The sequence below is a fragment of the Vipera berus genome, assembly GCF_964194415.1.
Source record: "Vipera berus genome assembly, chromosome: 12".
Classification (NCBI taxonomy): Eukaryota; Metazoa; Chordata; class Lepidosauria; order Squamata; family Viperidae; genus Vipera; species Vipera berus.
Window position 1 is genome coordinate 7169965 of NC_138215.1, and position 72089 is coordinate 7242053.

Here is a 72089-nt window from a genome sequence, read left to right on the forward strand (position 1 = left end):
GGGATATAAACCATTTGAAAGATGTCATTTATCTAATGGTATCTGTCATTCTCTTTTGCAGGACACTCCCTATGACCCATTTCAATGCACTACAAGAAACACCCATGAAGACAGCTGAAGACAGTGTCTGAGGCCCAGGTATATTTTGGGGAAGAGAGGAGGAGGAGGAGGAGGAGGAGGAGGAGGAGGAGGAGGAAGGGAGGAAGAAGGGAAGAAGGGAAGAAGAGAGAGAGGGAGGGAAAGAGGGAGGGAGGAGGAAGGAAGGAAGGAAGGAAGGAAGGAAGGAAGGAAGGAAGGAAGGAAGGAAGGAAGGAAGGAAGGAGATGCTCAAGCTTTTCTTTTGTTAGTAGCAATAGTAATAACTTCTTAGCTTCTTGGATGACATCAAGGGAGATTTTTGCAAACATATTGGTGCTTTGGGTCAAGATGATTTGAGAGGCAAAAAAACCATCTTAAGATATATTGGAATGTACCTCTTTTGACAGTTTGCCAACGTATCTGGCTGCATTTGGACAATGCAGATGGGTAGCCGTATTGAACAACTAATCAGGTTGGCTCGGGGGATCCTGAAGACACAGAATTGGAATTATGCATCTAGGAAGGAATCTCCAAATATTGCACTAGGGTAAGAAATGGGAATCTGTGTGGTTCTCAGCGTGTTGTCAGTCTATTCCTGTAAGCAATTCTGGGTGAGAAGAGTAGAAGTTGGAATCCATTAATGTCCAAAAGGACAGCAAGTTCTCTTCTGTAGATGAAAATGAGGCACACCCTGTGGTTATGCAAAAACCTTTCCTTCTTCTTGGAAATTCCATGAAATTCCACAAATATTTTTCCGCTGATGGAAGATCTACCCTGGGTTCTTTTCAGATTGTCTTAGAAATATGCTGAGTAACTTCCTTCCCAAACTGTGTAATAATATTCTTGTTTCTAAGCCAAATTGATTTGGATATAAGCCAGGCCCCCACTCAGGAGCTTGTAAGCCTCTTCTTCCTAGCTATAGTCTACAAATCCATTTACAAGACCTCCTCCTCCTCCTCCTCCTCCTCCATAAATTTATAGAGGGACACAGAAGTAGAAAAGGTGAATCTAATGACATTCTTCACTAGCCAATGGCTAATTTTATATTGCTATTATTGTTCTTGTCATGGGTTACTTTGAATCAGTTTGTTAAAGGACAAGGAAAAACCAAAGCAAACAAAACCCCCAAAGCAGCAAAACTTTGGTTCAAGGTAACCAAAATATGCATGCAGTTGCGGCCATTAAAAGATACATTGCCAGAGAATCAAATTCTCCTTAATTTGGTTGTTGGCATCTTTGTTCAACTTCTGTCAAAGAGAGTCAAACAGAGCATTAATTTTTTGAAGCAAAACCTCTCTGATTATTTCACTTGTGATTTAATCCAGAGCTAACCTCGGGGCACTGAAAGGTCATATGTCAGTGAATCAGGTTAGTTCCCTAACCTCCCTATCCATTTTTTTTAAAAGTCATGTTTCATGATGCTTTCCCCTATTCTGCTGAGTTTCTTTTCCTTTTTTTTTTTGCTATCACAGTGATTTCCCTGTAAAACGTTACATGAGGTTTGAAAAGATACTTTAAAAGAAGGAACATCAATGCAGGGGAAAATAATATTTCTACCGAGTCCTTTTGTGTGTGGGGGGGGGAACCTGTTTTAAGGCACTGGTTAGAAAGCCTTTCTTTGAGACAGCTTGGAGTGGGAGATTTGAGTTTCTTTGTAAGCCTTGAGTTAGGAAAATAAAATTAAAATCTAAAGTCGGGTAGAACGAGGTACAAACGACCTTTCAAACTTTACCATCAAACTTGTAGGCAGAGAAATTTGGTGGCTGTTTTCTCCAGATTTCTCCAGAGGAAGTTCGCCAGCTCATTTCCAATGAAGGCATTGTAACTTCTACCAGACGTTAGTGAAAACGGTTGAAAAAGTTCAGCCCTGCCTCTACTGTCTATGGAAATTCTCAATCATTCAGGTCCCAGTTGTCCCAAAGGTGCTTTTTTTCCCCAAAAGGCAACTTGGATTTTTTTTTATCCCCCTTGAAAACATTTCACTGAATCAGTTCCAGAACTGAAGGAACTTCTTGGATGAGAAGCGGAATGTTTTCAAAGAGAAAACCCCAAGAAAGTCCAGTTGCCTTTGGGGAAAAAAACCCCACCTTTGGGACAACCCTGGCTCTACTATGGCTGAAGGAAGTGCTGGAAACCATGAAGGAAGCAGGCCACTCGTGAGAAGACTGTTTTAGTAGAAATCAGAATATTCCTAAGGCAGTGATGGGGAACCTTTTAGAGACCAAGGGCCAAACTGCAACCCAAAACCCACTTATGTATCGTCGGGTGCCGGTTGGGTGTGGCCCATTGGGTGGGCGTGGCTGTGGTGGTAACGGCAGACTGGGTGGGACTAAAAAGTTCAATCAATCAATTCCAACTTTGCGAGATCTTTTTTTTCCCCGCAAGATGAAATTGATTCTTTGATTGAACCTTTTTTTTTTTTGCACACGGTGGCGGAGGCCTAAAGCGAAAAGGTTTTATAAAACCCAGCTGAAGGCCTAGGACTGGGGCGACGGTGCGTGTGCCCACAGAGACGGCTCTGCGTGCCACCTGTGGCACCCATGCCATAGGTTCACCACCACGGTCCTAAGGTTTTATTGGCTGCTTCATAGCCAGATGAATTCACCTTTCCCAAACATGGAATCTCATCCACATTCTCTTTTGCCTTTTAAAGAATCGGTAAGATCTAGTTCTCTTTCATCATGTTGAATGAAAGCTGGTGGAACTACACAGGAGACTTTCTCTGCCCATTCTTTGTTCTTACACTGTAAACAAGCAGAGATGAATGCATTCATTCTTTCTTTATTGATATGTGATATAATGATTACAGACCTTAGCTGGGAAGCGGTAGCTGAGCCCTGACTCATAACCAAGGGAAAAGCTTCTAGTGTCCTCCAGACACTTTTATCTCCCCACCCTCATATTTCACCCCACTAAAAGGGGTCAGAGGTGTAGGTGTAGAAACAGAGGGATTAACTGTTGTGGACAGGGTGAGAGTGTGACCTTTGCACATTTTCTAGACTAGTATTGTAGACTGAATCATCAGAGATGGTAAGCAAAAATGCATTGAGTCACCTTGGTTTTGTATTGGTAGTCTTTCCCACAGAATAATAAGCTCATTATTGAACTATTGCATCCAATTTTGGTCACTACAATATAAAAAGATGCAGAGACTCTGGAAAGAGTGCGGAGAAGACCAACGAAGATGGTTAGGGGGCTGGAGGCTAAAACATACGAAGAATGGTTACAGGAATTGGGTACGCCTATTTTAATGAAAAGAAGGACTAGGGGAGACATGATAGCAGTCTTCCAGTATTTGTGGGGCTCCTACAAAGACGAGGGGGTCAACTTATTTTCCAAAGCACCAAAAGGCAAGACGAGAAATAATGGATGTAAACTAACCAAGGAGAGAAGCAACCTAGAACTAAGGAGAAACTTCCTAACAGTGAGAATAATCAGCCAGTGGAACAGCTTGCCTCCAGAAGTTGTGTGTGCTCCATCACTGGAGGCTTTCAAAAAGAGATTGGACGATTGTTTCTCTGAAATGTGATAGGGTCTTGGAAGACCTGCAAGGTCCTTTCCAACTCTATTACTCTATGTTCCAAGTCCTCCTAAAAATGAGCAGAAAGAGAACAAATTATGCTAGATGTCCAACCCATTGTTTAGATGAAAGGGGGTCTTGATGTTCTCTGAGTTTGTTTGTTTTCTTGCAGATGTTTCATTACCCAAACTAGGTAGCAACATAAACGCTAGTCTAGCACTTACTCTGTTATCTAGTTTGGAAAATGAAACATCTGCAAGAAAATAAACTCAGAGAGCACCAAGGACCCTTCATTTCAACCCTGAAATATTCTCCTTTATTGGAAACAAAAAAGGCAGTCTCCAGATAAAACCACAAGGCTAGATCCAAGGGGTGGTAGCTTCACCTTGACTGCAAAAAGCTGACATTTTCCCATCTGCAGAGCTGGCAAATTCCCTCAGGACCATCTCTTGATGACGACACTGATTGAATGACCTCTCTGCCAAGTTCATGGCATTGTGGCTAGCAGACAAGTTCAGAGGTCTGACCTAAGGTCAGGGGGTTAGACAGTTCACTTCTGCTGCCGTTTGTCACCCAGGAAAAGGAGAAACTAGGCATGTCAAGAAGGAAAGGGTTTTTTTTTAGAAAATGAAAAAGGCCAGGCAAATGATTCTTAGTTATACATATTGTCACCATGTTGCTCAATCTGTGGTTAGGATGCTAGTCATACAATTCCATTGCAGAAGTGTTGCCTCAAGATTTAAAATAGACTAGAATAGAAAAGAATTGAAAGGGACCTTGGAGGTCTTCTAGTCCAACCCCCTCCTCAGGCAGGAGACCCTACCATTCCAGACAAATGGCTCTCCATTCTCTTCTTATAAACCTCCAGTGATGGAGTACCCACAACTTCTGAAGGCAAGCCGTTCCACTGATTAATTGTACTCACAGTCAGGAAATTTCTCCTTAATTCCAGGTTGCTTCCCTCTTTGATTAATTTCCATCCATTGTTTCTTGTCCTTCCCTCCGGTGCTTTGGAGAATAATGCCAGGCCAAACAGATACAGATCTCCTTTCAGGCTTATTCATGTTTTGTACTTTTTGCATTTCATTGGGAGTAGAAATCCTAATTTGAGGATCTCTATTCTGGTTGCTTTAGGATCTTGTTGCTATTAATTAGAATATAGATCAGGTTCCCCCCCCCACCCCACCCTTGGTTATTATTAATGGCACTTCATCAAACTGTACAAATACTTCAAAAATAGGAAGAATTTTTTTTTTAAAGAGGGAGAACATGAATTGTCAACTTTATCCATCAACTGAAAAGACGGTTAAGAAAGGGGACATATTAATTTTATCCTGTTGGGAGAGGCATCGTATGACACAGTGGGAAAAGTAATTGTTGGACAATTTTCCTTCCTTCCTTCCTTCCTTCCTTCCTTCCTTCCTTCCTTCCTTCCTTCCTTCCCTCCCTCCCTCCCTTTCTCTTCTCTTCTCTTCTCTTCTCTTCTCTTCTCTTCTCTTCTCTTCTCTTCTCTTCTCTTCTCTTCTCTTCTCTTCTCTTCTCTTCTCTTCTCTTCTCTTCTCTTCTCTCCTCCCCTCCCCTCCCCTCCCCTCCCCTCCCCTCTCCTCCTTCCTTCTTCTCCACACAGAGAAAGAGAATATCATATTTTTTCCTCCAGAGGCCCAATTTTCTGAGCCAGTATGAAATTAGGCTAACGATCGCTCGTAGCCAAAATGGCTTTGCAAAATGCACCACCAAATACTGGTGAGTGAACAATTGGGTGACTGATTTTTCCAAAGGAAAAAGGGCAGGATTTTCTAGGGCAGGATTCTCTCTCAAGTGGACAGTAGCACAAACCTTGGCAGAACACAAACTATTTCAGAAATAAGCTTCCTGGAGGATTCAGAGAGTAGGAAGGCTATAAATCCAAGCACAAGGAAATGCTTTTTGTTGTTGTTGTTGCTTTTTTTTTGGAGATGTAAGTGTGAGAAGCTGGGGAGCATGTAGACCTTTCACGACGTGATTGTGCAATAAAAGATAGGACATTCTCTTGGCTTTTTTGGCCATTTTTTTCCCTCTAAACAAGACCAAGGACACTGCTTTCCACCTAGGAAAATGTCCCTGAAATTCTCTTCTCTTTTGAAAGCCACTTTGAAAACCCTTTTGAAAAGCAATTCTCTTTCATTTGAATAAGAAGGGAGAATGCAGGGGAAATTTTCTGCATATGGACGCAACTTAACTAGAAGCCACTTTGTGTTTCTTTTCGAAAATGAAATATCCCAACTATTGAAAAAGTCACTTTCAATCAGTGGCTAAGGAAAGTGTGCCTTTCTAACCTCCCCCTCCCACTCGTCCCACACCCATCACCCCACAGTTTTGCTGCTCCATCCAGCGACTTGAAGGTCACATCCCTGACAAGTTCATTCCTGGGACAATCCTGCCAGATTATATGATGTGAATTAATATCCATTGAGCGGTCCAGCAGCAAAACCTGATTTAAGCTCTTAGGTTGAACTTGTCTACAATTGTCAAGGTGAAAGGCCAGTTCCTAACCATTAATTAACCCAATCCATCTCGATCTCCTTTATTTTATACCTTTTTTCGTGTTTGTGACTCTGGAAAATGTATTTAGTGAGAGGAGGGGGAGAGAACCACACACTGTGTATGGGGAAAGGAGAGTGAGAGAGAAAAGAGTTACTGAAACCCAGAGACATTGTTAAGCTTCTTGGCATCCAGCTAATTAAAAAGTTCATTGCCAATCTTTGTATCCAACCTTGTTATAAAGTAGTGGCTAGTGCTTTAGTACACATTGTAGTAGATATTGGCATATTTATTAACGAAAGATATTGCATCTGGCTTTTTCACTTTTTATATTTGATATATGTAGACTGACTATTATATAGTAATTGTCTTATTATTATAAAGGTCTTTTGAAAGGGCAAAGGACATTATATCATAATAATCTTTAAGATTATTTATCTCTTTCTATCTATCTATCATCTATCTATCTATCTATCTATCTATCTATCTATCTATCTATCTATCTATCTATCTACTCTGTCACCTCTCACAGTAACATATAATGGAAAAAAGTAAAGCAGAGCATATTTTAAATAGGAATAATTGGAGATCTGCAGAAATTAAAGGGTAGATTTATTTCCAGTGGTGGCTTAAACTTCCCAAAATCCTCAGGCAGGCATAATTCATATATATTTGAGATAAATATCGTCATCTATTGTTTTCATTCTCTCTTTATTTTCTTTTAGAAGACCAGTCAAGAGCTGACGTCCTTTCTCCAGGATTCTAATGATAAAATAACCTTTTATTTCTTTCCCGTATTGCACTTCATTGACGGTTAGTCAACGAACTGCTCAAACTGAGTAAAAATGGGGCAAATAAATGAAATACCTTCATATATATGTAGAAGCTATTAACTATTAATGTATCTGCCTGTGCTGCAACAAGCTGAAGCTCTTTGATTTTGGTAACGTTCTATTCAAACAGCAGTACCCTATCCAAACAAATGTAGGTTAAGATAGATTTGCAAGGGGAAAGCTTTCATTTATTACATTTATTTCCTGCCTTTGTTTTGCACACTTCACAATGATGTATATAATGCTTCCTCCTATTTTCTTCACAGCAAGAACCCTGAAGGGAACGACTGACCCAAAGTCACCCAACCAGCTTTGGGGCTTAAAGGAAGACTAGAATTCATTGTTTCTCAATTTCTACTCCAATATCTTAACCACTGCACAAAAACTGGCTGCCAAACAAACTATCTTTAGCAGTCGTCCATTTGTATTTGTGCTTCCAAGATACTAGTAGAGAGGAAGTCCAAGGTGTCTAAGAGGACCAGACTGGAAAAGACAGAACTAAATGACATTTTCATCAAATGTCCTTGTTTGCTAACGAATCACAGGTACAGATTGGAGAACGGTTGATGACACATTGGTTGGAACAGTAGGTGATATATCAGATGCAGTTATGTTAAGGATGGAGTTTGTTTCATCTCAATGCATAGTTCATTGCTCCCCTTCGCTTCAATCCTCTTGACCTGGCAAAAGGATTGGGAATTTAAAGGGCTGTAGGTTTTGATGGATGAAATAAAAAGTGAATTTTCTCCGTCAAAGAACACCAGAACCTATCAGCCTGGACAGTGCTCTTGTGGCTCAGACAGAGACACCGACATACCTGAAAGCCACCATATTTGAAAGCCTCCTTAGAACAATAAAAAAATAAAAATAAATCATGGGATAATCAGGGTTGTCCAGAGCTCAGCACTAGCATTAAAAGTGTCCACTCACAGAAAAGGATCAGAGTTAACAATGCTCATTTCATCACCACCCCAACCTTGCCCCTGCATCCATGAATGCTGCAAAGCTATTGGCTGAAAGCATGCACGTTGATTTGCCATGTAGAATGACAAGATGGCTACAGCCTTCAACCTGGTGGCCTCCATCTATATTGAGCTACAAGACCATCATACTTGGTCAACTGCCTACGGTTTATGCAGGTTGCAGTCCAATGCATCCAGGAGGAAAGCTTGAGTCCTTCAGCCTTGAATCTACCACAAGGTTTCATTTTGTCTGCAGCAGAAGTTGGAATTCATAATGCAGTTTTCAGCCACTCCACTCAGAAGAGTAATTGGGTTTAGGAAGAGAAGGAGAAATGCCTGGAGTCTAGTTAAAGACTCTCTCCATTCTCTTTCATCACCTGCCAACTGCAGACCAACAGCTTCATCCTTCTCTGATTAAATGCAGATAAGGTGTGGGGGCTGAGAAGATCATGAAGAGAACACAACTAGGGAGGTCAAAGTGTTTCATACCTCCAACATTTTAGTTAGTTTGTTTGTGTACTCATTAAATAATTGCCACAGTGCAAAGAAGAACAACATGGAGTCAGTTTCAGCAGTCTATGATAATTGCCTTCAAGGGCTTTTTATTTATTATTCAACCTGAGGGAGGAAGTCCCAACGGTTGATAGCCCATCAGGAAAGCTGAAAAGATGTTGTGGACAGCTAATGGACCTGATGCCCCTTTTTCTATTCTCCAGAGGTCCATTTCAGAGAACCCTTGTGGTCTGGGAGTATGGAAGAACAACATAAGGCCACAATTTTTCTCCCACCCCCTCAACAGCCTCAGATATTATTATAGCTCTACTTATCTTCAACATCTATATATTTAGCTTCCCGTGTGAGCTTTTAAAAAAAAGGGCCACCGCTTTTAAAGGTCACATCCTTGTACAAAAAGTGGATGGAGGGATCCCTGGTGCTCTCTGAATTTGCTTGTTTTCTTGCAGATGTTTCATTACCCTAACTAGGGAACATCATCATCAGCGCTAGCGAGAAGACCTCCAAGGGCCCTTCCGGCTCTATTCTATCCTATTCACATGATCTATAGATGTTGTCAGTGCTTTTTTTTGTAAAAGAAAAAGGTGCCGGAACTCACACATGTCATACAACCCGCCTTGCCTACCCTACAAGGCTCCATCCAAAAAAGGTGCCGGAACTCCATTCTGAGCATTCTATGACAAAAAAAGCCCTGTATCTATCTATCTGTCTGTCTGTCTGTCTGTCTGTCTGTCTTTCTGTCTGTCTGTCTGTCTATCTATCTATCTATCTATCTATCTATCTATCTATCTATCTGTCTGTCTGTCTGTCTGTCTGTCTGTCTGTCTGTCTGTCTGTCTGTCTGTCTGTCTGTCTATCTATCTATCTATCTATCTATCTATCTGTCTGTCTGTCTGTCTGTCTGTCTGTCTGTCTGTCTGTCTGTCTGTCTATCTATCTATCTATCTATCTATCTATCTATCTGTCTGTCTGTCTGTCTGTCTGTCTGTCTGTCTGTCTGTCTGTCTGTCTGTCTGTCTATCTATCTATCTATCTGTCTGTCTGTCTGTCTGTCTGTCTGTCTGTCTGTCTGTCTGTCTGTCTGTCTGTCTGTCTATCTATCTATCTATCTATCTATCTATCTATCTATCTATCTATCTATCTATCTATCTATCTATCTATCTATCTATCTATCTATCTATCTATCTATCTAGGGGTGTCCATGATAGCAGTGTGCCAATATATAAGGGGTTGCCCAGTGCTTTTTTTGTAAAAGAAAAAGGTGCCGGAACTCACACATGTCATACAACCTACCTTGCCTACCCTACAAGGCTCCATCCAAAAAAGGTGCCGGAACTCCGTTCTGAGCGTTCTATGAGAAAAAAAAGCCCTGGATGTTGTGCCTACGTGCCTATTGACGGCTGAGTGGTCAAAAACTGGATTCTTTGAAGCAGAGGCATCAAATATCGATCAGGAAGAAGACTTATTCAGAGAAGCACATAGGAAACTGGGAAATAACTATAGGAGAAGCAGCAGCCAAGCCGAGATTGATGTGACACGATACCAGTCATCCAATACTTCGTGAGTAGGACTGGAAGACCTCTCAGCTCCCTGCCAAACCTATTATTCTATGTTCTTTGTTTACCCACAAGGGTTGACCGATGTAGATCTCACTCAGCAAAGTTTGCCCACCATTTGTTGCCCTTTGTACCTGGAATTTATTTCCACAGATGCAACAAAGTCATTTTTTTTCCCTTTTTTGATCTAAATACAGGCAATCCTCAACTTACAACCGTTTATTTAGTGACCGTTCAAAGGTACAGCGGCACTGGAAAAAGTGACTTGTGGCCGTTTTTCACACTTACGACCTTTGCAGCACCCACCCACCCTGGTCATGTGATCAAAATTCAGAGGCTTGGCAACCGGTTCAAACTTACGACGATTGCTGTGTCCCAGAATTATGTGACCCCCCCCCCCTTTTGCAACCTGCTGACAAGTGAAGTCAACGGGGAAGCCTCATTCACCGTTACTAACTTAACAACTGCAGTGATTCACTTAACAACTGTGGCAAGAAAGGTCGTAAAATGGGTTCCTAAAACTCATTTAACAAATATAACCGCCCTGAGTCCTTCGGGAATAGGGCGGTATAGAAATTTAATAAAATAAAATAAAATAAAATAAATATCTCACTTAACAACATAAATTTTGGGCTCAGTTGTGGTCGTAGGTTGAGGACTACCTGTATATCTTGTAGGATTCCTTCATTACAACAGCAGGAGCAAAAAAGTAAAGAGAAAAGATTCCAATTCGAGGGCACGATGCTCATCTCCCTTTTTTTGGCAGAGGGAGCCAGAGTTGTCAGAAGATGATTTCTGTGGTCACGTGGCCAGCCTGGATATACACCAAAGGCACAAGGAACAGTGTTACCTTCCCACCAAAGTGGTACCTATTAATCTACTTGCCTTTGCATGCTTTCAAACCGCTAGGTGGGCAGGAGCAGGAGCAAGGAGCAGGAGCTCATGCTGTCGCATGGAGCTCAGGTCTCAACCCCAACTGACAAGTTCAGCATCTTTAACCTCTGAGCCATTGCGCCCCCTACAGCAACAGTAAGGAACTTCAAAAGCAGTTCAACACCATTTGTGCTTGTTCTCCTCTGGAGATATGTTTCTTTTGGCTGGATGCATTTTCACTTCCTACCTTCCCTGTCCTTCCAGCCTGCCTCTCACCCTTCCTCGCCACCCTGCACCCTCCCCACATGCCATGGGAAAATTCACTTTTAAAATCACTTTTGAAGCAGCACCACAATTGGAATATGGCATTACATGACTCTGTAACCTTTTTCCCTTCCCGAAAAACCACCCTTTATGAATAAAACATGGGTGACCTTTAAAAACTTAGCGGTTGTACTGGAGGATTGCATATTAACAAGCTTTTTGAAGACTCAGGACAGGCCTGGTACGTTTCCGTTAAGGACGGATAATAGAATGGTTCAAATAATTTATTATTTCGCTGCACAATATGAGGAAATGGAAGGAAACTTCCTCAACCGGAGACTTGCTTAGCATTAATGTAATCAGTGCTTTCCTCAATTGCTCAAACGATATTGTGGATTTGAAGCAAGATTCTCTCTTCAAAGACCAAGCCTGGTGCTTTATTGCAAGAATGGGGTTTGCCTGAGACCCCGCCATATTTGTGGGATACAGGACATGCAGATCATGTCCCTAAAAACCAGGGGCTCAACACAGTGATTTCTGACACTGCAATTGTTTCAGGGTAGGGATTCATACAGGTTATCCTTGACTTAAAACAGTTCATTTAGTCACCATTCAAAGTTATAACGGCACTAAAAAAAAGTGACATGATAATTTTTCACCCTTACAACCGTTGCAGAATCCCCGTGGCCATGTGATCAAAATTTGGATGCTTAGCAACTGGATCATATTTATGACTGTTGCCATGTCCTGGGGGAGTGGGGGGGTCATGTGATCCCCTTTTGCGACCTTCTGACAAGCAAAGTCAATGGGGAAGCCAGATTCACTTAACAATCATTGTTAAGAAATGCATGGATTCACTTGGCAACTGTGGCAAGAAAGGTCCTGAAATGGGGCAAAATTCACTTAACAACTAACACGCCTAACAACAGAACTTTGGGCTCAGTTGTGGTTGTAAGTCAAGGACTCCCTGAATCGACAAAAAGATTCAGACTCCAAACCCATTGAAAATTCCTCCTGTCTGATTTTCTAATAACAGCTTGATGAATAGGAATAGCATCCAACATTGGCATCACAACAATATCTCAAAAATAGTAGGACTTGGTGAGAGGTAGATGTTAATGTTTAATGTTTTAGCGGTTTTATTGGTTTTAAATTATTGTAAGTTGCCTAGATTCACCTCCTGGCAAGAGAAAGATAGATAGATAGATAGATAGATAGATAGATAGATAGATAGATAGATAGATAGATAGATAGATAGATAGATAGATAGATAGATAGATAGATAAAAAAGAAAGAGAAAGAATGAGGAAGGAAGGGAGGGAGGGAGGGAGGAAAAGAAAGAGAGAGAGAAAGAAAGAAAGAAAGAAAGGAAGGAAGGAAGGAAGATAGATGTTCAGTTCTCTTTAAGGACTGTAGATTTTGATGGATGAAAGAAAAAGTGAATTTTCTCCATCAAAGAACACCAGAACCTATCAGCCCAGACAGTGGCCCTACAGCTCAGACAGAGACATGGACATACCTGAAAGCAACCCATGTTTGAAAGCCTCCTTAGAACAAGAGAAAATTCATGGGATAATCAGGGACATCCAGAGCTGAGCACTAGCTAGCAAACTCCATTAAACGTGTCCACTCACACAAAAGGATCAGAGTTAGCAATGCTCATTTCATCATCACTAAGGTGTTGCGTTTCTTTCTCCTTCCTGGCTGAGCACACCATGTGCTCTGACATCACAGCCGCTTTCACAGCTGACAACCAACCGAGGGCGTGAAGCAGAGACATGACAGAAAGAAACGTGGGCAGGATGGTCCAGAACTGCAGTTGGCAAAGAAACAGAGGAGAAGGGACGAAGGAATGGAGGTGTGGGAAACAGAATCTCTGTCTCTTCTGGGGAATGTGTAGATTATAGCAAATCTTGGTCATTTCGCAATATGTCTTAGACAGCATTCCAATATTCCTAATGTTTTGTACGTTTGGTGAGCGTTTCTGTTTGTCTTGTAAGCTGTGGAGACTGTGTATGCAGTTTTCCATAACTTGTGACATCTGTCCAAGGATTTTCCTAAAGAAATGTTAATCATCCTGCTTTCACTTTCTGTTTAATAATTTTTCTGATGCAGGTATTCAGAATGTTATCATTACTGTACATCCTTTCTTCCTTAGTAGAAACAATACTAAAGAAGGGAGGTGCCTGCCTTCCTTCCTTCCTTCCTTCCTTCCTTCCTTCCTTCCTTCCTTCCTTCCTTCCTTCCTTCCTTCCTTTCTTCCTTCCTTCCCTCCCTCCCTCCCTCCCTCCCTTTTGTGGTGGCACAGGGGTTAGAATTCAGCATTGCAGGCTGACTCTGCCCACTGCCAGCAGTTCGATCCTGACTGGCTCAAGGTTGACTCAGCCTTCCATCTTTCCGAGGTCGGTAAAATGAGGACCCAGATTGTTGGGGATAGAATTCTCACTCTGTAAACAGCTTAGAGAGGGGCTGTAAAGTGCTGTGAAGCAGTATATAAATCTATTGCTATCTTCCTTCCTTCCTTCCTTCCTTCCTTCCTTCCTTCCTTCCTTCCTTCCTTCCTTCCTTCCTTCCTCTTTCTTTCTTTCTTTCTTTCTTTCTTTCTTTCTTTCTTTCTTTCTTTCTTTCTTTCTTTCTTTCTTTCTTCCTTCCTTCCTTCCTTCCTTCCTTCCTTCCTTCCTTCCTTTCTTTCTTTCTTTCTTTCTTTCTTTCTTTCTTTCTTTCTTTCTTTCTTTCTTTCTTTCTGTCTTTCTTCTTTCTTTCTTTTCTTTCTCTTGCCAGCAGGTGAATCTAGGCCACTTACATAATTAAAAAACCAATAAAACCATTGAATAATAACATTAATTTAATTGAAATTTGTTTAAGTTTCAGTAGCATACTTTCTTCCTTTTTTCTTTTTTTAATCTCGCTTCCCCCCCACCCTAATATAATACTATTTTGGAGCAATGTATATAGCAATGTCAGGATGAAGAAGAAAAGCAAAATGAAATCTCTCTCTCTTCCCCCACCCCTTTCCTCAGGTTTCTGATCAAGAAAAGACAATGGCTAGAAGACATTTTTAGAATTTTGAAGGCTGCGAAAAAGTAACATTCATTTCCAGCAGAAAATGAGGACAAATTTCTTTTCACACCTCTAGTGGAATTGATAGGAATTTAAACCATGCAAGACAGAAATTATCTTCCTCAGATAATTAGCCATGGGGAAGGTTTTCAATGGGGAAAAGTATCATTTCCCCCCATCGTGTCAGTGATTTATATCCAGAGATGCCCCGCAAAATTCAATAGGCACCAATAATCTTTTGATATGGAAGGAGATCAAACTGCCTTCTGGTTTCAAATTTCAAAGCATAGATTATATTAATCCTCACCTTCTTCTGCCACACATTATATCGCTGTGACTTTCCCCCACTCAAACAAGGGATGCTATTTAGCTCTTAACTTAGCTTCAAAACACAAGAGCAGGCTCCAGAAAGGTCAAACGAGAAAAGATCACCTTTTGTGCTGTTATTGAGACTTTGCCTGCATTTCTGATGTTCTCTTTGGATCTCAGCAGGATGTTTTCCATCTACATTTAAGTGGCTTTAAAAAAAAAGCCGAATAGACGTCTTTTAGGTAACAGGAGCTGTGGTTAGTAATCTGGAAAACGAAGATGGCTGTTTAGAAGGCTCCTTGAGAGCATTTGAACTCTGATGTGACGTCCCCATCACAAGACCCCTTACAAGACCCTCACCGGACGTGACCCACACCTGACTCATCACAAGACCCTCACCTGACGTGACCCACACCTGACTCATGGCCAGACCCATTACAGGACCTCTTGCAAGACCCTCACCTGATGTGACCCACACTTGACTCATCGCAAGACCCATTACAGGACCCCTTGCAAGACCCTCACCTGATGTGACCCCCACCTGACTCATTGCAAGACCCTCATGTGATGTGACCCACACCTGACTCATGGCAAGACCCATTACAGGACCCCTTGCAAGACCCTCACATGATGTGACCCACACCTGACTCATTGCAAGACCCTCACCTGATGTGACCCACACCTGACTCATTGCAAGACCCTCACCTGATGTGATCCACACCTGACTCATGGCAAGACCCATTACAGGACCCATTGCAAGACCCTCACATGATGTGACCCACACCTGACTCATTGCAAGACCCTCACCTGATGTGATCCACACCTGACTCATCACAAGACCCTCACCTGATGTGACCCACACCTGACTCATGGCAAGACCCATTACAGGACCCCTTGCAAGACCCTCACCTGATGTGACCCACACCTGACTCATGGCAAGACCCATTACAGGACCCCTTGCAAGACCCTCACCTGATGTGACCCACACCTGACTCATTGCAAGACCCTCACCTGATGTGATCCACACCTGACTCATGGCAAGACCCATTACAGGACCCCTTGCAAGACCCTCACCTGATGTGACCCACACCTGACTCATGGCAAGACCCATTACAGGACCCCTTGCAAGACCCTCACCTGATGTGACCCACACTTGACTCATCGCAAGACCCATTACAGGACCCCTTGCAAGACCCTCACCTGATGTGACCCACACCTGACTCATTGCAGGACCCTCACCTGATGTGACCCACACCTGACTCATTGCAAGACCCATTACAGGACCCCTTGCAAGACCCTCACCTGATGTGACCCACACCTGACTCATGGCAAGACCCATTACAGGACCCCTTGCAAGACCCTCACCTGATGTGACCCTCCCATCACAAGACCTCCTGACCACACAAAGCCCTTAGAAGCAGAAGAAACCAACATTGACATTCCCTCAACTCTGCAGAAGATGTTACCTATCAGAAACCAACCCACAAGCTTGGAGAAGGAACCAGCACCCTAATTTGGACTCTGCCCTATAACATTCCAGAGATATTTAAGGAAAAGCCTTAAAAATGCTTGACAAGGTACAGGGTTTTCTTAGATCCACGGGGGGGGGGGGGCGGGAGAGTGAAGGCTGATTTCTCCTTTCGTGTGGTAAGGGAGGGAGGGATGTGCACAAGTGTTCCTCAGGGCCAGCCTGATGGGTTTTCTCCAATGTGCCATTAAGGTGCTTCAGAGCATCTGTGTTGCTGCCATATGAACTAGATGGGAACACAAGGTAATCAATTTCACTTGAGAGCACTAATTTATCACCTTGCCATCTTTTATTGCAAGCTGGAGCATCTCCTCTCCTCTCCTCTCCTCTCTCTTTTTCTCTCCCCTTAAATGCAAAATAATAAGAAGAAAAAAATGAAGACTTCCTCTGTCTTCCCCTTGAAACTCCAGAAGAACTAAAGGCACCCATACAGGTGAAAGGAAAGGAGAGGGAGTTTCATTCATTTAGTCATTCGTGCCATCACTTTAATATATTTTAATCTATAACCCCCTGAAAGAAATCTCTCACATATGATGATGCTGAGGAGGCTCTAGGTTGCCAGAAAGCATATTAGTGTCAGTTCACATATTATCCAATGAAAAACACAGTTTGATCCTGTATGAATGCATGGGGGGGGGGGGAAAGAAGATTTGAAGATCTGAAGGAAGTCCTTAAAAATTTTAAGAGCCCTGTGGATCTACTATCAATAGTTTGCATGTTCATGTTTCCTTGTGGTTCAGTACAGCAACTTAACAAAGTCAGCTCTCAAATTCTTCTTCAAATCTCTAACTGAGGGACACCATAGAACATAGAATAGTAGTGTTGTAAGGAACCTTGGAGGTCTTATTCTAATCCAACCCCCTGGTCAAGCAGGAGAGCCTGTATCATTTCAAACAAATGGTTGTCCACTCTCTTTTTGAAAGCCTCCAGTGATGGACCACCCACAACTTCTGAAAGCAAGCTATTCCATGGTTGATTGCTTCCTTAGTTCCAGGTGGCTTCTCTCCCTGATGAGTTTCCATCCATTGTTTCTTTTCTTGCCTTCTGGTGCTTTGGAAAATAAGTTGACCCCCTCGTCTTTGTAGGAGCCCCTCAAATATTGGAAGACTGCTATCATGTCATACCTGGTCCTTCTTTTCTTTAAACTAGACATACCCAATTCCTGTAACCGTTCTTCGTATGTTTTAGCCTCCAGCCCTCTAATCTTTTTTGTTCTTCTCTGCAGTCTTTTTTATGTTTGGTGACCAGAACTGGATTCAGTATTCCAGGTGTGGCCATACTAAGGATATAGACAGAGGATAGTTGAAATTGGATCTAGGTTTCCATTTTCATGGATATTCAGAATCCTTCATGAAATCAGAAGATATTAGAAGATGGCTTGCATATATTCAAGAACATTGTTTTTTCAAAGTACTGGGTCACACTGTGAGGGTAAGGAGGGGGGAAATCTCTTTTCAGATTGTCCAATAAATGTGTGTAGGGTGCCAAGTTCAGAAATTGCTATTCCAGTACATCTGAAGGCTACCAAAACCATCTCAGGCCAGACTAATTGACACGTCAATATCCCCAACTCTGTCTCTCTCACCTCTTTCTCTTTCTCCAGCTGTTCCTAACAAAGGTAATATTATATCCTACTTCCCTGCTATGGAAGTGATTGAAACGTAATCCTGGAAACTCTGTCAAATTATACAGGGATTCAAAGCTGGAGGTTTGAAAGTAAAGCTTTCCAAATTCTCCCTGAAGGGATGAATCTATTGTATAAGGACAAAACATATCAATTGATAAATTGTCTTTTCTAACTAATTCTTGGGGTAAGGATTATAGACCATGTAAGCATGTTAGGATTAAAAACAAACTTCAGTTGCATCCAGTGAATTTGTTCAGCCAGAAGGCATGGAAATGTTTTCTAATAGAATAGAATAGAATAGAATAGAATAGAATAGAATAGAATAGAATAGAATAGAATAGAATAGAATAGAACAGAACAGAACAGAACAGAACAGAACAGAACAGAATAGAATAGAATAGAGTAGAATAGAATAGAATAGAATAGAATAGAATAGAATAGAATAGAATAGAATAGAATAGAATAGAATAGAACAGAACAGAATAGAATAGAATAGAATAGAATAGAATAGAATAGAATAGAATACAGTAGAATAGAATAGAATAGAATAGAATAGAATAGAATAGAATAGAATAGAATAGAATAGAATAGAATAGAATAGAACAGAACAGAATAGAATAGAATAGAATAGAATAGAATAGAATAGAATAGAATACAGTAGAATAGAATAGAATAGAATAGAATAGAATAGAATAGAATAGAATAGAATAGAATAGAATAGAATAGAATAGAATAGAATAGAATAGAATAGAATAGAATAGAAAGGAATCCTGGGCGTTTTCTAGTCCATCCCCCTGCTCAATACCATTCCAGACAAGTGGTTGCCCAGTCTCTTTTTAAAAGCCTCCAATGATGGAGCACCCACAACCTCTGGAGGCAAGCCATTCCATTGGTTAATTTTCTCACTGTGAAATGATGGAAGATAGTCCACTCTTCAGTAGATCATAACTTCAGACCCATCATCCACCATGCTTTGTCCCGAAAACAAACAAGCAAGCAGAAAGTCCCCAGGATAAAAACATCAGGTTCCAAAATTTAAAAATCACCCAGCTTTTGTCCTTCTTCTCTGATATTTGAATTGTTAGCATTCCGCTTGCTTTTTCATCCTAATTATGGAGAGCTTTGCGTTCTTTTGTTGTTGTTTTTCTCCTGAAAAACCCACCAAAGATCTATTTTGAAAATCAGTAGCAATGTTTGTGGATCTGTGCCCTTATGCAAGACAAGAAAGAAAGAAAGAAAGAGAGAGAGAGACACACACACACACACACAGAGAGAGAGAGAGAGAGAGAGAGAGAGAGAGAGAGAGAGAGAGAGAGAGAGAGAGAGAGAGAGAGAGAGAGAGAAAGAGAAAGAAAGAAAGAAAGAAAGAAAGAAAGAAAGAAAGAAAGAAAGAAAGAAAGAAAGAAAGAAAGAAAGACTTGTGTTATTCCCAGAATTTCTCCCTAGACCCTAATTTCCTAAGCAAAGCACATTACAGATCTGATGCTTTTCCACAGCCTAGTAACACATCAATAAACTAAAGATTATTGTGCTTTGTCAGGTTTTATTTTGTAACATTATGGGAAATTCTCGGCTGCTCTGGATGAGTGCATAAACTGTTACTGCCTGACAATTAACAGAGCTAGTAATAGAAAATGCAATGTAATTTACCTTCGTACAAGGGATTTCAGTTAACAAAAATTAAACTATTGAACTCGTTTGTTGCAGAAGGACAGTGTCTCATTATGTCTGCTGGTTGCTGTTGGGACTGTTAGTCTTTCTTTCGGCTCTCTCTTTAAAACAAAACAAACAAGAAATAAGAAGGAAAAATGCACAGGGAGGAGAACTGTGCTGGCTTGGATGGATTTATTGTGAAGGGGTTTTTTTTCTACTCCTTTGATATGTGCTTGCTTTAGAACTGGATAAAATGCTTTTTGCTAAATAGCTATGTTTTATTTTCCTACTGTGATAAAGAGAGGGAGTTCAGGCAGATAAATTATACTGAAGGGGAATTTCTTTGTATGCTGCACAATTTCATCGCTGGAGGAAGAAAAGTCCGTTTGTGCTTAGCAAGAGCAAATGCTGATGGTTTCTCCCTCTTTCTCCCTTTAATGTCTGCAGTTTATTTAATCAGGTCCATGTTTGCAGCTATCATGTTCTCCGATGGTTACAAGACTCAGGTTCTAAGACTGTGGAGAGCTACAAAGCAATTTTGGCTGCCGTATTTATTCACAGGTCTGCTCTGTTCTTGTCCAAGGCAGGAAGCAGAACCTTTAATTCTAATACAAACACACGGAAGATAATATTTGTAGCTCAGGGTTGAAATGAAAGGTCCTTGGTGTTCTCTGAGCTTGGCGGTTTTCATGCAGATGTTTCATTACCCAAACTAGGTAACATCGTCAGTGCTAGTAAGGAATAGGGCTTGCTCCCAGTTTATGTCCTAGTGACTTGCCCTGTCAGTATGGGTAGGAGTAATTTCTTCTAGTGGTCACTTAGCCATAAACAATATCTACATATTGTGCAAAAGAGACAATCAACAAGCCAAAAAGGGAACAAAAATACCCTCCTCCAGCAGCAATACCCAGATGAGCATAAATTAACTCAAAGGTTAACGTCGGCTTTGTGTTGACCAACGATCAAGAAGCCAAAAAGGGAATGAAAAGACCCAAACACCTCCCCACCAGCAGTCAACATCCAGATGAGCATAAATTAACAGCAAAATAATCATCAGACCTACAGTCCAGAAGTAAACAATATCCCCAATCATGGAACTGCCAAACAAGTTAACAGTAAACAGTCCAACCAAAGAACCTCAGAGCATTAACCTCTGACCAATAATCAGAATAACATAATAATGGAGTTGGAAGGGACCTTGGAGGTCTTCAAGTCCAACTCCTTGCCCAAGCAGTAGACCCTATACATACATGCACTCGTGACCTCTCGTTTGGACTACTGCAACGCTGTCTACATGGGGCTGCCCTTGAGGACCACTCAGAGGCTCCAACTGGTGCAGAATGCAGCCGCGAGAGTCGTGTTGGGAGTTTCCCGATACTCCCATGTTACACCTCTGCTCCGTGAGCTGCATTGGCTCCCAGTTGTCTTCCGAGTGAGATTCAAGGTACTGGTAATGGTGTTCAAGGCCCTACATGGCATGGGTCCGGAGTACCTTAGGGAGCACCTTAGTACCTTAGGGAGCACCTAAGTACCTTAGGGAGCACCATCAACTTTCCTCCGCCCTGTGCATTCCCACAGAGAGGGCCTCCTCAGGGTGCCACCGATCAGAGAATGTCGGTTGGTGGCCCCCAGGGGGAGGTCCTTCTCTGTGGGCGCCCCGGAATTATGGAATCGGTTGCCGGTTGAGCTCCGGATTGCGCCCGACCTCCGCTCCTTCCGACGCGATCTGAAAACGCATTTATTTGAACAAGCCGGCTTGGCCTGATGGGGGATGGGTTGTTTTTTTTTTACTGTTCTTAATATTTGTATTTATTGTTTTTACCTTGGGCATTATGTTTAATTCCTTTTAATTTTTGTATTTTTGAATTTTATACATTTGCCCTGTTCACCGCCCTGAGTCCTTCGGGAGAAGGGCAGTATATAAATAAAATTAATAAAATAAATAAATAATTCCAGACAAGTTGCTGATCAGCCTCTTCTTAAACACCTCCAGTGATGGAGCATTCACAATCAAGTAAACAATACCCCAATCATGGAACTGCCAAACAAGTTAACAGTAAACAGCCCAACCAAAGAACCTCAGAGCATTAACATCAGACCAATAACCAGAATAACAGAATTGGAAGGGACCTTGGGGCTCTTCTAATCCAACTCCTTGCCCATGCAGGAGACCCTGTACCATTCCAAGCAAGTGGCTGTCCAGCCTCTTCTTAAACACCTCCAGTGATGGAGGACCCACAAACAATACCTCAGTCATGGAACTGCCAAACAAGCCAACAGTAAACAGCCCAGCGAAAGAAGCTCTAAGGCCAACCCCACCAACAGTGACAGGGCAGCCAGTGGAATATAAGCTGAGAGCAAATCCCACTCCTTACCAGCACTGAGGATGTTACCCTTGGATTTTAAAATTGGATTTTAATTTGGGTTTTATATTTATTTTATATTTATTTGTAATAATGCCGCTTGCGGGGGTGTGTGAAAGCCCTAATAAGCAGGCATATACATAGAATGAAGGCTACTGCTAAGCTTGTAAGCCGCCCTGAGTCTTCGGAGAAGGGCGGGATATAAATGGAATTAAAATAAAAAATAAATAAATAAATAAATAAATAAATAAATAAATAAATAAATAAATATTCAAGTTTTAAATGTAATTATTTTAACTGTTTTTAATTTTTGTAATTTTTGTATTGTTATTTTAATAAAACCTTGTGAACCGCCCTGAGTCCTACGGGAGAAGGGCGGTATATAAGTCTAATAAAGATAATAAAGATAAAGATAATGACCTGTCTGCAAGAAAACAATCAAGCTCAGAGAGCACCAAGGATCCCTCATAAAGACATGGATGAATAGAGTTGCTTGTTCTTATGAGCCGTGCAAGGGCAGGTCCATAATGACCTTCCCGTGAGCCTCCATACAAGTTTTATTTGGCCCTCGTGCAAGTGTCCACATTCTAACTCAATTGAGTTGTGGAGATGAGCCAAGCTTTGGGAAAATGCTGAATAGATGAACGTGCATGTTGAAAATTCTCCCTCTTCACACAGACATGCTGTGTCTCTTGTAACTAAGGCAAGGAAGGCCAAAACTCCACTTGTCACTTGGGAAACTTTTATTGAAATCTTTAAGCAGTTTTAAACAAAATCTCTTCAAGTGGAGTGAGAATGGTTTGGGGGGGGGAATCAGAAGAAACTTAGTATATAGTCCATCTTTACTTTGTGCAACTCAAGGCAGTGTATATAATTCTCTATTTTTCTCATAGTTGCATACCTGCAAGACGGATTGGGCTGAGAGTGAATGACTGGCCTCGAAATCACCCAGCCTCCATGTCTGAGGGTAGTCTAGAACTTACAGTATTCCAACTTAATCAGTATGCCAAATCGATTCTCAAATAATTGGCATCACTATTTTAGACCCAACTTACCAACAAACCTGATTGTCTAGTTGCCCATTTATTTCTCTTTCTTGGGCTCATCTTCATGATGGGATGGAAAACTCAGTGATCCCTCTTTGACTAGATGACCACCGACTTTTAGTTTGTACTAAGAGGACAAGCAAACTTTTAGGAGTTGTGGTGTGGCAGTGGTTAGAATGCAGTATTGCAAGCTAACTCACTGCCAGGAGTTTGATCCTGACTGGCTCAAAGTTGACTCAGCCTTCCATCCTTCCAAGGTTAGTAAAATGAGGACCCAGATTGTTTTTTTTTTGGGGGGGGGCAAGATATTGACTCTGTAAACCACTTAGAGAGGGCTATAAAGCACTGTGAAGCAGTATACAAGTCTAAGTGCTATTGCTATTGTACTGTTAAGCTGGACTCCTTGCAATTGGTTTTTTTTTCCTTACTTCAGTACTCTACAGACCTTGTCATCCTTGTGAGCTACCACTACTAGTTTACAAAAAGGACCGGATTTGCAGCATATTAGAGTAGAGAAAAGAAGAATTGCAAGGAGTCCATCAATGTTCCTGAGATACACAACACTTTCCCATTTCCAGTCTTTGAGTAATCCCTCTCCACCCCCCAATTTCCCCCTCCATTTAAATGTGCCTTTTATGCCTTGTTTCCATTTTGCAGCTGTCACACATTGAGTTGCTGTGGCCCACTTAGGTTCCTGTTTGGCTGCCAAGTGTTTAAACAGTGTCTCTGATAGCATCTCCATCACAACTTCCCCAAGACAGAAAATGATGGATGGTCAGGACTGGCTGAGCTGGGGTTACAAAAGTCCCTGCTTGGCTCTTTGCATATACAAATAAAACAAAGTGGTGTTTAAGATGAGAGCATTAGGTCCAAAGTGGTGAAAAGCTTTCCCCTTCCCAGAGAAAGCAGTGCAAAAGCCTGTTTGAGATGTGTTGAAATCTTTCACTTGACCCTTACCTAACCTTTGGTCAAAAAGGTACGAAGTAGGACACAGCTAATCCTAGCAAGCAGGGTTTTAAGCAAACAGATGGAGAGCTTCCTGCCCTGTCTTGCTCTGCCTACTTTAAGTTTACACACAGGCACTTGCATACTTTAAGACATCGCTTATGAAATAATTTCCCCCAAACAAAGGTCAAAAGAGTAAAAAGCTGTTGAAAATGTTCTCAATGCTCTGTGAGCGGACAATTTCCTCAGTCCTCAGTGGCGGCTTATATTTCTGTTTACCTTGAGTCACTCAGATACTTTGTTTATTCATTTTATTTAGTTCTGTCAGGAGGTCTTTTAAATCAGGAATTTAAAACAAGAATTTCAGAGAAGCTGTCCTGGAAAGAAAATGGTCTTTTTGTACTTCCTGAGTTGTCCGGTCCTGTGAATGTCTTGGTTTTTGATTATACACTAATTTTGCTAATGATTCAGAGTCTTTGTGGCTTCCCCAGGTTACAATAAATGCCTTTCCAATGTAATAACTATGGTATATATATCATACATACATATACATACATATATATGTAACTATCTATATATGTGTTATATGTGTATATGTATATGTGTGTGTGTGTGTATGTATATATATATATATATATATATATATATATATATATATGGATCTTTGCTTATTCGGGTTTTCCCCGCGTAGAACTAAAGGTGTAGGCGCAACGTTTCAACGGAATCCCATCCGTCATCATCAGGCTGGTGGCTTTAGCTTCCTTCTTCTGAGAGTATATATATATATATATATATATATATATATATATATATATATATATATATATATATACACACACATATATATTTAAATTGTTAACAAAGAATTAAGGGAGACTGATATGCATTTCAAACTTATTAGTTTTCATCAGTCAGCCATACCCTTCTGAGATTCGAACCTGGGCTGATTGCACATTAGGCAGTTGTTTTCACCTCTAAGCCACAGACTCTCTCTCGCTTTGTTAGCTGAGAAGCAAGGGGAGATATGTGTCAAATGCTTGTTAACTATTTTAGATTACAACTGCCTAATGTGCAATCAGCCCAGGTTCGAATCTCAGAAGGGTATGGCTGACTGATGAAAACTAATAAGTTTGAAATGCATATCAGTCTCCCTTAATTCTTTGTTAGCAATTTAAAAATTTACACAAATATGAGCTGTCACCGGTGTGACTACTGCCTGTCGATGGCCTTCAGGTTAGGCTGACACAGGAAATAAAGATTTGTCCAATGTTTGGGGCCTAGCAAGGTAATCTAAAATAGTTAACAAGCATTTCACACACACACACACACACAGACAGACACACACACACACACACACACATATGTGTGTGTGTGTGTGTGTGTGTGTGTGTTATAGTTTGAAAGCAGGCTGCCAAATCAAAAGTCAGATGACAAAATGGAAAAAAATGATTGGAAAATAAAATAAATCAGTTTTCAAAAAAAATTTTTTAGCCACCTACAAATTTGTAGGCAACAACTAGAGCAATGGAAAAATAAGAAAAAAAGGGGGGAATTGAAAAGGTAATACAATCTGACAGCAAAACATTTGCAGAACACATGAGAGATTTAAAAGAAAAAAAGGATGACAATTTCTAAGAAAATGTCAACAGAATAGGCAATTTTGAAGAACTCAACATTATTTTACAGTTCAGCTGAAAACTCCAAGGCAACTGAATCTCCGAAAAGGCAGATGAAATATTGGAATTTTGGAGGAGAAAAACAAAAATATGGGATAACCAAATAAAGCACAATTAAATGACCACATGAATGTCTGATATACAAAAACTAAACACATGGAAAAGTAGTGCCCTAGCAGCAGAAACTGTGAATGAACAAACTTTTTAAAAAAGAAAATTGGAGTGGAAAGATAACTGGGGGAAAAAAATTGGGAACTCTGATTTTATATACGGTGACGGCAGCAACTTTTCTCTATGCACAAAAGTGGAAGGATGCCTCAATTCCTACCGTGGACGAAGGGTTACAAAAGCTGATGGAATAAGCAGAGATGGCCAATCTGACTGTGCTGATAAAAGAAAATGTCAGAATCCATTTATATCATATTCATAAATGGAATGTTTCAAACATTATTCCATGGATTCTGCCATCTCCCGAAGAGAAGAGAATGGATGTGTATTGAACCGGTATTAGGCATTTCAAAGGAAAGGAGAAGCCTTTTGAACTGGGGAAACAAAAGGGGGGCTAGCATCTGGCTTGTGTCATGGAAGAGAGCAATAAACATGAAAGGTCCTAAGTTCCTTTTTCCCACGAGAGGGATGATACGAGAGAAAGGATGGGGGACTGACCAAATGGGGCTAAGGGGGGTTAAACCGGGAACTCTATATAAGGGTTAGTTCGTGGAATAATATTAAGTCCTGTCTCATTTCCTACAACCAAGCATGTCATAGTAAAGATTCTTTTTGGAATAGAATTGACTCCAAGAATTTTGTCTTCCTAAGACGTGGTTTGGGGTGGGTCCTGACAGAAAATACGATAAGTCCTTTTGTTTCTACTCGGAAACCACTTCTGGACTTTGTGCTTGAGGTGGAAAAAAAATGATAGGATGATTTTGGGTTTTACTGATTTGACTGATTTGCCAATACAGAAATGGCTAGTGCCTACTGCTATAGACATGTAAAACATTGAGATTTGATTTTAATGTCTGATTTTACTGCAACAGAGCGAGTCGGAAGTCAATGCCTTTTGTTCCTTCCCCTCCCTTTCTTCACACTATTATTTGTTTCCCCTTTTTTCTACTGTTGTCCCCTACTATCTGCTTTTGTATTTCCACATTTTATGTTAGAAATGAATAAAACTAAAAGAGAATCTCCACAGACATAAAAAAAATAGTTGGCAGGAATATTTGCAAACATCCCATTATCTCCTGTAAAGCAAAAAGGGATCTTAAAAAACCAAATTCAGGTACAAAAGACGAAACTTTGATTGATAAAACAATATAAAACAACCTCTAAAAGGCATCAAACAAACCCTTATGTGGCTTGAATTAATTACAAGAAAGCACTACCCATAGTTGGATTAAAATAAAATTGGATTACTTTTTAGAATTAATAAGCCTAATTCTTAATTTAGTAAGCCTTTAAATAAGACAATAAAAATGGAAAGCAACATTGATGGCAAACAGAGAACATCTCGGATAAGTCCAAATCAGAAAAGACATTTTTCCAAGGAGATTCTTTTCTCTATTCCCTTTTACTATGACTCTGATTCCAGCTGATTATTTTGAATAAAATGTCATCAGGCGATGAATTATTTAAGCAATGGAAAAATATTTCGTATCTGCTGTGCATGGATGATTTGAAGCTGTAAGAAATTTAGTCACTGTAACTACAATTCAAATCTTTAGCGATGAATTCATCAACATGGAATTTAGCTTGGAAAAGTATGCTGTACAATGCTGGGAACCTTTGTCAAAATTAGAGCTTAGATGAAATATGGAATAGTACTAAAATCAAAGTATTGACAATGGAAGAATGTTATATGTTTTTTTTTGGCAGTTTCAGAAGCAAATGATATTTTGCACACCTAAGTTGAAAAGAAAACCCAATATATCAAATGAGTTAGGAAAGTTTTAAAATCACAGTTGAATGACAGTAATATGGTCAACGCCATTAATACTTGCTTTTAAACTAAGCTTTTAATATACTGCATAGTGGTATTATTTGACTGGATGAAAACTGGAACAGATACTTTAGACCACAAATCTCAAAAATCTAGGACAATGTGTTTTCCTCTCTACCTGAAAAGCATCGTATTTACCACGAACAAAGGGTAGGTGGTGGAGTGACATTTCAGCAATCAAAATAAGGCTTGAATGAATCCTAAATTACCAGGACATACCTAAGTTGCTTGCAATGTCAACGGTCCTTCAAAAATAATTGCTATTTAAGAAAGCCATCTTAATTTTTCACCATGTAAATTCTAAAGACCTTTGGCAAGCAGGAATTGTGTGATAGAGATTGTGCTTTTGCAAGAGGAGATTTTCAAGAAATGAAATCACCATCATTACTAAATAAAGAGAGCCTGAATGATTTGTGTTTGGAGCCCTTGGCCAACAGAAAACCGTGCCCAAAGCTCTAGGCTGGAAACCTAACTTAGTTTGGTTCAAATGCTATTTCCCCCCCCCATATTATTAGGAGAGAAGAAGAGGAAGAGGGAGGAACAGGAACAGTAGCAGCAGCACGTTCTTATACTACAGCTCTAATTTGCTTGCTTGCTTGCTTGCTTTCAAACAGCAATACCTTCCTTGTAGCAGGGAAACTGATTGTAACCTAAGCCAAGACGAGGATTTCCTGACCTGGAGCTATCTCAAGATGATTCCCTAGACGTTGCACAGCTTAGAGAGGAACCTCTTTCGCCTCGCATAATCCTTTTGAGTCTCCCCATGATTTTGAAGGATGGAATATATTGCGCAGTAATAAATCCTTCAAGACATAAAAACCCTTGCACCCACAGATTCTCTGCACCTAATTCTCTCCAGGTGCATTATTCATCCAAGTTCTAGAATGCAGTTTACTTGGGAAAATTACACTTGTTCTGGATCGAAAGCTCGTTGTGCTAGTGATTTAATTCCTTGTTAAGACACTTGCACTGGTCTGTTTAAGCGAATTTAGCCACAATTAACGGCCCTTTCCAGACAGTGAACTCATAAAGCACCTGGTTCATCTGAAATACCTTTATTTTGCATGTAGAAGAAGGTTACAGCAGAGAAGGTGTGGTCAGGTGAAGTCTGGATGGTACTTTAAGGTCAAAAGACAGTAACAGGATTACTGTCCGCATGGCTTGTGTTCAGATGTTACAATGGAGGATGGAACACAAGGGAACAAGGAGAAGGGGCAAGTCCAACCCAGAAGGGGTGGATCCTAGTACAGCATCATGAGCAGGATAGGAAATACATCACAAAGGGGAAAGGTGCTGGTAGACCCAATTAACATATTATAATTTCCCAAAACAGCCACGTGGTGGCAGCACACTCCCCGTCTGGTATTTCATAATACCACCATATAAAGCCCATAACGGTAGTTATGCAAATGCAAATACACGATTTCTTTTAAAAAAAAAAACAAAAACAAAACAAAACCCAGCAAGTTTCTGTTGGGATGGGCAGCCCTAACACCTTTAATGTTGTTGTTATTCTGAGCATAATCCAGGCAAAGATCACAGTGTTCCGAGTCATTTGTTGACTGACAATTTTGTCCAATGCCAAAAATTAGACTTTAACTATTTCTCCCTTGCCTGTGTGTGTGTGTGTGTGTGTCTGTCTGTCTGTCTGTCTGTCTGTCTGTGTATAAAGAAAGGAACTGAGGAATTTCTGTACTCTAAAACACAAATGGACAACTCTCTCCATCCTAACTGGTCAAGATTCCAGAGGAGAGGAGAAGATTCAACATGCCTCCTTTGCCCTCAGAATCGATGTACAAGAGTAGTATACAGATTTCATGTCCCAGAGGGCAAGTTAAGAAGGCTGAACTCCAAAAATGAGAGGTAGGGTAGAATTTAAGGGGTAAAATCTGCAAAGTGATAAGGCACCAAGTTTTCCAGATAAAATTGTAGCCAAATGCCAAACTGGGTCCATACTTTGTCTCACACACATATTGCGTACCCTGAAGGCCCCTGAAAAGACGCTAGCAGGTCACCTATTGTCCCAGGACTATCCAGTTTATATCCCTGGTGTACAGCACATTAAATAACAAATTTGTCAACCCTGAAGTAGCCAAAATTAATTCCAGACTTGTGAAATAAACTCTAATCTTTCACTGAATAAGGGTAAGCCTAGAAGGATGGATACTGCAGACTAAAAGACCATCATATTTTATGTAGCCTTTTTTTATTTTCTGCAGTCACCTTAACTGTATATTAATGTCAGTGCTTCCTTCTTAACGTTTGGAACTGGCCACATGTTTCTTAGATTAGATGACAATAAAATAAAAAAGGAAAACTAACACCATGGAGGGGAGGGAAAACATCTCCAAGCATTTTATCTATCGAATCCCATTCAATTAACACTTAAATCATATCGTCTTTTCTTTAGTTCATGAAACTAGTGCTGATCAAAGAGCATTCTCCTAGGTTCCCCCCCCCCTGCTTCTTATTCCATTAGATGAAATGGAAATTTATTTTAAAGCAGAAGTGAATTTCCGCAAAAATCTCCTGGCTGGTGAGGAGGACTTTATTCAGGTTTGAAGTGGCCAAGAAAGGAATATTAAGGTCTTATCTTTCCTTCCATGGTCAACTTTCCAGCAGTGTGGAAGGGAAGATAAGATTTTCCTCAGTTTCATTAACTCTTCCCATGGACTTTGGTCAAATTGGGAAGTATGTGCAGCAGGGAGGGGAGCACATTAACAAATTCCAACATCTGTTCTTTCCAAGAAGAAAACCAGATCAAAAACTCTACTGAGTGAAATTTGAAAGAATTTCTCAATCTTCTCATGAAGAAGCAGAAAAAGCTTCTTTTGCAAGTCAAAAGAGACATAACAAAAAAGGTTTCAGCCAAGTATTTTTTTAAAGAATACACACATCTATTTGCTATTAAAGATTATCTTCTTTGCATGAGTCATTTGTTCCAACATTCCAAGGTCAGTGTCCTTCACTGCAATCTTATCACGATTCTGTTATGTTATATCATGAAAAAAGGAGGAAAAAAAGAGACAGACATTTTGCACAGACAAGGGTAGGAAACACTTATCTCCAGGAAAAAAAGTCATCATGAAAGATTCATTTGCCAAAGAAAGTTACCTAAAACAGCAAAATAGGAATTCTCCCATTAATTAAAATGCATTTCCATGACCTCTGTAGCATGGTTCTGATGAAAATGTGAATGTTGATATTTCAAAATAGGATTTTGGACCAGCGTTGATTGACTTGATGCCAAAGGATACAACAAAGTGTTTAAAAATATACATAGACTAGCTGGGAGATTTATATTGCAAAAGCTGGCCCTGAATTTGAGAAACTAACTATTTAAAGGCACAAAACTCTTACGTAGCAATGCTTCAGGTTTAGGTTAAAACGTGAGGGGGGTGAGGGAGAGAATAAACATGAGCAAACAGAAACCACCATTGCTTCTGTTGTGTTAGGATGGCCAATCTTTAAGGTGCTAGTTCAAGTGTCATCATACAATGGATTAAGACAGGGGTCTTCAAACTTGGCCCTTTTATGACTTGTGGACTTCAACTCCCAGAATTCCTCAGCCAGCTTTGCTGGCTGAGGAATTCTGGGAGTTGAAGTCCACAAGTCATAAAAGGGCCAAGTTTGAAGACCCCTGGATTAAGATGTATAGAATAACAGAGTTGAAAGGGACCTTGGTGGTCTTCTAGTTCAACCCCTTCTCAAGCAGGAGACCCTGTAGCATTCTAGACAAGTGGCTATCCAGTCTCTTCTTAACAGTCTCCAGTAATGGAGCGCCCACAACTTCTGAAGGCAAACTATTCCATTGGTTGATTGTTCTCACTGTTAGGAAATTTTTCCTTAATTGCAGGTTGCTTCTCTCCTTGATTAGTTTCCATTCCTTGTTTCTTGTCTTGCCTTCTGGTGCTTTGGGAAATAAGTTTTTTATGTTTTTTTTTTATTTTTAATTCCATTTATATCCCGCCCTTCTCCGAAGACTCAGGGCGGCTTACAAGCTTAGCAGTAGCCTTCATACTATGTATATGCCCCCTCCTCCTCTTTGTTGACCCCCTCCTCTTTGTGGCAGCTCCTCAAGTATTCCAGCTGGTGGGGTTCAGCAGGGGGGCCTTTTCTGCTGTTGCTCCTGTCCTATGGAACATCTTGCCCCCCCCCCATGTGAGGTTGGCCCCAACCTTCCTATCTTTTCATAAGGGCCTAAAGACATGGCTGTGCCAGTCAGGTTTGGGCCCCAGTGAGGGATCAGTGCAATGGAGGTGGTTGATTGCGTAATAACAGATCCCACCTCTCCACCACTCCACCCCCACCCTTCCCATGTGTCTTGGATTTTAAGGTTTGATTTTAACATTTTTGTTCCAACTAAGATGTAACTGCCAGAGTTACCCTATGGCAGGATAGGCAGCCAATAAGTTTTATAAATAAACAAAATAAAAATACTGAAGAAGAGAATTCCAAAATTATATCTCGTACCATGAAGCTTCTTGAGGCAATGAAAAATCCCAAAATAGACCTTTCTATGCAAAGATCCCCTTGGTTTTATAATCTCATGCGATCAGGGTTCCAGGACTTGAACAAAGCTACTGTATATGCATAACTGCTTATATCATGGACAGACGATCTTCTACACATTTACCCAAGAAAAAGAAACGGTGGGATTGAATGGAATCATAAGTTCTTAACAGTCAAGAGAGAGACCCAGAGCACTAAATTAGGGTTAGCACATTTCTCTGCTTAGAAATTAGGAGAAAAGTCATTGGGGCTCAGAGGACATGGCAGTAATGCAAAGGAGATGGCAAAACACTCATATGGGAGGCGAGCTAGAACTTTCCATGATTATGTTACCTAATTGGAGCAATGAAATGTCTGCAAGAAAACAACCAAGCTCAGAAAGCATGAAGGAGTCCTCATTTCAACCCTGACCTACAAATATTTTCCTTTATTGTATAGATTGGTTTGTTTCATCGGCTTTTATGGGGTCGTACACCCATGAAGCTCAAGATGGGAACTAGCTGTCTTGATGAGGTACTTTGCCTGCAAAATTAGGAGTTTTGTGTCCATAAAGAAGATCCTGCAAACAATCTGCCCACTCTATTCCATAGTTTAGAAAAGAGAATGGGAGCTGCATCCTCTTCCCAGTTTGTTTCATGCATTCAATAAAACAAAAGTGACCTTTTGAAATCTGCTTAGCCCTGGTAGGTATAATCGATGTCCTTGTAAGGACAAACCTGGTGCTACTGATGCAACAAATAGCTCTAAGGTCAAAGTCAGTCCATGGTTGTGGCCACGTAAGACTTTGTTCCCATGAGTTATATGATATCTGGTGAACTTCCAGTACGATGTTGGTGGCCTCCAAGTCCAACAGGTAACAATCAAACATCTTCTTTTTCAGGAGAGAAAGAGAAGAGAGTTAATTTTCCTGCACCTTTCCAAAGTCTTGTGTGTTCTCTGAACTGGAAGAAATGAAATCCAGTTGGAATAATTGGGGGTTCCATGTACTATTTTGATTTTTAAAAATAAAATTAATATGTAACAAATCACCATGAGCACCCTGCTAACTGAAGTGGATGTTGGGTGTTTTACTTCTACATCCATTATTTCAACCCTGGAGCAGCAAACATAAAACCTGACATCTACATGATAGTATCAACTCCAATGTTCTGATTGAAACAACAGCCAGAGAGCCAAAGAAGTCTCTCCCTTACCCATTTCTACCCTTACACAAATGCTATTTTACTATGAAGTCTTAGCTTCATTGCTCTCTGTGTACAGAACTAGATATTCCTTAACTTGCCTTCCCCCAACCAACAAGCAGGCAATAAAACACCCGGAATCCCTAAAGGGTGGTAAAATCCTGACATGATTTAAGGAGGAAGACACTGATAAGAAGATAAAAATCTAATAAACAGAGTCTAGAGAGCCTTGGTGAGTCTCCAGGATCTGCCAGAATAAGCAAACTCCCTCCCAATGAAAACAAAAGGAGCTCTAATCTCATGGACATTCCTCTCTCCAACCATCTAAAGAAGAAAGTGAAGGCCATGACCTTGACAGACTAAAGTTATGAGTCTAGTGACAAGAAAATATTTGGCTTGGTTCAAGACATACACACATTTGTTTTAATATCTACTTTCTTTCTCTCTCTCTTTTCCCCCTCTCCCCTCTCTCCCACTCATGTACATATACATAGAACTGGTTGAACTGGAATGGCTCATCTGCCAGTTCTTAGGCCTAATGTCTCTGTAAAATCAAGGTGTAACTCTTGAAATTAGGAAGCAATGATGCCCGACAGAAAGTCCAGCCACGAAAAGATTGTGTTTAATTCATGGTGGAATTATTACAATGAGTCTCTGACGTCAGAGTTTAGGTCACGATTGCACAACTGGCGTTCCAGGATTGCATGTGATCTTGCCAACTCCGAGATGTGTCCCCCTAAGCTTTCCAAAAGTTCCAGGTAAATTGAAATTTATGACAGAAGCAGAACTTTAATAAAGATCTGGAAGTAGTTGGATTCAGACTCAACAGATGATAATATCTGACTGCTTTTTTCAGGTTTGGAAGCTAAACAACACCAGGCCTGGTCAGCACCTGGACAGAAGATATCCAGGTACTCCAAGACCATGAGTTAGATTCATAAGTGTAACATCAACCCTGAAGAAAGATAATGTAAGCCCATGTTATTATGGAGTAAATCAACATTGGTATCTCTACGAAGTTACTAGGACTCAAACTTGATTGGAAGAAAATGTTACTAAATATGCTAACTTCGTTACATTAGAAAGATAGAAAACCGATGGCAGAAAAAAGACCTTGTGGTCCATCACGTCTGCCCTTTGAGTTTCTTTTTGTGGTTGTTGCTTTCTTTGTAATTGCTTAGTTTTTATTTTTATTGATTTTAATTTTTGTTGGATGATTACTCAATCGTAGCCTTTCACCAGTGTGAGTCGATGAATTGGATTTCCATGGACCTTGCTACTAAATCAAATTTAATTTTTATTATGGCCTCTCACTCCTTGGTGGAGCAGTGGGCTAATGCCTCCTTAAGTAACACCAGCTGCCTGCAATTAGCGCAGGTTCGAGTCCCACCAGGCTCAAGGTTGACTCAGCCTTCCATCCTTCCCAGGTAGGTAAAATGAGGACCCAGATTGTTGGGGGCAATTAAGCTGACTTTGTAATAATGCCGCTTGGGGTGTGTGTGAAAGCCCTAATAAGCAGGCATATACATAGAATGAAGGCTACTGCTAAGCTTGTAAGCTGCCCTGAGTCTTCGGAGAAGGGCGGGATATAAATGGAATTAAAATAAAGAAATAAAAAAAATATCCTGACTGGGTACCTGGTTGAGCCCATGGCCCCTGGCACACCACTCAGAAGTGTAGCTCTTATCCAAAGAATCAGAGGGCAGGAAAAAGAAACAACGGATGGAAACTAATCAAGGAGAGAAGCGACCTGGAATTACAGAGAAACTTCTGAACAATGAGGACAATTAACTAGTGGAATGACTTGCCTTCAGAAATTGTGGGTGGTCCATCGTTGGAGGCTTTCAAGAAGAGACTGGACAGCCTCTTGTCTGAAATGATCTAGGGTCACCTGCTTGAGCAAGAGGGTGGACTAGAAGTCCTCCAAGGTCTGTCTCAGCTCTTTTGTAACTCTGAATCAAACATCTTCCAAAGATTTTCCAGGCTTGATATATTTTAAGAAGGCTGGGAACAATTATACAAACACCACCCATGTTTTTTTCAGGTCATTTGCTGATAGGTGAGGATGGGTGAATCTGATCATTTCGGTTGCCCATTTCACATTTTTTCCACTCTAGAACTAGTTTCCTCCATCTGCACTTTATTTAAGTTTACCTATTTTTTTATTTGCATGCACATTTCCTGTAATATTTTATTTTATTAACATTTTGTTTACTCTCTCTGTATTGTGGGTTATTATACTGCAGGGTTATTATTACCAAGGGCCAGATTGGCAAAACTTGAATCATGCTATAGCAACCGCGATGCAATCCTCATTTCCCATATCTTGGAAGGTCAAAAAAAAAGTCAATGTATAAACATTTGTAAAATTATCTTCTACTGTCACCCAATTTAACTCTAAGCTTAATCATAATTCATTAAAAATTACTCCTTCCAAGTGAGGACACTTATTTAATATTAAAGTACTCAGACATGTTTTGCTTTGCCATAGAAATTCAGATCATTTAATTGGTTAGTTGCATGGTATATGATCAATGAATACGCATGTCAAATGCCACAATATATCTCTACATTTATAAATATATAACTAGGAAAATTGCAAGTACATAATTTACAAATTAAGGTCTAACTCAGAGTTAACAAAATGATCAGTGAATGAATATCGAACTAGGAGATGTAGATGATTCTTTGCTATATTTATACTTCAAAATAGCTTTTGGAATGATACACATTTATACTGGATGCATAAGGGAATCTCATTAGAGTCAACTCCCTGGAAAAAGTATATAGCACTGCAGACAAAATCAATTATGGTTGGTTGACTAAATCAGGGGTCCTCAACCTTGGCAACTTTAAGACTTGTGGAATTCTGGTAGTTGAAGTCCACAAGTCTTAAAGTTGCCAAGGTTGAGGAACCCCGGACTAAATAACTAACTTTTGGAAATACACAAATTCAAGATCTATGGAGGAATCAGTGAAATAATATATGTTTGATTAATCATAATACATTGGACGCCAGGAACAAACAACACAAAAGAATTAGTGCTTCTCTCATGTTTATAGAAGCTCTCAAAGCATTTGGTAATCAGATTGTTGGATTCTTACATTAATCTATATTATTATGGTTAACCACCTAGTCAGCCAGAGGTTTATATTGGATTTGGCATTTTTATCCATGTATCGAATCTAAAGAGGTTCTCAATCGTCCAGGTCACGGTTGTCCCAAAGGTGCTTTTTGAAAAAGCCACTGGACTATCTTGTTTTTTTTCCTTTTGAAAACATTTCGCTTCTCATCCAACGAGGATGAGAAGCAAAACATATATACACACAGACATCTAAACATCTCAATGCATAAATGCAAATTTAGGAAACATGTACTGCAGAGGGAGTGAAACAAAACATCAAAAGGGGGGAAATGACAGTTTTGTAAGGTCTTACTTCACTCCAGGAATGAGGTCAGGTAACTCAGGAGCCCAAGAAAATGAAGAATTTTGGATGGGAAAAAAAATATTGTAAGTTTTCATAATGTGCACTGGGTTTTTTTTATGGACACTATTACATTTAACATGGATAGGGTATGTGGAATCTCCGAATGATATCCAAATCACAATTCCAGCCCAGCCAAAATAAGTAAACTAATTATCAAGGAATTCTTTTTTTTTAATGGACAAGACTCTTATGTGACTAAGATAAATGTTGTACTGTGTTCTAGGTTCCCCCTTTCTGAGCTCACATCCTTCTAAGGGAATGTTTTCCTTATGGTATTTCAAGGGCAGACTGGTTTGAAAAGGTCCAATAGAGAGAGACTTTCAGATGTCAGGTTGAAGATGTGCCAGTAATGCTAAGAAGTATTGACTTCTGTGTGTGATTAAAAAGGGGGGAAAAAAGAAAGAAAAGAAAGAAATACATCAGACATGTCAAACACAAGGCCCGGGGGCCAGATCTGGCCCGTGAAGTGGTTTCATGTGGCCCGCGAAGCCATCCTGGAAACAGTGAGGGAACGGCCCCCACTGCCTTGGCCCTGGCCCAGAGACCCTCCTTCTGCCAGAGACCCTCAGATCTGTCCCACTCCTGCCCAGGCCCCCATAGGAACCCTTGATGCGAACGATGTAGAGTTGGCCATGCCCACCCAGTAGGCCATACGCACTCTAGCCACGCCCACCCAGTAGGCCATACACACTTTAGCCACGCCCACCCAGTAGGCCATGCCCATCCAGGCCACACCCACCTGGCCCCCTGAGGGCAACCACAATGCTGATGCAGCCCTCAATGAAATTGAGTTTGACACCCCTGAAATACATTATGAGTTAACTGTAAATTCCCCTTCTCTGCTTACCAATTGATATGGCTAATAAACAGGAGCCATTTGGAAGAAAAATGTACCTCTCTATAGGTGGGACAGGTGTTGTGAAGAAGAACAACTCCAAAATGTTGACACTGCAGAAAGAAAGGAAAAAAAAACACCTTGCAACTGTGTATTTTTGCTATAATATTTTGTCTCCCATAAAACAGAACCCAGTGCATATAAGGCATTTCTTATGATCACTTTAGGGCAACTTAATGGCCCCCCAAAATGGCCATTTAATTATTGTATTAATTCTACACATATATGTTCATATAATATTTATATAACTAATTACAATTTATGTAATTATGATTTTGTAGAATATCAGAGAAACATTATTCATTCATACAAAATAATTAGATTAACTACTTATTTAAATTAAATTAAAATTCCTTTTCATCCTGCTCCACCCATTTCTTTTATCCTAGGATACCCATTCTTTGGGACATGTGACTCTCCAAAAGCAAGATGGCAACTATACAATGCTTGTATCAGACCTGAATGGAGATTTGAAAATGTGGCCCTTAAGGCCAGGTATGAGATCAAACAGACCAGAGAAAACAGTCCCTTAGGGTTATCTCTCTGTGTGTATCTGTCTGTCTGTCTGTCTGTCTGTCTGTCTGTCTGTCTGTCTGTCTGTCTGTCTGTCTCTCTCTCTCTCTCTCTTTCTCTCTCTCTCTCTCTCTCCCCTCTCTCCCTATCTCTATCTCTATCTCTTCATCCATCCATCCACCCATCTATTTATTAAATTTGTTTGTTACCCATCACACCATGAGGTGACTCTGGGCAACTAATAATGCTACATTTCTGCCCATAGAGTCATATTCTTCAACTAATCTGCCTGCATGGACTTCAGTGGGTCAATGAGCTTAAAGCTTGGGGTCAACAGACTATCCTCAGGCTAGATCTGCAGCTAATGTGCTGATGTCTTCTAAAAATAATGATTGTGTGAAAAGATGTTGATGCTCAGGTCAAAATTAATGTCATGGGTATGGAAACAACAGTCCCTGTGATTAGCTGATGGGGACAACATCAGGTTTGGCCCAGTATAAGATTAGTGGGTCATGCTGATGTTCTACTCTTACTTCAGTCATAGAATAATTATTTTATCTAGAACAAAATTCTGGTCAAACCTATTAGCAGGCATTCAATTCAATAAACTGTTGGCAGAAGACCCAGTTATTTCATGCAAGATGGAATTGTTGTTTGAACCACAGATTTAGATCATAGGGATCTTCTGATTCTCAAAAGTTCTTACAGGCAGGGATTATAATAATCCAGAAAGACTATTTGCTATGATTTTTTTTTTAAAAAGTCTAGAAAAGAAGACCCATCATCCCACTCAGAAGGGAGAACAACTTGTATGTTTCTTAGGACATTGGGTGATGCCTTTAAGATAGCTAGTCTAAATTTCTGGGGGAACCACTAAGCCTCTCAGTTCACCATACAGAGTGTAAATACTCTGGTGCTTTTTATCTTAATCCCTAATTCTGTGGGCGAGTGGGCAGGCAAATGGAGGAGGTAATAATAAGAGAGATCAACTCTTTTATTTTTATTTTTTTTAAAAAAAACCTGTAAATCTATCACTTCCATTTTTTTTCATTTTCCCACTTTCGTGAAGTTCATTTCACTGCATTTAAGTTGTTGTTATTAAAATCACAATAAAGTGTAGGAGGTTGGTATATGTTTTCACACACCTGTTCTGTACCAGCCTGCTACCGGCCCTGCAGAAAAGGCAGGGACAACCCCTTACAAACGGCAAGAGGCTGGAAGTACGCCTGCCAAATTTATAGCTACAAAAACAAACAAGACACGAACCAAGAACAGGAGCTTTAAGAAACACGAACTATCCAAGCGGTTGCCTTCAGCAAACCAGCCCTCCCCACACATTCCCCTTATATAGAGTTCAGGGCGTGGCTTCTCTCTGCCTCCTTCCGAGAAGCCCCATTGCCTTCCTCTGTTTACTCCTAATTGACTGCCTCCTGCGTCGGGCATCCATGAACAGGGCCAGCTGTGGGTCATCTTCATCCACGCTGTCAGGCTCACACAGCTGGGTCTCCGTGGTGACCAAGTGGGAGGGGCCTGGCTAAGGGCTCTCATCAGCAAGATCTTCAACCCCCTCAGCAAGGTCTTCAACACCCCCCCTCCTCCTCTGAGTCATCCGACCCAACTGCCGAACCCACAGGCTGACCCTGAATCACAACAACACCTATGCCTATTTCTTTCTACCGTTTTGACTAATGTATAGTTTTGTTTCTTCCGTGGCATATTTCATGCTGTGCATATTTCATGTTGTAAATGAACTATCAACCAGTGGAACAGCTTAGCCCCAGAAATCATGGGCGCCCCCTCACTGGAGATCTCTAAGAAGAGACTAGACAATCACCTGTCTGAGATGGTGTAGGCTCTCCTGTTTGAGTAGAGGGCTGGATTAGAAGACCTCCAAGATCCCTTTCAGCTCTATTCTATAATAAAATGTGAATGTCCAATGACAGCTAAATTTCAGTTTGTGCATCAGCTTCAAAATGCAGCATTAGAAATGAGAACAGGCTTCTTCTCGCTCACGTTGTGAGTCACGTTAGAAAACTACAGAAGCCAAACTGGGCAGAGATGATAGAACCTCTATTTTCCTGCTGACATATACAAGCACACCAGGAACCAGTCTCCTTTGTTACCAAGATAAGCCAATAAGCAGAAATTTGGATTCCATTGGCAATGAAACGGTACATCTGTCATAAACCTGAACTAATTTAAACTGAACCATGTCCCACCAATAACCTGGCTTGTTGTCTTGTCACCCAGTGACATTTGCAGCCCTATTGTGTAATGACTTAAGGGGCTGTAATGGGTGGCATGCTGTTAAATGTCATCAAATGCCATGAATCATAAACAATTCTGGCTTTTAAAACCAGAGATTAGGGATATTTATGAAGTTGAGCGTTGGGTTTTGGTTTCCCCCAGTTCTTGAAGTTCAGAATGACTGTGGGCTGCTATATTTTCTTTTCCTCCTCCCACTTATTTTTACTGCAGGGGGTGTGTGTCTGTCCCCAGGTGCCTTACGCCGAAGGGGAAAGGTGAACTTGGTGCTAATTCATGCAGCTTAACATCTGGCTAGAAAACTTCAAAGACCTATTGGAGGAGAAGATTATGGCATTGATGGCAATGGCTAATGGACTGATTGTTTCCATCAACTGTGAGTGGGCAAGAGACAAACTTCATAGAACAGATCATAGAGTAGCAGACCTGCAAGGGACCTTGGAGGTCTTCTCGTCTATCTGCCTGCTTGAGCAGGAGATCCTATACAATTTCAGACAGATGGCTCTTCTTAAAAGCCTCCAGTGACAGAACACCCACAACCTCTAAAGGCAAGGCATTCCACTGGTTAATTGTTCTCATTGTTAGGAAATTCCTCCTTAGTTTCTCTCCTGGTTTAATTTCCATCCATTGTTTCTTGCGCTGCCTCCTAGTCTTTTGAAAAATAGGTTGACCCCTGTCTTCTTTGAGGCAGCCCCTCAAATATTGAAACATGCCTTCCGTCATCCTTCTTTTTCACTAGAGTAGACATACCGGATCCCTGCAACTGTTCTTCGTATGGTTTAGACTCCAGTCCCCTAATCATCTCTGCCACTCTTCTCTGCTCTCTTTCCAGAATATTTTGGTGTCCAAGACTGGGTGCAATATTCCAAGTGTGGTCTTACTAAAGCTTTATAAAGTGGTACTGATACTTCGCATGATCTTGATTCTATCCCTCTATTAATGCAGCCTAGGATTGCATTGTTGTTGTTGGGTTTTTTGTGGTGTTTTTTTTGGCTGCTGCCACAAAAGGTTCATTCATATTTAAGTGACTCCAGGACTCACTAGAACTTATTTCGTACATCCTGCACCCAGAGTTCAAGTTTACTTTTGGGTGCTATATTTATCCTTCCTAAGACGTCTGCAGATTTCCAATACTTTTCTTCCCTAAAATAATCTTAATAGGATGTTACAGAAAATAGAACGTACCATTCACATTGTACTTACTGTTGTGGAACACAGTGAAGTTGTACTTAATGTCCAATTGTTAAGGGAACTGAACAATTTCAACCCAGCTTCTGAGAGAATAGAGAAGATTGACAGTTTGGCCTACAGGCCACAATATCAGAAATAATCTGGAGGTATTTGATATGGTTGGCAGTCAAGAGAAACTATATTCTTTTTTAAAAAAAATATTATTGGTTTTCTAAGTTTTACATTTAAATATTTGATGTATACTTTGAATTCTAGATACTGTTATGAGATGAGATAAAGAAAATTTTGGTCATTTATAACTTAGAAGTATAAATATTAATAGTTAAATTTGAACATTAATTTGTTTATACTGTAAATGTTAAATGTAAAGGTAATTTATATATATTATAAATAGATTTTTAGTATATATATATATATATATATGCTAAAAATCTATTGATGAATGTAATAAATATGTTTTTATTTAGCGGTAATAATAAAAATTATCAGCTTAAATAGAAGAAAAACTATATTCTATAGGCTTCTGATTTGGTAGGAATGATTTAAACTTCTTGTAACCACACAAAAGCCTGAAAGAAGACATAGTTGCTTTAATGAGTAGCAGAATGGTGCTGCAGCCATAATATTCCCAAACATTTATTCTAAAACCTTTTCATTGTATGCTCAGCCCTAAAAGCATTCTATGGGGAAAACATGTGATCAATAATCAATAATCTAGTAATTCCCAGGCTGGATTATTATAATAATTCTGAAATTATTTGATATAACAGTTCACAAGGAATTTAAAATAACAATACACATTACAAAAGTTCAGAACAATTAAAATAATTAAATTTAGTCCTTGAATAAAATAAAGCCCCTATTAAACTCCAATTAAAACCCAATTAAATAAAATTACAATTAAAATTCTCAGTCCTGACCGGAAAGCTCTAAGAGCCAGGTCTTCAGGTCCCGGCGGAATGAACGAAGGTCGGGGCAGTCCTGAGCTCTATGGGCAGCTGGTTCCAAAGGGCAGGCGCACCCACAGAGAAGGCCCTCTGTCAAATGCTTGCATGCTTAGAACCTAGAATAACAGTGTAGGAAGGGACCTTGGAGGTCTTTTAGTCCAACCCCCTGCCTGTGACAGGAAATGCTATATACCCTTCCAGACTTCCTTTGGGCTTGAAGGGATGGATACAGTGGTGGTATTCAAATAGGTGAACAACTGGTTCTCTGTTTGGATGCCGCTTCCGGAAGTCCATTCTGGGCCTGGGGCCAACAAAAAATTAGCCTACCAGTTCTGTTGAAGTGGTATGAACCGGCTGAATCCCACCACCGGATGGATAACCGTGATCACAGAAAGAATAGCAGATAAACAGAACAGAAGAAAAGAGTTGGAAGGGATGTCGGAGGTCCTCCAGTCTAACCTTCCCACTGAGTCCTGGAGGAAGAATTGGCCACTGAACCCTTCCATAAACCCATCCATGGCTACATTTTTGTTGTTGTTGTTGTTGTTGTTGTTGTTAGCTGCGAAGTCGTGTCCGACCCATCGCGACCCCACGGACAACGTTCCTCCAGGCCTTCCTGTCCTCTACCATCTTCTGGAGTCCATTTAAGCTCACACCTACCGCTTCAGTGACTCCATCCAGCCACCTCCTTCTCTGTCGTCCCCTTCTTCTTCTCTTGCCCTCAACCTTTCCCAGCATGAGGCTCTTCTCCAGTGAGTCCTTCCTTCTCATTAGGTGGCCAAAGTATTTGAGTTTCAACTTCAGGATCTGGCCTTCTAAAGAGCAGTCAGGGTTGATCTCCTCTAGGACCGACCGGTTTGATTGCCTTGCAGTCCAAGGGACTCGCAGGAGTCTTCTCCAGCACCATAGTTCAAAGGCCTCAATTCTTTGGCGCTCAGCCTTTTTTAATCCATGAAGGGGCCATGGCTACATAGCATTTTCTAAAATAATAATAATAATAATAATAATAATAATAATAATAATAATAATAATAATAATAATAATAATAATAATAATCTGACACCGATAGTTTTCCCTGATGTCAGCATTCAGAAATCCATAAGAGTCCCTTGCCTGCCTCTTTGCCACCCAACGCTTCCTAAGCTCATATCAGAAAACCACGGAGGGCGTCAGAGGAGGCTGCAGTCCACAAATCATCCACCGACTGAAGTTTTTGGCAGCAGCCAAGAGGGAAGCGGCGTGTGTGTGTGGGGGGGAAAAATAGAAAAATTTCAATTTCAGGACCATTATTATTTTCATTAATCATAGGAGACGCTGTCACCCCTGTCCTTTTTCTTTAGAGAGAGATCTATTATACGGTCCATTTAGTCTGAGCCATATTACCTCATATGTTTTCTTGGCTGACCAAATAAGACTTAAGAGATAAAACAATTTACTCTTCATTATGATCCATGTCAGTGGAACCAATCTATTAACCTACATTAACTGGATTTGTGACAATAGCTCACATACATGTTTCTACTGTTTTAAAGAAAAAGGAGGGAGGGGGAGAAAAGAGGGAGGGGAAAAAAGGAGAAAGGAAAGGAGAAAGAGAGAGAGAGAGAGAGAGAGGAATTGAGAGCCCATAAAGTGCAGCTGACGTATAATTTGCCAAGCGAATACGGCTTCATTTTCCAGGGACCATTTTCCAGGGGCCTCCACCGCTCCATGCGGTCCCTGACCTGTGAAGAATTCTAACAAATTGGCTGTATTGTGAAGCCAAAAGGTGCCATCAGCGAAGAGACGCTTGGCTGGCGCTAAAGTATGATGGGCTGGAATAAAGAGCCATGGGTTTTTTATGAAGTTAACCCTTTGGAGGTTAAATCCAAGCAGGGGGTTCCGGGCAGAACAGCACCTTCCCGATGGTTTAATTGGCGGAGGAGAATTTATTCAGATGTGAACCTGGGAGATGTGTGTGCCTTTGGCAAAGCGGAAAGAGGTAAAAAAAAAAATATTCTCCCTGCTGGCACAAAAAGGGCAGGATATTATTCTCCTGGGATTTGGTTTCCCATGCTTGATGGATCCTAAGTGTCTTCTAGCAGGGAAGGAGGGCTATAAGAAGCCAACTCGATGATCTTGAGTATACCATCAAAGTAACTTTTAAGTAAACAATTGATAACTGGAGAGAGAGAGAGAGAGAGAGAGAGACAGAGAGGGAGAGAGACAGAGAGAGAGAGGGAGAGAGACAGAGAGGGGAAGGAAAGGAGACACACACACACAGAGAGCAAGAAACTCTGATAATATTCAAGCTTTTCACTTGCCTGAACTAGAAAACATTCGTAGAAGATTCCATGGCATATGCTCACTTTGAATTTTAAGTTAAAAAAAAAAGGATTTCACTGGCAGCCCGTTTTCGATTAACGTTAGGAAACCATCCTATGGGTAGAAAAGTGTAACATTGTTCTGAACCAGCCCTCTTCTGGCCTTGTAGTAAGGCAAACCCCTATTCAGATAGAAGAGACTGGAGAGCGTCCAAGGCTAAAAGGCGTCTGCCAAGATTTAATACACAATTAACATAACAAGAAACAAAAACACTAGAGCTTGACTCCTCAAGCGGAAGAGTTGCTTTCAGCAACCAGCCCCTCCCCAAACACTCCTTTTATTGAGAGCTCAGGGCGTGGTCTCCCTGTGCCTCCTCCCGAGGAGTCCCACAGCCTTTCTTTGTTTGTTCCTGCTCGACTGCCTCCTGCGTCGGGCGTCCTTGAACAGGGCCAGCTGTGGGTCATCATCCTCCGCACTATCGGGCTCACGCAGCTGAGAAGAGGTCCCCGGCTGAGGGCTCTGCAAAGCCTCCAAACCATCATCAGCCGGTTCGTCTCCCTCCTCCCCCTCATCTGAGTCATCCGATACATCGGAGCCGGCTGTCGGCCCCACAGGCTGGCCCTGAGTCACAACAAACATATACCACTAAAGGGTTGCATTGTTTATTGCAAGGAGTCAGCTTGGTTAGCAATTGGGAAAAGAAAACAATAGGAAAGCAACTGCAAACCACCATGTGCTTCTTCACCCATGACGTTCTCAAATGGTCAAGCCTCGGAAGGCCCATATTGGCGATTGGCAATCTACACCTTTTATCGTGCTTGCTTTTACCAGTTGATCCTCTGGTCCTTTGAATGGCCAGAGCATTAACTGGACTTGTCCAGCAGTGAAAGTACCCACTGCAACAAATTAAGTGGAACTTTGGTCTTCTCTGGTAGGAAAGAAAGGAATGAAGTCAGCTGATTTGCAATTCCTAATAGAACACTTGCTCTGTTGCTGACAAGGAGGTCTAGAAACAAGAACGCACATTTTCTAAAAACTTTGGAGAGTTTTTGGCCTGTTGTTTTCCAGTAATATTAGCTGGATTTTTTTTGTTGTTGTTGTTGCAGGGAAGGGTCTCTGAGATATATATGTGCCCAAAAATATAAAAGAGAAAAACAGAGACAAATTGGTGTCCATGCATGCATTGGATTGAATTTGCATTTGATTGTATTTTTGATTGTATCGATTGCATTTCAAAGGAAGACGCTTCTTGGATGAGAAGCAAAATGTTTTCCTAAAGAAAAAGAAAAAAAAGCAAGAAAGTCCAGCTGCTTTGGGGGAAAAGCACCTTTGGGATAGCCATGACTTCGATGGTTGACAATCTCCTTGGACATTGATTGTAGAATGCCTGAGAATACATAACACAGTAGATATATAAAAGGTAAAGGTAAAGGTTCCCCCGCACATGCGTGCTAGTCGTTTCTGACTCTAGGGGCCGGTGCTCATCTCCGTTTCAAAGCCGAAGAGCCAGCGCTTGTCCGAGGACGTCTCCGTGGTCATGTGGCCGGCATGACTAGACGCCAAAGGCGCACGGAACGCTGTTACCTTCCCACCGGAGTGGTCCCTATTTTTCTACTTGCATTTTTACGTGCTTTCGAACTGCTAGGTTGGCAGAAGCTGGGACGAGTAACAGGCGCTCACTCTGTTACGCGGCACTCGGGATTCGACCCGCCAAACTGCCGACCTTCCGATCGACAAGCTCAGCGTCCTAACCCACTGAACCACCGCGTCCCAGTAGATATATACACGTATTCTAAATTTAAAAAAAAGAAGAAGAAAAGCAGTTATGAATAAACTGGATCACTTTTCCATCTGGCAGAACAACCATGGTTCCCTTAAAGTGTTTTTAAAATGTAATCCAGTGCATGCTTGTTTTGAAGTAAACCCTAGTAGGGTCAAGAAGGCTTATATTCACCATTCAGTGCTTAAAATAGGAGCTTGTCTCATCTCTATGGTAACTCACAGTACTTAAGACCATACTCCAGGAATCTTTTGAAGAAGCCTTAATAATAATGCCAAAAGTTTCCTGGGAGAACAACTTCTTGCAAAAGAATCTTGTATGAAGAAGCCATAATCTCTCAAAATAAAATGGGCTAGGTTTTGCTAGTTTTTCATGTAAGACATTCGGAATGTTTTTGCAATTTGTTTTGAGGATCAAAACATCTTTTTTAGGATTCTGTTCAACTGATATATGATATGCAAGGCTAAATCAGTGGAGGAGGCTTCAGATCGTCCTTTTTGTATTTTTTTTTCCAGTTCCTGAAATGATCTGTGTCTTTCTAGTCCTCCTTATAGTTGTGCAGTTCAAGAAAATGCAAGTTTGAATTACGGAAAGTTCTCAATGTACAACCATTAGTTCAAAGTTACAACCGCACTGAACAAAGTGACTTATGACTCTTTTTCACACTTACGACCATTGCAGCGTCTCCTTGGTCACATGATCAACATGTGGATTCTTGGCAACTGACTCATACTTACGACGGTCGCAGTGGTCCCCGGAGTCACGTGAACCCCTTTTGTGACCTTCTGACAAGCAAAGTCAATGGGGAAGTCGGATTTGCTTAACAACCAGGTTACTACCTTAACAACTGCTGTGATTCACTTAGCAACAGGGACAAGAAAGGTCATAAAAGAGGAGAAATGTCTCGCTTAGCAGTGGCAACTTTGGGATCAATTGTGGCTGTAAGTCAAAGAGTACCTGTATGGAGGTGACAAGATGCATTGTCTCTGCAAGCTTTACAACAACTTTGTAAACTATGCACTATTGCTGAAGACCAAAGGCTGGGCTATCTGGTTCATCATTCTGGTGTCTACCAGCATGAAATTCACCAACTTGACCAGAAGTTCTGCTGTTTCTGCAAAGTACTTGGCATTTAAGGTCTGCAGGTTCGCATCCCACCAGGCTCAAGGTTGACTCAGCGTTCCATCCTTCCGAGGTAGGTAAAATGAGGACCCAGATTGTTGGGGGCAATTAAGCTGACTTTGTAATAATGCCGCTTTGGGGTGGTGGTGAAAGCCTTAATAAGCAGGCATATACATAGAATGAAGGCTACTGCTAAATTAGTAAAGCCGCCCTGAGTCTTCGGAGAAGGGCGGGATATAAATGGAATTAAAATAAAAAAATAAAATAAATAAAAATTCAGATGGTAGTAAAACATCACAGAAACCAATAGCTACTAATTGCTTAGTCCTCTACAAAGTTGTTCACTTTTTAAAAAGATGGGCTCAAACTTGGAGGTCATCACCACTTCGGAGGATAGTGACACAATTTGCCATTATCTGCGTGTTATCATTTGGATGTCATCCCAGCTTGTTGAAGTTACCCATGACAGTTATGCTTTCTGCAGTCCTACAAAGCCTATCAGCTTAATATTTCTATTTTAATCTGGCTATGTTGAATCCATAACACCTCCAGTGATGTCCTGCAATTTTTACATAAGAATTAAAGAAATACTGTTATGATATTTGTTATAACTGCAAAGAGTTTATCCTGATAGCTAGAGACAGCTTCCTGTTAGGTTGAGTCTAATTCAAACAGGGCTATGAAAAGTTTGTTATTGCTGTAATCAGTTTTAAGACTGTTGATGATAACTTTGAATATAGGTATATTTGAGTTCCTCCTAGCTTGCAAGTTCACCTCTCAATAGCTGAAGCACCCTGTGGCCACTTTCATTGGGCTTGACAAGTAATCATAAATCCCTTGCTATTAAGGGACCTTCCTGTTTGAAATACCAAGGTTTTCAAAGGTCATTGAGTCATTGAGAAGTATTACTATTATTATGGTTGGCCAGCCAGCCAGCCAGATGTTCATACTCAATTTAGCATTTTTGTCTATTTATTGAGTCCTTCCCAAGGACGTGAGATAGGCAGATGTTCTTCCTTAATAATATTAAAGATATTGTCACAGGATGTAAGTTGTACCAAGTGAAGCTGCCATTTGCAATTGCTCAAACTCATTCAGTTAAAGGGGAGTCCATGATCTATTTAAGGTCAGTCATTCGTTCTGCTCTCAAATTAATTCTGTGGTAAGGAAACATTTCCTGACATAGATTATTTATTTTTAGAATAGAATAAAGCTGGAAGGGACCTTGGAGGTCTTCTAGTCCAGTCCCCTGCTCAAGCAGGTGAACCTATACTATTTCAGATAAGAACAGTCAGTGGAACAACTTGCCTCCAGAAGCTGTGAATGCTCCCAAACTGGAAGTTTTTAAGAAGAGACTGGACAGCCATTTGTCTGACATGGTATTGGGTTTCCTTCCTGAGCAGGGGGTTGTACTAGATGACCTCCAAGGTCCCTTCCAACTTTATTGTTATTGTTATTTCTTCTTTTCTTTAGACTAGCCAAACCCAATTTCTGCAGCCCTTCTTCATATATTTTAGCCTCCAGGCCTCTGATCATGTTAGTTGCTCTTCTCTGAATTTTTTTCAGCCTCTCAACATCTTTTTTGTGATATGGAGACCAAAATTGGTTACAGTATTTCAGGTGTGGTCTTACTAGGGTTTTATAAAGCGGTACTAATACCTCCCGTGATCTTGATTCTATGCCTCTGTTTATAAAACCCAGGATTGTATTAGCCTTTTTGGCTGCTGCTGCTCACTGCTGGCTCCTAGTCAACTGATCATCCACTTAGGACTCCAAGGCCAATCAATGTATCAAATTGATTGGGCACTCATTTTACCACCGGGTAACTCCAGGTGGCTTACAATGTTAAAAAAAAATAAAACTACATAAATAGAATGCTAAAAAAATATAAAATACAAAATACAACAGCCAAAAGATGAGGAGGGAGGGAGGTAGGATCTGATATTAATCTTTAAACCACCTCCAACATGAAGGTTTCCACCCCACACACACTTCTTTAGAGCTCCAAGCCAACTTGGGCTTCCTATATCTACCTGTACTTTTGTCATGACTGCTGAGGTGGCACATCCTTATCTTTGAGATACCTATTTTTGGTTTTTGAAGAAAGCTGTCATAGCCTCTCCTCAACATTCCCTCGGGGCTGAAGAAATCCAGTCCCCGTCTCTCCTTGGGATTTAATTTCCACTAGGCTAATATAATCCTTATTTTGCTCCTCTAAACTTGTTCCAGTTCATCTGACTCTTTCTTAAATGTAATGCCCAGAATTGGACGCTAATACTCAGGGTGGTAGATATGACCAATAGGGAATAGAATGCAATGGTTATTCCCTGTGATTTGGAAAGTCTTCATTAACGATCTTTGCTCACTCAAGCGTAGACTCCGCTTGATTACTAAACACTTGATGACTCGGTACCAAAACCTTGGCTGTGACAAAAAGAAAACCGGCCTTGAATGTGGCACTACTCTCTCTCTAGAAAGGCAGCAAGATGAGGTTGGGATTCTGGAATTAGTCCTGGATAGAATAAAATGCAGAATAAAACACATTCCAAAGTCCATTTAAAATCAGACACAGTATTTTTTTTTAAAAAAATAACAATCAGAGAAATAATAGCCTACAAATAGACTTTTTAATCCAGAGAGGAATCTCTCATATTCAGCAAAGGAACCAGAATAGAACAGAATAACAGAGTTGGAAGGGACCTTGGAGGTCTTCTAGTCCAACCCCCTGATCGAGCAGGAAACCTATTTCAGACAAATGACTATCCAATCTCTTGGAAAAATAGCTTTGTGCACAGGGCTGTGTTCCAGAGAAGAAAGTGGCTGGTTCATTTTAGCTGTAACTAGTTTATGCAATTTAGAGCAGCCTGCAGAGAAGAGTCACTGCAGCCAGATCCTTCCTTAATTCCAGTACATGAAGATACATTTTTTTGTTATAACACATTCAAATCCAGCCCCACTTTGCTTGCTCTATGCACGACCCAATGTTTTGTATATCTTAAGAAGGGGGCTGAGTCGTGTTCTTAGTTTAAAACTTAAAAGAGCAGTTTTTAGTTTTTCCTTTAATAAGTGGCAGTCAGCATTTCATAACTTTGTATGTTACTAACGCTAGGTTGAAAAATTGTAATTTCCATGATATGTTAGATGATCCCATATTCCATATTTGTATTTTAATTATTTTTTTTTCCTTCTGTTCAGCTCTGTGCAATTCTCAGAAACTGCCTGGATAAATCCCTGCAGTTTTCATGGCAATTTGTTTTTTTTTTTTTTTTAGAAGTGGTTTGCCATTGCTTTCTTTCTAGGGCTCAGAGAAAGTGCCCAGCCCAAGGACATCTAAGGTGAGATGGCGATTATTCACAGTCTCCTGGTTTTAATCCTGATATCTTAACCACTAGACCAAACAGGATCTCTAATTGTACTAATTGTACTTTATTATTTTATTTTTTTTAATATGTCTTTTACTTTCAGGGTTTTATTTTATTTATTTATTTATTTATTTATTTATTTATTTATTTATTTATTTTGCAATAAGTAAGGTGTCTGAGTAAGGGACGCGGTGGCTCAGTGGGTTAGGACGCTGAGCTTGTCAATCAGAAGGTCGGCAGTTTGGCGGGTCGAATCCCGAGTGCCGCGTAGCAGAGTGAGCGTCTGTTACTCGTCCCAGCTTCTGCCAAACTAGCAGTTCGAAAGCACGTAAAAATGCAAGTAGAAAAATAGGGACCACTACGGTGGGAAGGTAACAGCGTTCCGTGCGCCTTTGGCGTCCAGTCATGCCGGCCACATGACCACGGAGACGTCCTCAGACAAGCACTGGCTCTTCGGCTTTGAAACGGAGATGAGCACCGGCCCCTAGAGTTGGAAATGACTAGCACGCATGTGTGGGGAAACCTTTACCTTTATGTTTACTTAAGGTGTCTGAGTAGATAAAATACTGAGGTCTGTTATTCTGCATTTGGGTTGAGTGTTTTGTAGACTTTTTTTTTAACCTGAAGGAATAAAATAACGTGAATCCCTTACTGCAAAAAAATTGCACTTGGTTTAGGTACTTGTTGCTTCCCCCTACCCCAATCTGTCTGTTCACGCTTGGCCTGGCTGGGCAACTATAAGAACCTTCATGTCTGCTTTTATTTGAGTGGGCTGAACAACTATTTAAACTTGGGAGGAAGAAATAGTAGTTGGTCTGTATTTTTAAGCCAGATGACCTGCCTTGTAATTCCTGAACTAATATGCAGGTAAGATCACTTAGTTTTTAAAATTGTGACACGTGGAAAATGTCTCCTACATATTTGTTCTTGTGCAATTGGACGAAGGAACATTTGCTTTCACTTATTTTTCCCAAGGGGAAGAGCCTTTTGATGAAATTTGCACGGATGGATGATAGTGTTCTTGTACTTATCATAAAGTTGGAAGGGTTCGTTCAAGGCATTATATTCAGTCATCCTTGCTCAGTGCAGGAATCCAGTTTAAATCAGGGGGCATATGTAATGACAATATGCCCCAAGGTATTATGGGCTTTCATTGCATAATCATCTCTCCTATGTCCCTTCCCATTCTTTCGTTCAAAAGACTTCTAGAGGAAACTCTTCCAAAAGAGCTTCTCCCCCCTCCCCCCCGCGTCTTTCTCCAGTAATGGTGCTACTAATACCCACTAAATAGAATTCTGCCCTTGAGAAATAACTGGAGACCTCCAATTCCTTTAGCAACTTGTCAAAAAAAAAGGCCCATTCAATTTTTCAGCCCACAAACTCTGGTGGATTTCCAAAGGCCATTTGTTCCCCAGTTCCAGCTTGACTATGAGAATAGAAGCATTTAGAAAATAAAAGAATAAGAGAATTGGGACTTCTGAACTTGTGCCAGTGAGTCTCATCAGGGTTTGTGGCAGGAGAAGCTCTCCGCATCAGCTTCTCGTGGGTCTAGGTAAGAATGCATCCTACATATTTGTGCGAAGTGAAATTTCAGGATTTTGGGTACATTCTCTGTAACAGTCTATAAATCCTTGTCCACCTGATATCTTCTGTTTTGGAAGAATTTAATCTTAGTATTCAAGGAGTCTGCCAGACAAGAGATAGATTGGGTGCTTGAGCAAGATAGGCTACCCATGTTTTGAGGAGATTGGATGTCCACTCTAACATATGTGAGCTTAGCATTTTGTTATCTCATTTGCTGAAATCATCCCAAACTGGATCTTTTTCTACCAAAGGCTTACCTTCCTACCAGCTAATTGTTACACTTAGAACAGAACACGGATGTAAAATAATGATGGGGCAAATCACTGATATAAATAAAGTTCCCCTCATTTGGATTCTTTTGTAAATTAGGTAGTTCTTCAATTCAGATTTCACAGCAAATGGCTAGTTACTCTTCTAGGGATCTTGTGTTAATGCTGGCAAAGCAATGATCCTGCATTCTCCCCACTTTGTTCTTGACTTCATATTCAATTTGATGCGGAGCATTTGCTTTAGAATTTTTTCTCTCTCCAAGTTGAAATTGCTGTTGGCAGGACAATGTGTCTTTCTTTTTCGTATTTTTCCTATTTCTGATTTTTCCCCCCTTCCTTTTTCGAAGCAGGGAACTTGTTTATAGTCAGGTTAAGTGTACCGGTGCTGAATGCATCCAAGTTATTTCATTTCCAATAGAAAATCAATAAGAAATCAGGTTGTTGCTATGAGGCAGCTCAGTTTTGTGAATTTTCAAGGGCTGCCCCCTCCCCCCCCAAAAAAGTTACCTGGATTCCTTGTCCTAGTTTTCCAGTATAAATAGATCAGTTGCTGTCTTTCCCCATTTTTTTTTAATTATGTAAAATTACTACAAGGATCAGCAAAGCTTTTCATTCATGGGGAAATGATTGGATGTGGTTTGCAGAGCAGATGAAAAACTTAACACAAGTCATTGAGATATTGAAATCTTACTTTCTCTTTTTATCCAGTGAAACAAGCCGACATATCCAAAACAGGGAGAGAGAGAGAGAGAGAGAGAGAGAGAGAGAGAGAGAGAGAGAGAGAGAGAGAGAGAGAGAGAGAGAGAGAGAGAGAGAGAGAGAGAGAGAGAGAGAGAGAGAGAGAGAGAGATTGTTCAGATCCCATGTCATTAATGCCACTAAACTGCCTTTCTTTTCATTTTGAAATATGAATGTGTTTTCTATGAGTGGCTTTGACATTTCATCAGCTGCCTTTTTAAAAATCAAATTCTCATAATTTTCTACTGTATTCCTTGTTGCCACTGTGTATGCTTCTGGTTTACTGCCTGCTTTGAGAACTTGGACGACCAGATATACATTTTGATAATAAATAATATATACAATTTACTGCCACAGGAGGGCCCTTACTGAGATGACTTTAAAAGCGGATTAATCAAATTCTTGGAGAAAGTGCAGTTTATCAACCAACATGTGCCGTAATATCCATAATATCTTGTCCTATGTCTTGACTTCCCAAGATGGTTGGCTGCTGTGGAAAACATTGCAGAGTCTCCTGACCATTGATCAATCAACTGACTATTCAGTAAATAGCACTAAAAATGAGCAGTAGAAAAATTATGTTCCCATAATTTTACAAGCAGCAAATACACTGATGGGGGAAAGGAAGGAAAGAAGGAAGGAAGGAAGGAAGGAAGGAAGGAAGGAAGGAAGGAAGGAAGGAAGGAAGGAAGGAAGGAAGGAAGGAAGGAAGGAAGGAAGGATGGTTCAAAAAGAAAATGGCTTTTCTCCTCCCTCAAATTACTTAAAGAATTTTATTTTTCTTTTAGATTACAAACTCCTACAAATCCCAGGACACAATTTCATTTTGGTGCTAACAAAAATCCTTGTTCTTTTTCCTTTTTTTTCCCACTGAAAGTGTTACTTTTGTCAAGCTTCCTGAAATTCTCAGGTGGCCCAATTTGATAGAATAATTCATCCATCCAAATTTATGATGCATGATTCTTTGATAGTTCCTCAAAGACAAATCTATGCTTTTACCTTAAATTGCACCTTTTCATGGGACTGACAAAATCACAGAATTGTACTGACACTTTTGCAGCTTAAACATGATTCCTCTTTCACCTTCAGAGCAAGAATTATGACATGGAAAGAATTAGGCAGAAGTCCTGTAAACTGTTGCAAAGGTAATAAGATTTTGTATTTCTGCATGACGCTCTTACTACAATGCCAAGCTAGAAGCTAAGCTAGGTGGAATTTACTGAATTTACTGTAGTGTGGATTTGTCTGGAATAATAGAGTTTATGTTACCAATCCCGTAATTTCTGAGTTCATGTAAATCTAAGAATGGGGACCTGGTGTATACAAAATGAAAAACAGTTTTAAAAACAGTTTTAAAAACATTTCTAACAGTATGCCAAATTCTCCAAATTTAGTGACATTGTTTTGGGATTAAAGATATATACAACATTTTTTTTCAGGTGATGTTACAAGAAATGCAGTAAATGCTTCAATGACTCTTGCAAAGAAAGAGTTGTGAAACTAACATGGTCAAAAGACAGACCCAACTATCTGTTTATTCCCACCAGTGGAGAATTTCATTTTTTTTTCATATTTTCAGATCATGAGATTATGAACAATTTAGTATGGAGATTTGGAAGTGAAGGGAGTCTCCAAAGTTAATAGACTGAAAAATAGAAGAAAAATAGAAGTTCTTTCAATTCTTATCTCTCAAGTGAATCAGGTCAGGCACTCCAGGGAATAATCATGTATTTCAGTAACTTCCTTCCCTCCTTCACCTCTTATCAGGGACACTGGAAAACCCCAAGACAGAGGGTAGTAAATATGATTTTTGGATGGACATCGTTGGTGGTCGCACATGTAAGTCATTGTAGCCAGTATTTCTTGGGAATGCATCTCATTTTTTTCTTTGTTGCTATTTGGATCTTTCTGTCGGATATCATAACTTAGAATTAATAAATTATGCAGCACAGAGTTCCCTATAGAACACATTAAAATCTCTTTCCTAGCAGTATGACCCCTCTGGATTGGAACTCAATTTAAGCACACTGGTGATGCTCAGCTCAGGAGAAAAAAGTTGTATTTGAATTCACATCTTCCAAGCTGTAGATTTTAAGGATACACAAAGAGTGCATTTCACAAAGTGTTACAACTTTATTACCCTCTTGACTTTGGGCCCTCCTTAACAGAGTGGAGATTCTTCGTGGCAGATAAATAATATATATATATTATTATCATTTTGCTTTAACTGTCATTTTGGTGCTTCAACCTTGGGGGATATCACTCAGGCTCCCAGGTGGTCTATAAATAAAATAAATCAAAACAAAATTTTTAAAAAGTAAGCATGATAAAAAGGATACCTTAAACATTTGTTAAAAAAAACACTTTCAGAATGGAATCAGGAGCTTTAGAATAGAAATGAAGCTAGAGTAATCTTTGTAAGACCGGCAACCCTATAAATTGTTTACATAAAATAAATCAGTCTAGCTAGCACCGTCTTCTTCAGCAAAGGAAAAACAAACTTCTTGTATAGTTTTCAGAAGAGAGAATATCCTTTAATGAAATATGGGAAATATTTTTTTGAAAATAGGTTTTTGAATTTCCTTGATAATAAAATCCTCCTTCCTTCCTTCCTTCCTTCCTTCCTTCCTTCCTTCCTTCCTTTCTCAGACCCCAACCTCCCAAGTTTCTCTTTCCATCTCAAAAGAGGAAGAGAGATAATTATATCTTACAACAATTACCCTGGCTAGGAAGCAAAATTAGCACAGTTCTTTCTAATTTAAATGTGTTGAAATTGCCTGAGCATGACAGCAGAAAATTACAAGGTTTATGATACTGGCTTTGGTTAAAAGAATGGGAGTTCCCTGCTTCTTTTCTTGAGAAGCATGATGGTCAAAGATACCTATCAACAGTGATTGAAGGTGTTCATATCCTCTCCCTAAAGAGAAAACAAATTATGATCATTTCTCACAGACCTCCATCCAGAGATCATAGGTGAAAATAATAAGACAGTTTTCATTCTTTCTATTGAAAGTAAAATGAGAGGGCTGTTCCCCCAAAAGTAGAGTATCTAGCTAGCATGATGACAGTCCCTTGACTCATCCATAATCCTAAATATGTCGTATAGAGGAATGCTGAAATATCAGTGTAATATCCTACATTTTCCCAAATCAACAAATCTCCTGAAACCTAGGAATTAGTGAGGGTAGGATTCTTCTTCTCAATATGTATATTTTATATACACAAGATTTTGAAATTCATAGATAGATGTGGAAGAGACCATATAAAATATGGATTGGTGTAATGCAAATTAAAGCAGTTCAGTCTGTCCAGTTTGCACCTGAATACATCTGACTCAAAAGGTGAATAATACACTTATTATCAGAAAGATTCCTTTTTTCTCTCCTAACACTCAATAGAAATATGTTACTTAAATGACTTAGTTTATGTCCTGCATTCTCAAACAATATTTATCAATTCTGATCTTCTTCTTGGTGATATAATTTCAGTTATTAAAGAGCACAATCACATCCACTCTCAGTCATCTTTTATCAAGGCTAAACACAGCCAATTTCTTTAAACTCTCTTCATTAATCTTAGTTTATAAACTCTGATCATTCTGAATCCCCTTCTTCTATTCCAGTTTTTCTGAAATGGAGAGATTGGAGAGTACTTCATTGATGAGGTTCTCCAACTGAAGAAAGATTTCCCAAAGACATATTTATTAAATGAATCAAAGGCTGGGGAAAATTAAGCTTTAGTATGGTGTCACAGGAGGTTTTTAAGATGACACTGGCCAGCCATTTGCCCAGGATCGTATAGGGTCTCCAGTTTGAGCAATGGGTTGGACTAGAAGACCTCCAAGGTCCCTATGAACTGTGTTATTCTTTATTCCATTGTACAATCATCTTCCCAGAAAGTTTATCCAGAACTGTTCACAGTTAAGCAAAGCATGAAAATTCCGTTATTTATGTTGCCAGATATTTTCAGCATTAGACAGGTGGAATTAAAAGGTTTTGTTTTGTTTATTTTTTTAAAATGTGTTGTTATCATTCAATCTAAGAAATGGAAGAAGAAATAATGTTGACACACTAAAAGGAGTATATAATAGAGAAAGGGGAAAGGAAAATGACAGTCCAAGCATTAAAATGCAGATAATATGGTTTATGAAAGGTTTTGCAGGAGATCTGCTGTATTGTACTTTTGCTGTTCAATAACAACTAAAAAAAAGGAGAAAACAGCGAGGATTGCTAATCTTTTAAGTAAGTTGTATTTTGCCTTTTTTTTACTAGCATTCAACCAGCCTACTTAAATGAAAACAAATAAATTAGAAATGTAATTTAATATGTAATCATGAAATGGGTTCGTGTGGAGGGCAGGCTTGGCCCTTTCATATCTTGTTTTGTTTTGTGGAATGTTTACTTGGGAAGGAAAACATATATAGCAATGTAGAGGATCTGTAAATTAGGAGAAAGGAATTATCAAAAGTCACGGGGAGGATAATGTATGGGGTTACGAAAATAAAGTCCAACAGGGACAACTAAGTTTTGCTTATTTTCCCAAACCTCCCAAGCTACAAAGTTATTTGACTAAATATAACAACAATTTATGGCCCAGTTGATTTAATAAATGCAACATTTAATAACCAGCCAATCTCATGGAAACAAACAAACATTTCTCTTGAAACCAAAGAGCTAAAGAAGCTTCTTGGATGAGAAGTGAAATGCCTTCAAAAAGTCCAGTTGCCTCGTGAGAAAACACCTTTGGGATAGCTATGACCTGGATGACTGAGAACCTCCGTAGACATTTTTCTTTAAAGTTAGATGAAATCAGAAAAAAAGAGAAGGTGCTACAGCCTTCAGGGAGGGAGGTTCTTCTTTACAAAATACATTAACTGAAAGAGGAAAATGCCAGGGTTGTTTGAAGAGCTGATTGATATTATGTTATGGTGGAGTTAAGTTATGTTTCTTGTGTTATGTTTCTATATGTTATGTCATATTGTGCTGTGCTGTGCTGTTCTGTGCTATGCTGTGCTATGTTATGTTATTGTGTTGTGTTCTTGTGTTATTTAATTGCTGTTATAATCGCCCATAATTTTCCTTCTGAGAATTGACCCCAGAATGCTTTAGTGGTGATGTTGAGTAAAGCTGAGCAAAGAAGATGATGCCCAAATGTAACAGTGTCAATTATTCGACCATGTGACTCAGCATGATCTCTGTGGCTGGTAGAAGCAATGTGGCCAAGTGATTTGATTGACTGATTGATTGACACGCTGCCAAACTCTACAAAGAGAGCTGGTTTTGGTGCTGTGGTTAAGACGCCAGGCTAGAAACCCGTAGACTGTGATTCCTAGTCTTGCCTTAAGTAACACAACAACATAACACAACAACATAATGTAACATAACATAATGTAAAGTAACATAACATAAGCTGTCTGAGTGTCTTTGGGTCAGTCACTCCCAAATGGCAAAGACGCAGCTAAAATAATTATTGTCTTCTTAAAAGCTTCCAGTGATGGAACACCCATAATTTCTGAAGGCAAGCCATTCCACTATTTGATTGTTCCTATTGTCAAAAAGTTTCTCCTTAGTTCTAGGTTGCTTCTCTCCTTGAGTTGTTTCCATCCATTGTTTCTTGTCCTGCCCTCTGGTGCTTTGGTAAATAAGTTGACTCACTCTTCTTTGTGGCAGCCTATCAAATATCAGAATACTGCTATCATGTCCCCCACCACACACACCTAGTCCTTTTTTTCTCTAGACTAGCCATACCGAAATCCTGCAACTGTCCTTCATGTGTTTTAGTTTCCAGGCCTTTAATTATCTTAGTTGCACTTCTTTGCACTTTTTCCAAAGTCTCAATGTCTTTTTTGTAATGTGGTGAGCAAAACTGGATCTCGGCCTTACTAAGGTTTTATAAATCAGTACTAACACTTCACGTGCTTTTGATTCTATGCCTCTGTTAGCTCAAGGTTGACTCAGCCTTCCATCCTCCCAAGATTGATAAAATGAGGACCCAGATGGTTGGGGGGAAGATGCTGACATCTGTAAACTACTTAAAGAGTGCTGTAAAGCACCATCAAGTGGTACATAAGTCTAGGTGCTATTACTATTGCTAACTTGTCTAGGTAGATTATCCACATTCTACCCATTCTTATATTCATTTTTGTAGATATGGATTCTTTGAAGAGGAGGTTTGTTCTCTGTGTTACAGGAAAAATGGTGTGCAAGTTTCAGAGAAAAGCAAAGCATAAAGATGAGCTGAATGTTGGGTAATAATTTAGAAATGATGATTTCAAATTGCAATGGGCATAGAACTAATTCTCTTCCCCCTCATATTCTAGTCCTGCTTTCTACTACTCTTCAAGAATTCTGCTTTTTCCCAAAAAAATCAGTTGAGAAGAGTTGAGAAAGAGAATCTGAACATAGAACATGGAATAATAGAGTTGGAAGGACCTTAGAGCAGGGGTCCCCAACCTTGGCAACTTTAAGACCTGTGGACTTCAACTCCCAGAATTCCCCAGCCAGCATGGCTGGCTCAGGAATTCTGGGAGTTGAAGTCCACAGGTCTTAAAGTTACCAAGGTTGGGGACCCCTGCCTTAGAGGTCTTCTAATCCAATCCCCTGCTCAAGCAGGAGACCCTCTCAAATACTGCAACACAGTTATCAGGTCTCCCCTAGTCCTTATTTTCATTAGACTAGACCAGGGGTAGGCAACCTTGGCTCTTTGATGACTGGTGGACTTCAACTCCCAGAATTCCTGAGCCAGTCACGCTGAGGGAAAAGGGAGAGGTTTCCAAGATGAGCCATGCTGGCTCAGGAATTCTGGGAGTAGAAGTCCACAAGTCATCAAAGAGCCAAGGTTGTCTACCCTGGACTAGACATACCCAAGATCTCAAAAATGTAGGCATAAACTTGAGAATCTGGAAGGTGCCGAGGACCTTTGTTTACTCTATTCCAGTCCTCATCGCATACGACATTTCGAGAGTTGTTTTGTGATTGTAGGTTTTTTGTTCTTGGTGTGTGGAGGGTGAATCCTGAAGAAAGAAATGAAGTTCTTTTTTTTCTGCCCATAATAATTGAGAACTCTGGAAAACGTTTAGGGCTTTTGAAAAGAGTGATCTTGGCGGATGGTCTTTCCAATGTGATTTTTCTTTCACTCCTGTTCATTTTATCGCTGGATTTTATGTGTGCACTTATTTAAGCTGTCTGGGAAAAAGAGCTGTATATAAAAACCGATTAGTTTTTATAGCACTCCAGGGCTGACTTAAAGGGTTCCTTATTCTCTCCCCCCCTTCCTTAAAAACTTTTTCATTCTTATTGTTTTAAGTCAAGCTGTTTGTTTGTTTGCTTTCCTTTAAAAGAGCACATACGGAACAGAAGCAGTAATTTTTGAATGGATGCATATATAAAAAAGGAATCTTCAAATTGACGATTTTTCTCTTCTTCCTAAAGAGTCACAAAACAATAGAAAGGAGAAAATTATTTCACCAAGGAACAATAGCTTGACATGAGAATTTAGAATTTTCCTTTAATGTAGCACAAAACTGTTGTGTCTCCAGCTAACTCAATGAACACTTCTTTGGGGGCCGGTGGGGGTGTGTGTAGGAAAATGACATTTGACTAGGGAAAAATGGCATGCATGTCTAGGTATTTTTTTCCCCCTTAAAACAAAGGATTAAAATACTGCTGACAAAAATGAAGTTGATGCTTTCACACAAAATGAATAATTTCAGTGTTGAATATTTAACTTGCAGATAAAAGAGCTCTACACCTGGGAAATAAATAAATAAATAAATAAATAAATAAATAAAGAAATAAAGAAAGAAAGAAAGAAAGAAAGAAAGAAAGAAAGAAAGAAAGAAAGAAAAAGAAAGAAAGAGAAAGAAAGAAAGAAAGAAAGAAAGAAAGAAAGAAAGAAAGAAAGAAAAAGAAAGAAAGAAAGAAAGAAAGAAAGAAAGAAAGAAAGAAAGAAAGAAAGAAAGAGAGAAAGAAAGAAAGAAAGAGAAAGAAAGAAAGAAAAAGAAAGAAAGAAAGAAAGAAAGAAAGAAAGAAAGAAAGAAAGAAAGAAAGAAAGAAAGAAAAGGAGAGAGGGACAGAAAAAAGAGAGAAAAGGAAAGAAAAGGGGAGAAAGAATGGAAAGAAAGAGATACAAAGAGAGAAAAGGAGAAAAGAAAAGAAAGAAGGAAAGAGAAAAAGGAGAAAGAAAAAAGAAAGACAAAGACAAAAAGGAGAGGGAGACAGATAAAGGAAGAAAGAAAGAAAGAAAGAAAGAAAGAAAGAAAGAAAGAAAGAAAGAAAGAAAGAAAGAAAGAAAGAAAGAAAGAAAGAAAGAGAAAGAAAGAAAGAAAGAAAGAAAGAAAGAAAGAAAGAAAGAAAGAAAGAAAGAAAGAAAGAAAGAAAGAAAGAAAGAAAGAAAGATCTTAAAAGGGAAGAACTGAGCAGAGAGTGACCTTTCTATGAACAAGAATATGAGAGAAGGTATTTGGCTAATCCCAGCTGCCTCTGATTGGCTAGACAGAACCGTGTGGAAAATGTCTCCATCTGGACTAATCTGTCCTCAGTTGGATGAGTTGAAGCCTACCATGTTAACCTGACATTTAACAATAATTACCCTTTCGTCTGACCCTTCCCCAATCTCCTGCTCTCTCAGAAATCTCTCTTTTTGTGTTTGCTTGTGCTCCAACCCCCCCCCCGACTCCTGTGTTAGAGATAGCTCGGGAAAAAGGGATGAGATGATAATAGGGGGTGTAGATCCACAAACAGACACCTGCACGCACAAAAACGACAGCCGATAGGAATTTATAAAACCGAGCCTCTTCAAGAAGAGGCCCGAGAGATGATCCCTTTTTGCCCCCAAGGAGCTGCTTTAGTTTGGTTCAGCTGAAAGGAGGAACCGGGAAGAGTGACTTTGCTCATAATTGCAGGGAAGTCGCCATTAAACAAAGAGGAGTCTTCTTTGAAAGCAGAGTCGGCGTTCTGTTCTCAAAAACGGAAGCTCTCTTATTTGGAGGAGGAGGAGGAGGAGGAGGAGAAATGGTGCATGGAAACCAGTTCAGAGGGAAAAAAAACACAGGTTCAGAGGTCACTCGGGCTAACTGCAGATGAAATGTGTCTATTTTGTTTTCACCTGAGGCTGCCTTCATCTTGTCTCTGGAAAGGTCATTGTGATAAAAACAAAGCACAACAAAACAAAATCACCTCTTCAGAAGGGAAACCTTCACTCCTGGTTGATTGTCCTTGTTTTGCCTCTCCAGAAATGTGGCTTTCCTTGGCCTAGGTTTAAGCCATCTTTTATTTTCCCCCTGCTGTCTTGCCTGGGAAGGAGGCTAATCAAAGGAGAAAGAAGCAATGTGAAGATCGTGCCGTCTTCCGATATTGTAAAACCTTTCTCCCTCTTTCCAACGTTCCCTTGCATCCTTCAGGTGCTCGGTCAAACTTTCTTCTGTGTCGTTTTTAGCTTTACGTGATTGTTGTAAATTAAATGAAAGATTTGGCGATGCTTCTGGACCATTTATTAACCTGTTGACTGTCTAGGATAGCGAGGGACACACTTCTTAGGCCAATGTAGATATCTCTGGCTTCTCGTGTTTCAAATCATCTCTGAGAAAGGGCATCAAGTCAATTTCTCTCCAAAGGCTTCTTCAGGTTTGGTATGATAGAAATTTCCAACAAATGGAAGTTTGCAAAATATTGCAGAACAAGAATAGGAGCATGCTTCTGTGGCATCAGATAAACAATTAGCTAAAACTGCTAATCTGATGCCAGAGATTTGTACTAAACTAATTAAACTAAAACGAGAGTATCAAGGCTACAGGGATATGTCATTTCAATGGAATCACTAATAAATAAGAGCCAAGGTACACATCTTCAATTTCCAAGAGTCTATATTCTTCTCTCTCGCCCTCTCCCTCTCCCTCCCTCCTCTGGCTTTCTTGGATGTGATCTGGGAGATTCCGAGGTTGGGAAACACAACGTTGGAAAATGTGAGCAGCCAAGGAAACTTGGAAGGATACAAAGAGGCACCGGAGAGACCTGCAAGAGTAATATGAATTGCTGGCAAAAAGGAAATAACCTAAACCATACCAGCAAGAAGAATTGGAAAGCAAATGTTAAACAACCTTAAAATAAGGTAGACCAACCAGAAGCTCTGGGGATGGGTAGGACAATTTGCAGCAACTGCCAGCCAGATTGTGGTATGACATTATCCCAAGCCCCTGTATGATCTGACAATTACCCACAGCGGGAGCTTGGCCCTTGAGTCTGTTTACCAGTTTGTCTGGGCAGGCACTTTATTCCTTGACAATGCAATTGAGCTTCTGTTTTGCTTCAGCTGATTTCCATCCAGGAGCCATTCTGGAGTTCAGAGAGGAGAGCATCTTAAACTACTGAGTTCTCCACTTTCACAGTCAATTAGTGTTGGCTGCCAAGACGAAGGAGGGCAGGGGATAGGACTGCCCTTGAGAAAATGTCATACCTTTTCCAGATGTCATAAAATAATAATACCACATCCCAGGCATCATTACTTCCATTACCTAGTGCATAAAAAAAGTGGAGAGCTAGAACTCCATAAGACGGAAGGGAAGGGAAGGGAAGGGAAGGGAAGGGAAGGGAAGGGAAGGGGAGGGAAGGGAAGGGGAGGGGAGGGGAGGGGAGGGAGGGAGGAAGGAAGGAAGGAAGGAAGGAAGGAAGGAAGGAAGGAAGGAAGGAAGGAAGGAAAGGAAGGAAGGAAGGAAGGAAGGAAGGAAGGAAGGAAGGAAGGAAGGAAAGAAAGAAGGGAGAGACAGAGGAAGAAAGGAAAGGAAAGGAAGGGACAGAAGGAAGGAAGGAAGGAAGGAAGGAAGGAAGGAAGGAAAGGAAGGAAGGAAGGAAGGAAGGAAGGAAGGAAGGAAGGAAGGAAGGAAGGAAGATGGGTGTTGCAGTTGTCTTCCTTGATGGATTTTCTGGAGTGGAGATAGTCTAAAGCACCTATTGCTCCCAGGGAGTTGATGGAGATATAATTCCAAGCATTTTTATCATGCATCAAGTTGTGGAAGTCCTGTAAAATTTTACACTGTAAGGCCTCTTGAGTGTTCAGATTGAACAGGAAGATGAGATATGAATGAATCTGGGTTTATAACTTTGTGCTTTGCATAATCCTTCTTGCAATTCCACTGATATTTTTGCCCCCAGAGGAAAGGTTTAATTAATTTACTTTATTCTTTTGAATGTAGTACTTCAAAATTCTCTTTGTGGACCAAGCAAATGTCAAACCTAGCCAGGTTTGGCTGATCTCGTTGGGGAAAAAATTCATAAGCAAGAACATATATCATGTATCATCAGGGAATCCCATGGTATCTGGTAGACTGGGAGTCAAATTAATCTCTGGGGGGGGAACCTATATAAAAAAACCCACCTGCATCCAGTTGCTGAGCACATGACATCAAAATGTTATAGACTGGCTTTCTCTCAAAGGCTAGAAAAGGATCAACTGCTCCTTTACCTTAATTGCTGGAAGTAGCACAGAGCTTCCTTATTGATTATTGTTTGGTAGGATACATCTTTCCATAATGATTACCCTCAAAACAGAGCTGGAAGGGACCTTGGAGGTCTTCTAGCCTAACCCCCTGCTCAGGCAGGAAACCATTTCAGACAAATGATGGTCCAATCTCTTCTTAAAATCTCCTCGGTGATGGAGCACCCAACACTTCTGAAGGCAAACCGTTCCACTGTCAGGAAATTTCTCCTTAGTTCCAGGTTGGATCTCTCTTTGATTAGCTTCCATCCATTGTTTCGTTTTTGTTGTTGTTGTTGTTGTTGTTGTTGTTGTTGTTGTTGTTGTTTTGTCTTGCCTTTTGCTGCAACTTATGGCATTGGAGATTTATCAACACCCGAGACAAGCATATACCCCAAATCAGTCTGGGATCTGAGAATAACTGCACTTCCTACAGGAGGAAGGAGTTCTCCATCAAAGGAGCCTTGACAAGCTTCTTTTCTCTTCTTTCAACCCTGCTAAATCCACTTTCTCCTTTACCCAAGGGAAAACTTGTCGTTTAAGAGCCTGTTCTCTCTCTCTCTCTCTCTCTCTCTCTCTCTCTCTCTCTCTCTCTCTCTCTCTCTCTCTCTCTCTCTCTCCCCCCATTCCATTTTCTCTGCAAGCCTAATACACGTAATTAATTAGATTACACTCAAATGCCTATCACTAAACTGGAAAATGGGGCTCGTTTTAGCAACAGAAATCAGAAGAGTAAGCAAGAAAAAGCTGGGGGGGGGAGAGAAGGGGGAGTGGAGCAAGATAAATAAATGTTTAAAAAAACACACCCGACCAAAGAGGAGGGACATTTCTAGACTTTTCAATTCAGCCTCCATCGTCGTTCACGTGGTTTGTGGGTCTCTCTCTCTCTCTGTGTGTATGTCGGTGTGTATGTATCACCCAGACCTTGTCTCTCCCCTAATGTCATAATCACTGAGCTGAGGCCAAATTGTACTTTATGTAGCTCTTTGCTTAGTACCTGATTCAATACATCTAGCCGGACAGCATTCCATCACCTTCTTAGCACCAGAGGTGACCAAAATCAATGGCAATCAGATTGGCTTGTTAACAGAAAGGCGGAAGGGCCAAGGTGTTAAGTTCACAGGGCATCCCCTTTCATTTAAAACTTCTCACTTAAGGGACTCACTCCTTCAGCCCCGTTCCTTGCACCTTTTTGATGGTGATGATGATGATGATAATGATGATGATGATTTACCCGATATGATTATTTATGACTTGGAAAGTCAGCAAGTTTTTCTTCTGGCTCTGGAGAAGGGTTGAATATTATTTTTCCCTGGTAGGTCCTTTGAAGTTAGCATCTATTATTATTATTATTATTATTATTATTATTATTATTATTATTATTATTATTATTATTATTATTATTATTATTATTATTATTATTATTGTTGTTGTTGTTGTTGTTGTTGTTGTTGTTGTTGTTGTTGTTGTTGTTGTTGTTGCTGTTGTTGTTGTTGTTGTTGTTGAATTACGTGGCTAGGTGAAACCTTTTGACTAGCTAATTTAACTACCTACTTTTTAATGTAAATTTAATATAAACTGCTCTATACCACCCGGAGACACTTCTTGTGAGATGGGTGGCCATATAAATATGATAGATAGATAGATAGATAGATAGATAGATAGATAGATAGATAGATAGATAGATAGATAGATAGATAGATAGATAGATAGATAGATGACAAGCAATAGAATTGCTTGCCATCAGAAGTGCTCCATCACTGGAGGTTTTTAAGAAGAGACTGGACAGTCACTTGTTTGAAATGGTATCAGGTCTCCTGGTTGAGCAGAGGGTTAGGCTAGAAGACCTCCAAGGTCCCTTCTACCTCTATTCTGATAGATAGATAGATAGATAGATAGATAGATAGATAGATAGATAGATAGATAGATAGATGACAAGCAGTAGAAATGCTTGTCATCAGAAGTGCTCCATCACTGGAGGTTTTTAAGAAGAGACTGGACAGTCACTTGTTTGAAATGGTATCAGATCTCCTGGTTGAGCAGAGGGTTAGGCTAGAAGACCTCCAAGGTCCCTTCTACCTCTATTCTGATAGATAGATAGATAGATAGATAGATAGATAGATAGATAGATAGATAGATAGATAGATAGATAGATAGATAGATAGATAGATAGATAGATAGATAGATGATAGACAGAAATTGATGATGGATGGATAGATAGAGAGAAAAAGAGAGAAAGAGAAATCTTTTCTGTTTGTTACATCTATCTGTCTTCTTCATCATCATCATTTTTATGGTATAATATTTTCAAATAACATGGAATTCTTGTGGCATGTCTATGCTCAAAAACAGGGCATCATAAGACCACAAAAATCATTCAAGAAAACCAAATCCAGCAGCCCAGGTTCAAGACCTGTGTGCTGTGCAATGGGGTGAGTTCCCATTCCTTGCCTCAGCTCCTGTTAACCTAGCAGTTCGAAAGCCTGCAAATGTGAGTAGATAAATAGGTACTACTTTGGTGGGAAGGTAACTCTGTGACATCATGCTGGCCACCCCTACGGTCAGCCATGACTAGCAGAATAAAATTCACAGGGGCTCCTTCACTTTTTACCTTTCTACTTGTATTGGGACCATGAATCCTGCCACAGTTTTTCAAAATCAGGGAAGTTTTCAGCATTGAAAATGGCACTTGCCCAGTGGTAGAGTGATAGAAACAGTAGAACAGTAGAATAGTATTGAAAGCCTTCACTTCGTATCACCAAGAGAAATGTCAAAGCAAGGTGTGAATGAAATGAACAACAACAACAACAACAACAACAACAACAACAACAACAACAACAGAGGCTTCTTGAGTAGAGCTGAGAATTTTCAAAGGAAACCTCAGCACTGTCTTAATTAAAAAGTGTTGCCACTAGGTTAAGATTCGGGCTTTGTCAGTGGTCTGGAGCATAGCCAAGGAACATTTCCACCAATTCAGCTAACCCTACTATACTGCTACAATTAAATACAGGGCAATCACCAACACATGAATTTGCTGCCTCATCTTTGACAGCTAGAAAATGAGTAAAACTGATTCCACCCCAGAGAGAACCACAAATGATCTCATAACCCTTCCCAAAGAACCATGGCTTAATTTCCCAAAAGCAGCCTTCAAATGTGGTCTCCTTCTTATAGTCCTGCACCTAATCCCATTGCGCCATTTACTGAGATTAATCATTAATCTCCCTCCAGGTAGAGATGAATTTGATGGGGGGGAGGGAGAGGGGGGGAGGAAAAGAAAGCCTAAAGAAGCTAGGAAAGGCTTAGGTGGATCACCCGTCAAATCCAGATGGTGCAAGCCGCGCCAGGATGGTGGTAATAGTTCCATCCGCGGAAGCAGCTCGATGGTTGCAAGGACTTGCTGCTGAAAACGCATGACATATTTTTACCATTAGAGAAATTGGAGATTGGCAGGCTGGCTTTTCTCTTCGGATATTACATGCATTTAAGAGATTAGATTAATAGCAGCCTCAAACCAGCTGTGTTGTGGTGAGGATAATCTTTAACTGTGTTGTGTTAAGAATTGACCTAGCCCTTGATGTGGGCTCCCATTTTGTCTTACACACTGAAAATATTCAGAGAGAACATGCAGGAAGCCGCAAAAGAAAACCCCATTTGCCTTGGGTATCGTTTCAAAGACTTAGCCTGCTTTATGGATTTCCTTCCAATTGTAGCAACATTGGCCCAATTAATAGGGATTTTCCATTGGACTAGTAAATGGCGTAGCCCCTGGCGAAATACTGCATGGAAAGACAGATCCTTGAAGATGCTTTGAAGTTCTTCTCTTGACGAGGCTGATTTCTCTCTTCTCTCTCTCTCTCTCTCTCTCTCTCTCTCTCTCTCTCTCTCTCTCTCTCTCTCTCTCTCTCTCTCTCTCTCTCTCTCTCTCTCTCTCTCTCTCTCTCTCTCTCTCTCTTTTAAAAAAAGAAGATAAACCTACAGCCCATCCCTAAATCTATAATGTGATAAAATCCCCCCTCCCGCTTCTTGCATTAAGGATGAGTGAAAAAGTCTTTCATTTGCTTACCAGGAAATCTGTAAAGTTCTTTAAAAAATGGGACGACGTAGGGGTGGAGTGGGGTGGAAAATGCCTTTCAGTGTCTGCATCTGTGTGTATACGAATACTGGACAAATTTAAACCCACAGATTTTTCTATCCAGATAGACGCCTTAGTGCGTACAAGTCTGGTTTTGCATCCTGCCTGTTCAAATCATGTTATAGATGTTTGAACAAGATTTGTCACCATTTATTTTTATTTTTTTTTTCTTTCTTTCTATCAGTTTTTCAATAACCGCTGTGCAGAAAAAATGCTGGGTATGGTGTCCCACCAAGCCTGATCCGATTGGGCAAAATAAAATTTATGCCTGAGAAAGGAGGGGAATGTTGGCGAAATAATGTGCATTCTTGCAATTCTACTGGTAATACCACCCTTAGAATAATGCATCCAGCTCCAGTTACTGTGATACAAAAGAGATTTTGAGGTCCTAGAAAGAGTGCAGAGAAGAGCAACAAAGATGTTTACCTAACAAACAGAAGGACTAGAAGTGAAATGATAGCAATCTTCCAATATTTCAGTCGCTGTCACAGAGAAGAGGAGGTCACCTATTCCCCAAAGCACCTGAAGGCAGGACAAGAAGCAACAGATGGAAGTTTATTAAAGAGAGAAGCAACCTGGAACTAAGGAGAAACATCCTGACAGTTAGAACAATTAAGCAGTGGAATAGCTTGTCTCCAGAAATTAATTAATTTAATTTATTTTTTTTATTTTTTTTAATTTAATTCCATTTATATCCCGCCCTTCTCCGAAGACTCAGGGCGGCTTACAAGCTTAGCAGTAGCCTTCATTCTATGTATATGCCTGCTTATTAGGGCTTTCACACCCCTCCCAAGCGGCATTATTACAAAGTCAGCTTAATTGCCCCCAACAATCTGGGTCCTCATTTTACCTACCTCGGAAGGATGGAAGGCTGAGTCAACCTTGAGCCTGGTGGGACTCGAACCTGCACTAATGGCAGGCAGCTGGTGTTACTTAAGGAGGCATCAGCCCACTGCTCCACCAAGGCTGTTGAGGGTGCTCCATCACTGGAGATTTTAAAGAAGAGCTTGAAAAGCCATTTTTCCCGAATGGTATAGGGTTTGCTATGGGGAATTGGCCAAGAAGATCTCCAAGGTCACCTCCAACTCTATTATTCTGTATTCTCCATTCATGTTGGGTTGAGCTACCTTGAGGATAACTGTCTTGTTTTCTGCTCTTGATTCCACTCTCCAATGAGGTCTCCATCTCCTTAGCATCCCTTGCTTCCATCCAGTTCCAAGAAAGATGTCTTCTTTTACAGGATACTTTTCATAATTCTCTTTTTTCTTGACTGGGAAAAGTATGCAGTCAGGAAAGTTTCACAGTGATGGAGCAAAAAAAAAACAATGTAATTAATACTATAGTCTCTGCCACTCTGAAGAATAAGGCTAGCTCGTAAATACTACCAAAAGGAATTCAAAATAAATCCTCAAGTTTCCTTAACACAGAGTAGAAAAAGTGAAGAAATCTGCTGAGAAACTGCAAAGTAGGTTTTGTAATAGTTTACATTTAACAGCTACCAAATTGGTGTTTGGTATCAAGAGGTTTTATCCACCAAGGCAATACGAGAAGTACAGACAGATGGAAATTATGTTCAGTTCATTTATGTTAAGAACTCAGTTCATAAATGTCTTTAGGAATGGGAGAACATTATTCATGCCCAATTTGATTGTATATTCTTATCAGATATGACCACCGTTGCCATTTCTTTTCATTTCAGTCTAAAGTAGGAATGGATAAACCAAGCTCATGACCAATGGTGGTGAAACTGTGAATTGTGGCTGATGTCATTTCAAGGCCAACAGGTGTCCAACTCCAATCCAGACCAAAACCTGATACCTTCATCCATGGAAGGAACATGATGAAGTTACAAATTGCATGACAGAGAGACTAAACTTAATAAAGATACTAAAGGCTTAATAGTGATATGAAAACAACAGAATGGATGGATATAGTGTAAATTTACTGCTTCTCCACATTCCTATTTAACATGAAGTATGTTAGAATGAAAGATTATAATTGATCCAATGGCTTCAGCCAAGCTTTATCTGGAGCTTGGAATCCAGAGTTTGAAGTTTCCAGTATGACATTCTAATCCCAGTTTGATGCTGTTCATTCATTCATTCATTCATTCATTCATTCATTCATTCATTCATTCATTCATTCATTCATTCATTCATTTTCTATAGCCACCCATCTTGCCATAGTGACTCTAGGCATCTAACAACATATTAAAACACAAATCAAAAGGTACAGTCATATGCAATATATGGTATTTTCAGAGGATCTCAATGTTTCCTCTATTTAATATCACCAGAACAATCCTGGACACCATTTTGAGCTAAGGTAGAATTATTGGACTCACTTCCAGTGGGCTTTGAGATAACTCAGTATCACTATAACATCTTAACTATACTGGCTCTAAGACATTTCTCTATTCCAGTCAAGTAATATTACTGTCTTCCCTACTGCAAACACGAGAGGCAAAAGTTTAATTTTGATTTCCTCCCCATTATATCTGAAGTGGCTGCATGCCAACTTATGTACCTTTCTGTCGTGTCAACCCAAATGAAATATGGGGAAATATTGTATTTCCTTCTTATTCTGCTAAACTGTTAAATTTTGATCCATCAATCGTTTAAATTCTAGTGAAAAAAACAATTATTTTGTCTTCAGTCCTGAAGATATTTACCTAATAATAAGTCCTCTTAAGTTGAATGGACGCATTATGGGCTCACAAATCAGTCTCAGCCTGGCTCCTCAAAGTCAAATTCTCAGTCATAGGCATGATGACTGGGAAATTCTGAATGATCAGATCTGTGTACCTTGAGAGCAGCCTAGTTAAGAAAGCAGGCAAAACTTTAATGCATTGTTTCTGATGGACTTAGCAAACCAATCATTATAATCGTCTCAATGTGTTTTGTGAACCCTGTCAAATGAGAGCCCTTTGACAGACCCTAGTTAAGCAAACCATGGTTTAGAATAATGCACAAATCTAGATTGTCACAGTGGGTATCAAAATTCTGTACAAT